Source organism: Euphorbia lathyris, chromosome 1, assembly GCF_963576675.1.
Source record: "Euphorbia lathyris chromosome 1, ddEupLath1.1, whole genome shotgun sequence".
Lineage (NCBI taxonomy): Eukaryota > Viridiplantae > Streptophyta > Magnoliopsida > Malpighiales > Euphorbiaceae > Euphorbia > Euphorbia lathyris.
This window is the reverse complement of record NC_088910.1, coordinates 43,021,821-43,093,909: the sequence shown is the minus strand read 5'-3', so window position 1 is coordinate 43,093,909 and position 72,089 is coordinate 43,021,821. Positions and strand designations below refer to the sequence as shown.

At 36.5% G+C, this 72,089-nt stretch overlaps 2 protein-coding genes across 3 annotated transcripts; one reads left to right on the top strand and one right to left on the bottom strand.

The window, feature by feature from the left end:
- The first annotated feature begins 38,891 nt into the window (after window positions 1-38,891).
- On the top strand, window positions 38,892-42,671 carry LOC136230113 (protein neprosin). Its single transcript, XM_066019055.1, has 7 exons — window positions 38,892-39,515; window positions 39,598-39,684; window positions 39,789-40,001; window positions 40,199-40,363; window positions 40,447-40,500; window positions 40,588-40,734; window positions 42,248-42,671. Exons 1-7 carry the CDS (start codon window positions 39,234-39,236, stop codon window positions 42,623-42,625), a joined length of 1,326 nt encoding a protein of 441 aa, XP_065875127.1. The 5' UTR covers window positions 38,892-39,233; the 3' UTR covers window positions 42,626-42,671.
- Window positions 42,672-57,639: 14,968 nt separating this feature from the next.
- Window positions 57,640-62,979, bottom strand: LOC136230098 (arginine-specific demethylase JMJ20). Of its 2 annotated transcripts, none has more exons than XM_066019041.1 (9): window positions 62,235-62,979; window positions 61,998-62,144; window positions 60,898-61,060; window positions 60,623-60,740; window positions 60,189-60,258; window positions 60,018-60,098; window positions 59,034-59,090; window positions 58,847-58,958; window positions 57,640-58,346 (listed from the first exon to the last, which is right to left on the bottom strand). In XM_066019041.1, the coding sequence occupies exons 1-9, from the start codon at window positions 62,457-62,459 to the stop codon at window positions 57,886-57,888; spliced, it is 1,434 nt and encodes a 477-aa protein (XP_065875113.1). In that variant the 5' UTR covers window positions 62,460-62,979; the 3' UTR covers window positions 57,640-57,885. The 2 variants fall into 2 exon arrangements, with proteins under 2 accessions (XP_065875113.1, XP_065875119.1); XM_066019047.1 differs by having other exon boundaries at window positions 61,998-62,154; window positions 62,235-62,367.
- Window positions 62,980-72,089: the final 9,110 nt, after the last annotated feature.

Here is a 72,089-nt window from a genome sequence, read left to right as displayed (position 1 = left end):
GCCTGCAAATCTGAAGCTGACTAGAACAATGACGCAAGAAAGAGCCGTTTGAATCCAACGGATAGATCCAGATTCAAATGATTGAGACTTCAGATTTCAACTATAAAAGGACAAGTTCATTCTTGGATCCTTAGCCGATTGCCAAAATACAAAAGAGAAAAAGAGCATATACATACAAAGCACATTCAAACAAGAAAAAGATCTTACACCAAATTTCTATCTCTATGTAAAAGCTAGATTGATTTTGTAATCATCTAAAGTGTTCTTCATCTAGAAAGAACAAGTTTGTATCAATTGTAAAATTGAGAGAGCTGTGCTGAGTACTCGGTTACAGTACTCAGTGGTAGCGAAATCTAGGTGTTCGGTTATAGCACTTAGTAGGAGTTGAGTAGACGAATAGAGGAAGGTACTCTTGCATATTCAACTGCCTTGTAAACGATTTGTGCTCTACCTTTAAAGAGCTCAGTATTGGATTGAAAAAGCCCGGAGGGACTCTGGGGACTGGACGTAGGCGGAGAGGCCGAACCAGGATAAGTCGTGCTGAGTAATTTCTAACTCTCTCTCAATATATCTATATATGTGTTGCTTGATTAAATTGCTCAGGATATAAATTGTAAAAGCTGACACTGAGTAATCTTGGTGCTGAGTTGGAAGCGGACCTCAAGTGTTAATTCCCAACTCATAAGTAAAACAGTTCTAGTCAGCATCTGACTAAAACTGTCTTACATTTCTCAGTCGTGCTGACCTAAACTAAGTTAAGTAACTTAAAGAATCGATTAAGTCAGCATAAATAACGAAAAAGTTACATTAGTTCCTAACCCCCCCTTGGAACTAATCACACGGGACCAACAAGTGGTATCAGAGCTAAGTAGCTCACTACTCAAAGATAAAACTATCTTGAGCTGATCCCGGTAAATGGCTGAGAACAGCACTTGTTTCCTTCCAGGAAATCAGACAACACAGATACTCTCTGAGGGATTATCAATTAGTCGGCCTCCCTTGTTCTTCGGATCAAATTATACATTCTGGAAGAACAGGATAAAAAACTTTATTCAAGCCACTAACATGAGTGCATGGCTTGTGATTGTTCAAGGCCCATTTGTGCCTTTCAAAATGTTAAATAACGAGAAAGTCGCTAAGAGCGAAACTGAGTGGTCAGAGGATGACCTTAGAAAACTACAAAATAATGCTTCACTGTGCTCTAGATGCTGCAGAGTACAATAAAATTTCAGGGTGCGAATCAGCACAGGAGATATGGAAGAAGCTCGAAGTGACCTATGAAGGCACAATCAAGGTCAAGGAATCAAAGGTGAACCAACATATGAGATTATACGAGCTGTTCGAGATGAACGACAACGAAGACATCTCGAAAATGAATGCTAGATTCACCAACATCATAAATGAGCTGAAAAGACTCGGTAAGAACTTCACCGAAGAAGAGCAAGTGAAGAAGATCTTGAGAAGTCTACCCAAGAGCTGGCAAGCTAAGAAAACAGATGTGGAAGAAGCTCAGGACTTGACCACGTACAAATATGATGAGCTGATCGGATCTCTGCTGACTCACGAGATCTCTATGAAAATTTTTGAAGCTAAAGAGAAGTCAGAAGACAAGAAGCAAAAATCACTTGTCATGAAAGCTGACTCAGATGAAGCTGACTCATCAGATGATAAGGAGATGGCCATGTTTACCAGGAAAATGAAGAAGTTGTTCAGAAAGAATGATAAGAACAGCAAAAGGCCATTCAGACGAAGTGATAAGTACAAAGCTGAGTCCAACGACAAATACAAAAAGGACAGCTCTAAGTCTGTCACGTGCTTTGAGTGCCATCAAACTGGGCACATTAAGTCAAGCTGCCCCAACTTAAAGAAAGAAAAGAAGGGAAGCAAAAAGGCAATGGTGGCCACATGGAGTGACAGTGATGAGTCAACCTCATCAGAAGCTGATGCAAATGAGACAGCAAATATATGCTTCATGGTCGATGACGCTGCTGACCAATGCCAATCTGAGCAAGCTGACCTCTCAGATGATACTGACCAAGAGGACCACTCCAATGAGGTAACATCTCTTCTCTTGCTCAGAAATGAAATGGTTAACGCCCTGAGTGATTTATACACATTGACTAAAAAGTGTAACAAGAAAATAAATTCACTCAGCAGGCGATGTGATGAGATTGAAGAGGTCAAACTGAGTGACCTTCGATATCTTCTCCAAGACAACACCAGGCAAGACGAAAATCTAAAGGTCATGCATGGTTTTGTCTCGGAAGTCCAAACTGAGTCAAAGAAGCTTAGAAAGGACATCACAACCATACAGAACCAGCTGAGTAAATCAGCAAAGAAAGGGTTCTATCCTAATACTGAGTTTCAAGGTACTGGTCAGCATAGACAGTACACTCAGCGGAACAGTCAGTGTGACTGTTGTGGGAAAAGAGGGCACACCATTGATGTGTGTTGGTATACTCAGCGGAATGTCCAATGTGACTTCTGCGGAAAGAAAGGCCATACCACTAAGGTATGTTGGCATGCTCAGCACAATCGTGCTGACCAGAAACAAAATCACTCTCAAAGGGTGACCTATTGTGACTTCTGTGGTAAAGCTGGCCACACAATAAATATATGTCGTCATAAGTTAAAACATGATGTAGCACCTATCTATGCTAACCAACGAGGACCCAAAAAGAATTGGGTACCTAAAGATGAATGATTCAAAATGCAGGTGAGCCTGAGGTGCGTGGAGAAGTCAAAGCTTTGGTATATTGACAGCGCATGCTCGAGGCAATGACTGGTGATGAAACTCAATTCATCACACTTGAGCATAAACGAGGTGGAAGTGTAAGCTTCGGAGACAATAAAAAGGGTAAGATAGTCGGTTCAGGTACTATCGGAGGTAACCCTACTATTAAGTCAGTCTCCTTAGTCAGGGGTCTCAAATATAACCTATTGAGCGTGGCTCAGCTGTGTGACAGTGGTAGAAAGGTTGTATTTGATGCCACTGAGTGTCATATACTCGAGGGAAAAACAAATAATTTGATTTTAACTGCCCCTCGTGTTGACAATGTCTACATGTTGAGTTTAGAAAAGAATTTATCAAAAAACATATGCTTAGTGTCAAAGGAGGATAACTCCTGGCTATGGCATAGGAGACTTGGTCATGTAAGCATGGACCTCCTTGCCAAATTAGCAAGAAAGCAATTAGTTGAGGGATTGCCCAAACTTAGATTTGAGAAAGATCAATTATGTAATGCTTGTCAGCCAGGTAAACAAATGAAAAAGTCTTTTCAAAGTAAAAATCTTGTCTCCACCAAGTGATGGGAAATAGGCTAACGTATGGCAGCGGAAATATAAAAATTTTAACCTTTTTTCATTAACCCAAGATCCATTAATCGTTATTTCATATAAAGAGGGATAGAAGGAAATACCTTTTGAAGTTCTATCTACCGTTGCAATCGAAGTGCCCATAACTCTTACTCCGAGTTCCCGAGCACAAAACAAAACACAATCCAAAATCAAGTTAGATATCAACCGTGTAAAAGCAATCAAGAATAGATTGCCTCTAATAAATCAACACAAGATCAAGGAATAAGAGAAAGAGATAAAAATCAATTGAATCGGGAGGAAGCAGTGAATGATCTCGTCCTCAACTATGGGGGTCGAAATTCTCTCTCTACGGCAGATTAGGGTTGGCCGAAATTTACATATAGAGGGGGTATATATACTCTCTTGTATCTAAACCCTAGTTAGATAGAATTAGGTTACTGAATAAAAATTTAATTCGGAATATAATTCTTATTTATTATCTATAATTATATCTAAATATAAAGATAATAATAATAACCTTTTAGGATAATAATAGGAGCAATTTAATCTCATTAAACCACCTAACTTATTTATCTTTTAATTAATTTAATTCACAATCATAATCTAATTAGGATTGCTTAAAATCAAATTAATTTCTTTATGCATTTAATACATAAAAATCGCCCCCCTCTATTTACTGGGCCTTGGTGGACTCAGTTGGGCTTCCATCAATTAATTAACATCTGTTTCTCTTTTGGGCTCCAAGTCTTATGTGTGACCCATTAGGTTCTTATTGCTTCTAGCCGTATGCAACTATTAAATTAATTTTCTCAGAATTATATTTAATCTTTGCATAACGGAATGAGTACGCGAAATGTGATTAGCAAATCCGAAACATCCCCCCAGAGCTATAAGAAGATAGGTTGATTCTGTCGTTTACCTATCCGTATTAGTTACAGTATAATTCGATCCTTTATCAACTACATCCTTGAACTGAATCTTATGACTATGGATAATGTCAAGTCACATATAGCGAGACGTTCGTTTTACTTGTACAGGCCGAGTTAACTCCAATTAGATAGGTTAAGCGAAATCTGCATTTCAAGTCTTAAGCTATCACCTTGCAAGGATTTAGAGTCAAGTCTTCCACAAGCGATCCTTGGACGTATCTCCCATTTATCGGGAGTGAAAAATGCTCAATCCAATGTATAATTATCCTGCAATTACTTCCTGTGATACCCAACGTCTGCCGTTCACACCCCAGAGTCATCTCTGTTATGGATCGTGTTACAACAGGATCAAAGCATCACATTCCATAATTCAGAATCACTAATTAACATTCCTTTGAGTCTGAGGATTACTTATACCTATTAATACCAATGAGATGAACAGGTGACAAGGATGAATCTACCCATCCTGTTATCTCAAGTAGGGTCCTCAATCCTAATGAACTCCCTTTCATTGGATCCACGTAACTGTCTAGATATCTGCATATCTGAAGCTTGTGAGATCAGCTTTCTGTCTCGACAGAAGACATTGTTACATGCAAGTCTCAGCAGTGATATGTCAATCCTAAACATATTACTTGACTTGGGGTGGTTTTAAGTTTGTTAGTTTATTATAAAGTTTCGTCTCACTTCATGCTTGTATGAACACTTTATAATCACTTTAAACAAACTTAGGGATTTCCTTTTATTAGACTTTATTTAGTTCTTAAAAGAGGTTGCCTTTATATAGTTATAAAACCATATCTCATTAAAACAAATGATATAAAGAACACTTCATTTACATTAAGTTTATATCCTAGAAAAATTGTCTATAGGATAGTAAACCCCAACACCAAGCGCCCATTGGAATTACTACATTTGGACCTTTTCGGACCTGTCCAGCCACTCAGCTTGGGCGGTAAGAAATTTTCCTTAGTCAATGTAGACGATTTCTCTAGGTATACTTGGATCATCTTGCTGAGTAGCAAGGATGAAACATTTGAGATGTTTTCTACATTAGTCAAAAGACTTGAAACTGACAAAGACCTAAAAGTAGCTCATATTAGAAGTGATAATGGCGGAGAATTAAAAAACCAACAGTTTGACGAATTCTGTGAAGTCAGTGGCATTGACCATAATTTTTCTGCTCCTAGGACTCCTCAACAAAATGGGGTTGTTGAAAGGAAGAACAGAACAATAGTCGAAATTGCTAGGAAAATGCTGAGTGAAAATAGGCTTCCAAAGTATTTCTGGGGTGAAGCTGTCCACATAGCATGCTATATACTAAATAGGGCTTTAGTTAGACCTACACTCAAGAAAACCCCTTATGAACTTTGGAAAGGACGAAAGCCCAACATTGGCTACTTTCGTGCCTTTGGGTGTAAATGTTTTATACTCAATACAAAAGAAAACCTTGCTAAATTCGATGCTAAAGCTGACGAAGCGATCTTTCTAGGGTACTCAACTAACAGTAAAGCATATAGGGTGTATAATAAACGAACTCAGGTTGTAGAAGAGTCGGTACATGTTGAGTTCGACGAACTGACCCTGCAGGAAAGACAACTCAGTTTGCCGAAGATGACCCAAGCTCAGCTTCCGCTGACCAAAATGGAGCCGCTGAGTCATCACCACAGGGGCTGACCAAAGGTAAACACGAAACCGAAATTACCTTTGCTGACCAATCTACTCCTGCAGATATTGTAGAAACACATATTCCAGAAAACTCAACATTACCTAAAGAAGTCAAAATTCCAAGAGGACACTCAGAGAAGTCCATTCTTGATGCTGCTGAAAACAAGCTGATCACGAGAGATCAGCTTAGAAAGTATCTCAGCAATGTTGCATTAGTCTCAGTACATGAGCCAAAGAACTTCTCAGAAGCTGAGCACGACGAACATTGGATCAATGCTGTGCAAGAGGAGCTTGATCAGTTCAAAAGAAATGAGGTATGAGATTTAGTACCAAAACCTAGGAATCAAAAGACCATAGGAACTAAGTGGGTCTTTAGAAATAAACTAAATTAGTAAGGCAATGTAGTCAGGAACAAAGCCCGACTTGTAGCCCAAGGCTATAGTCAGCAAGAAGGCATTGACTACGGTGAGACCTTTGCTCCCGTTGCTAGGTTAGAGGCTATACGTATATTATGTGCATATGTTAGCCTTATTAATTTCAAACTATATCAAATGGATGTTAAAAGTGCGTTTCTTAATGGATTTATAAACGAAGAGGTATATGTTAGTCAGCCTCCTGGGTTTGAAGATTCAAAATTTCCAAACCACGTTTATAAACTCAAGAAGGACCTATACGGCCTGAAACAAGCACCACGTGCTTGGTACGAGAGGTTGACCAGTTTCCTGCTGACCAGGAACTATGTCAGAGGTAAAGCTGACACAACCTTATTCATTAAGAAAAAGGGTAAAAATACCCTGCTGGCACAAATTTACGTAGATGATATAATCTTTGGTGCTACTGACGAATCTATGTGCAAAGAATTTAGTAAACAGATGCAAACTGAGTTCGAGATGTCAATGATGGGTGAACTCAATTTCTTCCTTGGACTTCAAATCAAGCAAGGGAAGAATGGCATCTTCATTAGTCAGTCTAAGTACGCCAAAGAAATGTTAAAGAAATTCGATATGGAAGAATGCAAGCCCATATCTACCCCAATGGGTACCGACACTGTCCTCTGTGCTGACGAGAAAGGTAACTCAGTAGACAACAAGTTGTATCGAGGTATGATTGGCTCTCTACTTTATCTTACTGCCAGTAGACCTGACATTCAGTACTCAGTATGTTATTGTGCAAGATATCAAACTGACCCCAGGGAATATCACCTTATAGCTGTAAAAAGAATTTTTAGATATTTGCAAAGCTCAGTTAATACAGGTTTATGGTATCCAAATTCAAATGATTTCACACTCATTGGATACACTGATGCTGACTATGGACGAGATAAGCTAGAGCGTAGGAGTACTTCGGGAGGATGTCACTTTCTTGGAAGCTGTCTAGTATCTTGGTTCAGCAAGAAGCAATCGTCAGTAGCCCTGTCAACAACTGAAGCTGAGTACATTGCAGCTGGAAGTTGTGTGGCCCAAGTCCTATGGATTAAGCAACAGCTGGAGGATTATGGAGTACAAACTGACACAATCGAAGTCAAATGCAATAACAAAAGTGCCATTGACTTATCTAAAAATCCAATCCAACACAGCAGGATGAAGCATGTCAGCATAAGGCATCACTTCATTAGAGACCATGTACTCAAGGGTGAGATCAAGCTGACCTACGTTCCAACAGATGAATAGCTTACGGATATCTTTACGAAGCCTCTGGCTCGTGAGAAATTTAACATACTAAGGGAAGCTATCGATATGTCTAATCCTCTTCAATAAAATTCTATGTTTAAATTGAATGTTGAGTGATTATTACATGCTGAGTGATTTATGCTTAATGAGTAACTATTGCATGCTGAGCTAATATGAACAAAACAAAATCACCCTATGTTGAGTAGACATCCATACTGAGCGATTATTATAAGCTGAGTTACTAAGCATAACGAAATTCTTCAACGAAACTGACTACTGAAAATATCAAACGTTTAGAATTCTAGACACTGAGTAAAAGATCCGTTGCACAATTAATGCTAGCACACGTATTAAACATCCACCTAGGATGACGTAAGCGCAATAATTAGAAAACACATGCGCCGATTATGTCATAAATGCCAGAATCATTGTTGATTGATTATCTCGAGGTCAAACCGCCACTTCAACGTATCAGATCAACTCGACACCCCTATAAATAGTGGACGAATTCCCACTCATACCTTTTTACACTTCAAAATTCTGGCGTTGAATCTCTCTCTCTCTCTCTTGAATCCCAAAACCTCTCTAAAATCCTTGAGAAAATCATGTCTGACTCTCAAAACATCTCCGGTGGCGATTACGACCAAAATCGCTCCGATGAAAATCCTCCGTCTCCCGCTCAGCAGAAATACTTAGAGACTTCAAGTGAGTCTCAAGGTCATGGTCAGCACCTCCAGTAAAGACCCTCAAGCTGACCAAGCAACTCCATTTAAGAAACAGAAAAAGGAGAAGGGTAAGAAACCACTGGAAAGAAACTATTCTCCGGTTTACAACAGTGTAAGGGGCTGCAAGATCGACCATTCCCGCTGGTTCTCTAAGGGATTTGTGGAAGCTGAAAAACCATTTTGCGAATGGATTTCAAAAAATGGCTGGGCCGAGCTATTTTCTCTCAGAGAAGCCACATATCCAGAATTGGTAAGGGAATTCTACGCCAATTTAAAGTCTGCTGATGATGACAATGACTACATGGTCACCAAGGTCAAGGGGAAGAAAATCTTCATCAATCCCCCTATCTCGCCAAACTGCTTAAACTAAAGAATGAAGGAACCGAACTCAGGTGCACAAACGACTCCGAAAAAAACAAATACCCTGTTGAGTTCTGTAAACCCTCTGGTCACAAAGGAGAAATAGCCAGCACGTGTATGGGTCAGAATCAGAAAATGGCTCACTACATCCTGACCAACTTTATATTCCCTAAGGTCAACTCCCAATCCTTCGCATCTAACTTTGAACAGTGCTTTATTTAGCACATGCTGACCTACCAGCCACTCAACATGCTCGTTTTTCTTATCGGTGCATTTCAACGTAGTACCGGAACACTCAGGTTGGGATCCCTTATCACCAAAATACTCAAAGACTACAAAATGAGCTTGGTAGAGGAAATTAATGTCTGGGGTACGAAAATTTCTGCTGGCATACTATTCGGTTTGGCCTACGACCAACCCATCGTACCCAAGAAAGGAAAGGGGGTCGTGGTTGAAGAAGCACAGGATGTGTCGACCAAGAAGGGGAAGAAAGTGTTGGTGAAACCAACTGATCGCACTTGGTAAGACAAAAAGCGGAAAGCTGACCAGTCAGCAAAGGATGTGAACACAACTCCGAAAAAGCTAAAAATAATATCCAGTGCGAAGAAAGCTGATGCTATGCAAGAAAAAGGGGAACCCAGGTCAACAGAGCAAAGGCAAGTTGAGCCTGAGGAAGAAAGTGAGGAAACCCTTGAGCAACCCTTGAAAAAGAAGAAGAAAAATTCTGGGTTAACGCTAATCGATGCACTTCCTCTTGACTGTGTAATCTCTGAAGACTCACACTTTGTGAGAAGTCAAGAAATCGATTTTGAGAAACCTCCTGCTGACCAAGAAGAAGAACTGGGTGATCTTGGAGGTCAGTTTGAAAAGACAGATGATGTTGAGCCAAGTAAGGATGTTGATGCTGAGCAAAATCAGACAGTTGATGCTGAGCAAACTGAGAGTCCAACTAAGCAAAGTAAGACAGTTGATGTTGTGTCGACAGCGAAAGACAAAGCTGTGACAGATCTCAATGCTGACCTTGGGCTTAACTCCTCCTCTGAGTCTCTTGACTCCATTGCTGCTGATCCTTCTCATCCAAAAGTCAGCACAGGCAAACGCCTCAAACGAAAGGCTAAAAAATCTCCAGTTATTGACCTTCTGGATGATTCTCCACTAAGGGAACCAATCTCTGACCTTACCACACTCTAGTTCCAATTCTTCAACACCGTCATTGAACCAACCTTGGACCAAATCAAGAAAAAGCAAGCCTCTGTTTCTCAAGCTGAGGAACAAGCCGACCCCACAGCTCCAAAAGATCATGTTTCTGCCGAGCAAGAGCTCGAAGTTCCTGCTGCTCAAGATCAAGAGTTAGTAAAGGAAAATCCTGCTCAGGTCAGCACTGAACTACCTCAACCTTCTGAAAGTGATCAGCTTCGGGCTGACTCTAAACATGTCAATATCTCTGCCGATCCACCACTTCCTACTCCTTTATCGCAGAATGAAAACCAGTCAGTTCCTGCTGCTGACCTGAACAAAAGTCCAGCTGCTGACCAAGCTGGCACATCTAAGTCTGGACAGCACCAAACACCTCCTCCATCTGGTGTTATTCCAATTACGGCCTCTGAACCTCAACATGATGAATCTTATGCTTACCTGCATGCTACTGAGTCTGGACGAAGAATCATTGACTCAGCTCAAGCCTTACTTCAGGATATTCATCAATCGAATGCCGATGCTATTGGGTCTATCAATATTGAGCCAACTCAACTCTCTTATGTCACTCAGCTTTTGACTGAAATCAAGGGTCTCAAGGACTTACTGAGTGTCATGACATCTTTTCAATCTCAACAACCCAAGCAAGAATCTATCGTGAAGCTGGCTGAACTCCAGCTGACAATGGTAAATCACATGAACTCTCTCCAGGGTCAACTCAATAATTTGTCAGCTGCGAACTCAATCTATGCAACCTCTGCTGAGGTTCATCAACTCTTTACCCAGCTGAGTTCTGAGCTGATCGGGACTCGTGAATTAATCTCCTCCTCCTCCCAGTGTTCCATTGAGCAAATTAGTGATGATGTTCGCTTACTCAACTTGAGTAAAGAAGAGATGGATACTGACCAAGTAAAGACAAATGAGATTCTGCAGTATTCTCAAGCCACACTTAAGCATGTCCGGCATACCAATGCTCAATGTCAGTCCTATGATGCTGCGTTGCTCAAAATGTACCATCAATCTTATGCCAAGCTGTCAGAATCTATAACTTGGATCGGGAAATCACAGGAGTATCTCTTGAGCATGCTAAGTGCTAACATTAGGATCCCTACTGCCACTCTAGACGATGGCATGGCTGTCTTCGACGGTCTTCGGGAGAGTACGAGTCAACTCCAAGCATACTCAGCCAAACTAACTCGTGCTGTTCTTCGCGAGACCTTTATTCCTCCCTCTTCTGGTGATGGCAAAACGGGGGAGAAAGAAAAGCAAGCTGCTGGAACTGAGTTGAAAACGGGGGAGGCATCTGGTTCCGCAACTCAGAGTCAGCAACAAAGAAACGCCAAAGGCAAAGGGCTAGCTAACCAAGCTCAAGACAACAGGAAGAAATAGATTGGCTAGTCTAAGTTTTTGACTTGTAATTTTATCTGGCGTGTTCTATTTTGATTATGCTGACCATCTATATAATTATGCATCTTTTATTCAAACTAATAAATCTTATGTGATGCTTACTTACTTATTGTGCTTTATGCTGATCTGTCTTAAATGAACAAACAAACAAAATTAAAAAGAAACATACTCAGTACACATTAGCTCTGATACATCCTCTCACAACTCTGATACCTAAAATGACTATGTATCGAACTGAGTAAACATATGTGTCAAGCATTGATCTCTTCTGAAAACTGACCTAGGCTCATCTGAATTAGATCTTGGAAGGTCTAGAATTGAACTAAGTCAGTATAGGCATGTCTTAATTTTTACTCGATTAAATCTTAGAAGGTTTAGAGTTAAATTAAGTCAATAGATGCAACCCTTACGGGGGAGTAACTTTAGAAGTATCAAAAGAATTTCAATCATGGGGAATTTCAATGCTGAGTTCCACAATTAAATATTTTGCCAACATCAAAATGGGGGAGTTTGTTGAAACACCTTTCCACATGATTTTGATTTGACAAAATTATTTAAGTTAATCCAAGATTAAGAGGCAATTAAATTTAAGTGCTTTGATTTAATTGTACTAATATGTTTGTTCAATGTTGAGTATAAGTATAAATAAAAACTAAGACAGAACGAAGTCAGCATGAGAACACAGCACAAGCTGAGTGGAGTGAAACTCAGCATAATGAAAGAAAACTCATCTTCAGAACAAATGCTTAAAGATGAAGCTGACCAAAGAAGCTGAGTAGAACGCAACTCAGTGTCAATGGAGAGAAGTCTTCCTTTAAACTAAAGCTTGCAGACGAAGCTGACCACGGAAGCTGAGTAAGAATATGACTCAGAAACAAAGAACAAAAGCAACGTCAATAAAGTCAAGTTGAGTATTCGTCAGGACAGCATGATTGTTCTGTTTGCTAAAAGATAAGATCCGACATCTGTCTGCACCAATAACAGAAGCCTTGGAATTACGCACAGAGTCAATTTCGAGATGCATGGGTCAACTGTCTGTTAGCTAAAAGACGAACTGGCACTAGAAGACGCACCTGCGGGAAGAAGACAAGCCTGACGCTTGCTAAGTTCAGACGACAGGATTGGCCTGCAAATCTGAAGCTGACTAGAACAATGACGCAAGAAAGAGCCGTTTGAATCCAACGGATAGATCCAAATTCAAATGATTGAGACTTCAGATTTCAACTATAAAAGGACAAGTTCATTCTTGGATCCTTAGCCGATTGCCAAAATACAAAAGAGAAAAAGAGCATATACATACAAAGCACATTCAAACAAGAAAAAGATCTTACACCAAATTTCTATCTCTATGTAAAAGCTAGATTGATTTTGTAATCATCTAAAGTGTTCTTCATCTAGAAAGAACAAGTTTGTATCAATTGTAAAATTGAGAGAGTTGTGCTGAATACTCGGTTACAGTACTCAGTGGTAGCGAAATCTAGGTGTTCGGTTATAGCACTTAGTAGGAGTTGAGTAGACGAATAGAGGAAGGTACTCTTGCATATTCAACTGACTTGTAACGGTTTGTGCTCTACCTTTAAAGAGCTCAGTATTGGATTGAAAAAGCCCGGAGGGACTCTGGGGACTGGACGTAGGCCGAACCAGGATAAGTCGTGCTGAGTAATTTCTAACTCTCTCTCAATATATCTATATATGTGTTGCTTGATTAAATTGCTCAGGATATAAATTGTAAAAGCTGACACTGAGTAATCTTGGTGCTGAGTTGGAAGCGGACCTCAAGTGTTAATTCCTAACTCACAAGTAAAACAGTTCTAGTCAGCATCTGACTAAAGCTGTCTTACATTTCTCGGTCGTGCTGACCTAAACTAAGTTAAGTAACTTAAAGAATCGATTAAGGCAGCATAAATAACGAAAAAGTTACATTAGTTCCTAACCCCCCCCTTTAGAACTAATCACACGGGACCAACACTACTCTCCAGCCTCATACCTGTGCAATTGATGCAGTCCCTTGAAGGGTCCCCGAGCTTTCAGGTTTAGCGGGTCTATGAGATATTAAGTATTGAGTGTCAATTCCCTGCCTCCCTGGGATTCGTTTGAATGAAGTACATCTTTTAGAATTGCTTTGGGGCAGGTGGTCTAGCCTTCCATCGGGCCCTGCGTTTTTTGGTTAAGGTTAATGATCCTCACATTCTTTATTTGATTAAGCCCTAACTCCCTGGTCAACGTGTTGAGGAACTCTAACGTAAGTTGAATTTTTCTGATTACAATTTTGTGACACTAATGGTTTTAGAGGGGGGATTTGGTTGTTTTGGCACTAGGACTGTGTGCATATTAATATCCCCCAAAGGAATCAGTAGTTTTTACATCGTTGCATGGATAGTCCTGAGTAGGATTTGACATTTCTAGTCACATTTGTTTATGTTCGACCGTATATGTACTTTAAATGATTATTTATGGATGACATAAGCTCCTTGAGTGCTTCAATTTGTTGCCCGTGGATGTTAATTGGGGATTTTAACTATATTAGGTCTGCCAATGAGAAGAGAGGTGGGTCTCGCCAGGTCCTTAACATGTGCCTTTTTTTGCTGACTAGATTCACAGGTTGAGTTTGGTTGACTTAGGCTTCACGGGTCCTGTTGTCCTCTGATGTGACTCTAGCAAGTATACTAGATACAAGTAATAAAGTGATAAGTCAAGTATCGTATCCACATGGATTGAGATCAAAATGATATGAGAAAATCGTTGCTGAACAGAGTGTGTGCGTAAAGGTATCTTCTTAGTAGGATTGATTGTTTGAGTGTTATAGTTAAAACAACAGTGTGCTAAAGTTATGAAAGATATGACAAATAGAAGATAGTTTAAAGGATAGAACAGGCTAGGCACCGCCGAACAGGTTGTGTTAAGTCTTACAACATTCCAACGAATTAGTGATGATGCCAAAGAAGCCAAAGTATCAGCTTTAATTCCCGCTTAAGTCAACTTTCTTGTGTTCTTAAGTTCCTGAGATTTACTAGAACCTTTAGCATCCTAAAGATACGTTCTTTCTCGCATTAAGATCGAAGCTGCGTTTCTATTTAAGAAAACCTTCGACACAACCATCTAACAGGTCTGCTTCGAGGTTGCGAGATTAATAGAGATATCAGTGAAGATGCAAGCAGTGTCCTAACATTCATCCATCATATGCATAAATGCCGAAGCACAGAAGTTAAACCCTCATCAATCACAACATTGGCAAAATACTACACATTCATTGAAAACGATATAAGACTTACATTACTGGCCCGGACTGGCCTTGCCCATTCAAAATGGATTACTCACTCATATCGAGCACTGAGTAATCAGTTGTTCTTGATACATTCAGAGACTCCATTGGAGCTCTATTCCAAAGCTTTTTCTAAAATAACTTATCTATTATATGAAAACTAAAACTATCCGAACTCCTTATCTTTCCTTCGCTACGCCTACTTAAAGGAGAAAGACAGGGACAAAATTGGTACATGAAAAGTACCCTTACAGAAATTAAGTCAACTAATACTAAACAAAAATAAATTGAAATGATTAGGAATCCTTTTTGACCCTTGAACACTCAAGGGTCGATACTTCATGTCATCTTGCTTCTTTGAGTAATGCCACCTTAACACTTTTCTACCTGCTTCTCTGCCTCTGCCACCTCTGATCTGTCGATGTCCGTCATTGAGTATCCGGCGTTTAGCCGCTGGATCAAATAAAGGCTCCACTCCTTCTTGGCGGTAGCGAAACAAGCTGTTTCCAGCGAGTTTGGCTTTTATCAATGCTTACCTATAAAAAGACATTAATCAGTCCTTTATCTGGCAATATAATGTAAAAACACCCAAATTCTCATATAAATATTATGTTAAACTAAGTCAATTTCATGCCTAACAGGTCCCCCCCCCCATTTACTTGGTTTCGAGGCTCCACTGTGCAAACCCGGGTAGCTTGCAAGTTGGATAGGGCTCTTTGTAATACCGATTGGCATCTCCTCTTCCCCGAAGCGACAGTTCATCACCTCACCAAGTTCCGGTCTGATCACTCTCCGCTAGCAATTCAACTTAAATCGGTGGCACCTATCCCGTGAAACCGTCCTTTCCGCTTCTAAGCTGCCTGGCTGACTCATCCGTCTTTCATGGATTTTTTTTTGGTTTTGTCTGGGATCCGGTGAAGGAGGTTGCCAGTGTCCTGGATGCACTGAATGAGCTGCTACAAAGCTGGAACCAGGATGTTTTTAGGAATATTAATAGTAAAAAGGGGTAAATTACACCAATAGTACCTGAACTTTATCTATTTTACACTTTGGTACCTAGATTACATTTTGTCTCAAAAATATACTCGAAGTAACGATGACCGGACAATTTAATAAATTTTACCGGTAAATGACCAGTAAATGCAAGTTTGTCTGAGTAAATTACATCAATGGTGCCTGAACGTTTCCTAATTCACACTTTGGTACTTGGATTTTTTTGTCCTAAAAATATAACTCCGGATAATTTAGTACATCTGATCGGTTAGTGACCAATCAATGAGAGTTTGACCATTTTGAATTAAAAATTAGGACCTACAATACACTCAATTAACATAAAATTATAATACTAACCTTTAATATATATGTAGAGCTAAAGAGTAGTATTGTATATGTTAATTGAGTGTATGATGAGTCTAAATTTCTAATTTAAAATGGTTAAACTCATGTTGACTGGTCAAATATACTAAATTATCGATTCATTTTTACTTGAAGTGTATTTTTTGGATAAAATGAAATTTAGGTACCAAAGTGTGAATTAAGATAAAGTTTAGGTACCATTAGTGTAATTTACTCATCAAACCCGCATTGACCGGTTATTGACTGGTAAAATGTACTAAATTGTCCAGTCATCGTTAGTTCATGTATATTTTCGGGACAAAATATAATCCAGGTACCAAAGTGTGAATTAGGGTAAACTCCAGGCACTATTGGTGTAATTTACTCTAGTAAAAAGCGGAGCCTGATGCGCAGATTTGATGGTGTGCAACGACTTTTGGCTACTACCATGAATAATGGGCTACTTCGTCTGGAGGAAAAACTTAGCAGAGATCTTGATGCTGTTATGGGGCATGAAGAAATTATGTGGTACCAAAAATCGCGGGTGAAATGGCTCTGCTTTGGCGATCGGAATAAGACCTTTTTCCATACTTCCACCTTTATTAGGCGCAGGACAACTAGTTGGTGTGAAACTGATTTCAAGCATTAGCATTTTAAATTAATTATTCCTAATTTAAGTTACTTTAAATTAATTTCAACAACCTTAAAACACTTTCAACAAAGCTCATCTAAATTTAGACACTTTAAAAATATTACAAAATCACTAAAAAACTAATAAAACACGATAAAAAGAACAACACTTAACAATTTATATCATAAAAAACGTAACTTAAAAATGAAATTGGGTAAACCAAACAAAAAAACAACACACTTGCAACTTACGATCCTACATAATTTGCTTGCTATCACCTTTACCAAAACACTTAATTAGTGACTTCTTGAGTGACTTCTTTTGCTTGATCTTTCTAATCCTCTTCCACTTTCTTAACCATCAACATCCAACTTATTCAATGAGTTTTTCTTCTGCTTCTTTAAAGCACCACCCTTCAGAATATATTTTCCTATTTTCAACATGAGAAACAGATAAAGGAGTATGCAAATCCTCTGTGACATCAACCAAAATTTTCCTATCGCAATTGTCAAACTAGAAGAAGTAGATGTTCCATCATTATCAGAAGGAAGATTGAAATGAACTTTCTTACTACGCTTTACCATTAACAAAAAAAAAAAACTTTAAAATCAAGACAAATCAGAATATTCAATGATAGAAAAACAATAAAAAATCGAACACAATAATCAATTGAATAAAAGAGAAATAAAATACTTGATAAGATATAAAGAAATCCTGAAAAAAATTCATTTGAAAAAGACAGAAATCTATGGAAGCAATAAATTGATCATTAGTCAATAAAACATAAGAAAAAATATAAAAAAATAAGCGAAATAAAGAGAATGTACAACAAAAATAACTTAAAAAATGGTACAAATAATAAAAAAATTTAAAATAAATACAATCGAAATAATAAAAGAATAGTAGTATTCACTTGTACTCTGGATGACAAAATGAATTTGGCCATTCACCATTAGATCTAGTCTTATTAAATTTAAGTTATAAGATGCTTTAAATTTTTTCCGTCGTATAATTTTACAAAGTTTAGATTTAATAGTAAATGACCAAATTCACTTGATCATTCGGAATACACGTAACACTACTGAATGAATAATTATGTATGAAAATGGTTGCTCTAAAATTGGCAATTTAGCTATTCCCTAATAGCGTGTTGTACTAGTAGTTGTTGTAGTGGTAGTGGTATGGGTGAAAGCTAGCTAATAATAATACTAAAATCTCATACCTCATCCCATGCATGCCTACCTCATCCTAATCCTTTGATTTTCTCTCAAAAAGCATGGGCATGGCAGCCTTATAACAAAAATCCGAAGAAAACAAATAATAATATCAGAAAATGTAACACAAGTTTTAAGAAGATAATTTCATATAGTAAAATTAAACATCACAATTTACTAGTTACTATGAGCTCCATTCAAAAAATACTTCAACGTACAAATTTTTGCTCCAAATAATGCTTCCAAAGAACATCATTCCATTCAAATAGTCCGGTTAGAAATGATTGTACTGAGTTAAAATGGATGAAATCGGACGAACTTCATCCGATTTTAAAATTGTAAAGAAGTCGGATGTTCATCCGACTTCTTTACAAAAGATGTCATCCGATTTATACATTTGTCAAAGCACTTGTGATTGTAGCAGGAACTGGAAAACACCAAAATTTACTAAACAAAAAAATGGGCAAAGTCGAGGACTAAGTCGCTTTCTTTAAGACGTTCGCGGAACTGCCGGAAAATTGCAAGCAGTGTAGTTTCCGAATGAAATTGAATTGTAATTCTGCATTTAAAATGACAGTCTCAAGCACCTATTTATGCATGAAAAAGAGTTGTTGAGCTCTGATTTAGTGGAGAAGAAAGAGGGAGTGAAATCAGGGAAGGTGGGGAGAGACTGGTTCACACGATAAAACAATAGACGTTACGAAAGACTGATTCAGAAAAGGTATTTATTTAAATAAAAAATAAAAATTGACGGCGACGGCGTGCGTGTGTGGTGGTCAAGCATGAGGTAGGTCCTCACCATTTCACAAAAGTGGGGTACCCCTTGAGGCCCAACCAAGTGTGTGAGGACCCCCTTTATAAATATCTCACCAAGTGTTTTGAAAGCAAGTGAGATACTTACCACTCTATTTGACAAAGACTTTGAGTTTTTTTCACAAATTCAATATTGAACCTAGAGACCTCGCCCAACACTTATGATGTCTAATAATTGTCTTTACAAAGAAGTCGGATAAAGTTCATCTGATTTCTTTATAATGCAAAGAAGTCAGACAAACTTTATCCGGTTTCTTTGCAACTTGAAGTCTCGGATGAACTTCATCCGATTTCTCTCAAGAAACGTGGGTTACATAGAAACTGGATAAACTTTGTGTGACTTCGTTACAATTTTAAAATCGGTCCGTTTTCAGTTTAGTTAACTCAACAGCATCTAAGAAATAATGTTTAACCAGAGTATTTGAAAGAAATAATGGTCTTTTAAGCATTATTCAGAGTAAAAATCCAGAACATACGTATATAATTGATTGTGAAAGTGAAAGTGAAAGTGAAAGTGGGGTTAAATGGAATGTATTGTAGACAGAGTGAGTTTAAGCATGGTAGCTTCCACTTCTTATACCATACCATAGCATAGCACTAGCACAGTAATAAGAATTTGAGCTGAATGCAGTTGCCAGTTGTTTTTTAGTGGACCATTTTTATTATTATTATTCTTCACAAATTTTCTTTTATTTCTTTTCAGAAGAGAGAGATAGTGGGTATTTCTGAAAAGAAGAGAGAATTTTAATTAAGTTCACTAATTAATTATGCCTATAACTAGTAATTAACTATTTCTAAGTGGCAAACATTATCGAATTCAAAAAATAATAATAATAAAATTGAATGAGGCCATACCTACATTAATTCAGTGTCCACCACACCACCCTAAATATTCAAAATAGCTTGAATGCTACTCACTCCAACTTCACTTTACCTCTTCCATGCTTATCTACTGTAGTAATATATTATCTTTCCCCCAAATTCTAAATATAGTTTATGTGTTTCCCCCATTTATAGATTACTATTTAATCTTATTAGATTTAAAATTTAAAATGCTTACCATTTTCATGGGTAAGATTTTGATAAAGCTATCTTTAAAAGTGGATTATCAGATTGATTTGATTATTAGAATTCATATAAATATTTCTGATTAGAAAAATTAATGATCTTTAGGTGCATAATGTCAGTTTAACTGTTATATTTCAAAACACAAAATTCTAACAATTGATAATACTCTAACCAATTTTAATTTTTCTAACTTTTTAGTTTTGAGAATATTCTAAGCAATTTCAAACTCAACTCTTCATACTTTCTAATGAAAGATTAAATTTTAATTAATATTTCAAAATCACCGTTAACAACTTTAAAACGAAAATATTCAAGAATTAAAGTTATTTGGAATGACATTTACCATGAAACCATATTTTTTATTTTTTTTAAAATCCATTCTCCGTTTTCTAACCAAACAACACTCAAATAACTTTAAAACGATAATTTTGAAGAATTAAAGTTGCTTACAATATCATCAATATTCTTAGAATTTTTTATTTTGAAGTCGTCAACGGTCTTTTTGAGGTATTGATTGAAGTTTAATTGCCATAATGTTAAAATGTGTAAATTTCAGTAGTTTTTATATTACGTTTTGACGTTTAGTCTTACCGTAAAAATGAGTAAAGTTGAGTGGCTATGAATGTAATTGACACTATTATTTATTTATGTATTGTTTGGTTAATTAGGAGAAAGTGATTTTTTAGAGAGAGAAACCTCTAAAAATAGGATTTGGAAAATAAGAAACGTGGTTCCACAAAAAATGTGGTACTAAACAAATCTAACCATTAAAATTATTTACTTTAAAACCATCAACGATAAAAAAAAAAAAAAAAAAAAGTTGAAACTGTCCGAGTTAAAAATTATTGGTTTTACTAACGGTAAAGACTATTTCTCTTTTAAAAAAAACACACATATACCTATAAACTTAGTCATATAAGGTCAAAGAATATAATTTGTGATGAAACATCATTATGTACCTCTAGTAGTGCCAAAATTAGGTGAATTTAAACTTTAACCTCCTGCCGCTCGAATTAAATTAATATGTCAACTAACAAATTCAAATTATTATCCAATTTGCTAATTTAAGAAAGATTCAACTTTAGATTTAAGGTTGGAACGTTGTTTCACTATTGAACATGTAATGTAATATGACATCATATTGAGAAAAGGGTGACTTCATTGGAATTAAATAAAAGGGCTTAATACATTAGGTCTCAATAGTTATTTGATCCTCGACAACTTTATATCTCTACATTTCTTTCCGAAAAATAACATATAAAAATTTGAAAAAATTAAATTATATATCATTTTAAACAAGTTTATAAAAGTAATAGATCACTTTAAACAGATTTATATGATTAGTAAATCACTTTACAGAGTTACCGAGATACTTTTATAAATTGAGAACTCAATTTCAAGAAATTGAGTATTAAGGCAAAATAAAGAGGAGAGTGGGGTGGTGATTTAAGGTGGATATATAGGGCCCAAAGCATTAATTAGAATTAAGTGATTATTGGTGGTAATAATTAAATTAAAATAAAATTTGAATATTGGGAAAAAAGGAAAGGGAAATGTTGGAGGATGAGTTGTATAGACAAGAAAGAAAGAAAGAGAATTGATTGGTACTAACATCAAGTCTAATATTGATATGGTAACTGTGGCTTTGTAAGGACCTTTAACTTTGTTTTTCCAATTTAATCAACTTACTAATTATATACTATTCTTTTCATCCAACCGTTTTCATTTCTAATTTAATTCTACCCACCTTCCCATCAATTCCCACCGTTTTAGAGTAAATGTATATTTAGCTTTAATAGTATGGAATTTTGTAAATTTAATTCTAACTTTTTCAATAGCTTTTCGTTATCAAAATTTAGAAAAAAACCAATTTTCATACCAGTTATGTCAAGATATTTAGTATATTACTAATACAATTATAAAAATCCTATTAAAATGTTAAAAACTAAATCTGCTACATACAAACTAATCACGAATTTATTTTATCAAGCTGACTAAAATATAATAATCTATTATATTTATCGACAAAAATATATGAAACTAATCCAATTTATCGACAAAATTGTTGGGAAGGTCCGATGTAACGGTTAAACAACAGTCAAACCAATCTTTTCAAAGTTTCGATAATGCATGGATAAACTTGATCTTTCTTGGAAACGTTATGATTAAATTTGCACAATTTCATACGTTATGGATAAATTTACATTTCGCTTGAAATGAATTAGGGTTAAATTTGGCGTTTATCCCTATTATAAATATATAATAACTGAAAATTAAAAGTTTGTAGAAAAATGTGACATTATCTGATTTTCTAAAAAGATCAGTCATTATAAACAACTTGCTTAGTTGCGAGATAAGATAGACCCCTATTCTGTTAATCTCTTTTCTTAGGCCAAACAACAATTAAATTTGGTGCTTGAACAAGAAGAGGTATATTGGAAAGAACGAGAAAAAACGTATTGGCTAAAAAAAGGTGATCGAAACTCAAAATTTTTCCATGTTGCGGTCAATGCATAGCAGAAAGTCAACCAGATTGCAGGACTTACCGATGAAGAAGGAGCAGTCCACACAGATAGTAATGGCATGTATGTCATAGTGTGGAATTATTTTCATAGGTTGTTTATGGCTTTCGAGGTTTCAGATTACTCTTCTGTCAATATGGTTCCTTGTTTGGTGTGCTTTGATGAATAATGATTTGACTACGCCTTTTATTTTTGATGAGTTTACGACTGCTATATTTCAAATGCATCCGGATAAGTACCCAGGTCCTGATGGGCTTAATCCTATGTTTTTTAATCATTTTTGGTCTCAAATTACTTATTCAGGCTGGTTGGATCGTAATGAATTTCTTATCTCTTTGAATGATACTATTATATAACTCTAATCCCAAAATATGAAAACCCAAATCGAATGACGGATTTTCAACCTATTTCCCTATGCAATGTGTTATACAAGCTTGTTGCAAAAGTGCTAACAAATAAATTAAAATTAATCCTTCCTAATGTGATATCAAAGAGTCAATCAGCTTTTATTCCGGGTAGGTCGTTGATTGACAGCGTTCAAATTGCTTTTGAGTCATTGTATTTCATGAAATGGGAAATGGGAGGTAGCGTTTAAAATTGATATTAGCAAATCTTATGATATAACTGGTTGGGGTTTTTTTATGATCAATTATGATTCATATAGGTTTTGTGATAAATGGATTAACTGGATTATGTTTTGTACTAGTTCAGTCGTCTATTCGGTTGCTGTTAATAACGAGTTAATTGGACATGTGATCCCTTAAAGGGGCTTGAGATAGGGGGGCCGCTATCATCATATTTGTTTATTATGCAGAGGTTTTATCATAGATAATTACCAAAGTAGAGACTTAGGGTTTTATTACATGACCGAGTTAGTTGGGCAAATGACAATTTTCTTTTCTTCAGTGCGTCTGAAGCAGAGAGTAGGAAGGTAGAAGTGTTGAAACACCTTTCCATATGATTTTGATTTGACAAAATTATTTAAGTGATGATAAAAATATTCTAACACATTAAATTTAAATGCTTTGATTTATTACACTAATGTGTTTGTTCAATGTTGAGTTTAATTGTTTATAAGACATTGAGATTAAAAAGCCCAAAGGCCCATAAAGTGGAAGTCAAGCCCAAATCAACACATCAAGACCATTCGGCTCAAGAGTTCAAAACGAAGCCGTATCAAGTAAAACGACGACTCAGCAAGAGAAGGATCGAGAAGGCTTCGTGGCAAAAGCTTCAAGTGGAAGCTGCTGAGTTGGACGACAATGCAGTCTGGACAGCGGCAGACAATGTTCAACTTCCAGACAAAGTATTTCTACTTTGGGAAAAGTTCAGAAGGCGCAGGAAGCTGTCTCGTGGACTTTTCCTTAAATGTCGAAACATTCTGCCGAAGACTGACGAAGACAGAAGATGCAAGAATCCTATTGGCCAACGACGCTGAGCACGCCCAGAGTGATAACGACAGGAAGCCGTTTCCCTCCAACGGTTATTTCGAAATTCGAAATGACCAGGTGCCTCAAGTGTCACTATATAAAGGCCATCTATTTGCTTCAATTGACGCAGATCTTCAACTAGTCGAAACGCTGACCAAATTCATACTTGAAGTTTCTGTGAGAAAAGCAAAGCAAATATCTTACATCAATTTCCATATTATTGTGTAAAAGTCTAGAGTGATTTTCAATCATCTAAAGTGTCTTAGCAATTGTTGTTTAGGGCAAACACTTTATCATTTCTAGAAGAATAGAAAGGAGAGGCTGAGTACTCGGTTATAGTACTCAGCGTAGATATAGGAGTGAGTAGAGGTATAGAGGAAGGTACTTTTGTTATACTCAGCTTCTATCTGTAAAAGGTTTCGTGCTCTACCTTTAAAGAGCTCAGTAGAGAATTCAAAAAGCTCAAAACGAGTTCCGAGGACTGGACGTAGGCGGAGAGGCCGAACCAGGATAAGTCTGCTGAGTAACATCTTTCTAACCCTTAAACTCCTTTAATATATATTGCTTGCTATAAAACTGACTAAGTAAAGAACTCACGCTGAGTTAAGTTTACTAAGAAGCTGAGTTCAGGAATAGACTCTAAGTGCTATTTCCTGACTCAAGTAAAGAAGCAGACTTAGTCACAAGTTGACTAAGCTTGTGTCTTGAATCTACTTAGTGACGCTGTGTAAACCTTTTTATAAGAAAAGAAGTCAGCCTCAACGGACAAATTTTTTAAATAGTTCCTATCCCCCCCTGGAACTAACTTGTCACGTTATAAGGGACCAACAAGTGGTATCAGAGCGTAAAAGCTCACTGTGCAAGGTTTACCTACCTTGAGCTGATCCCCACTATGGCTGAGAACAGCACTCGATTTCTCCCAGGAAATCTGACAACTCAGATTTTGCCTGAGGGTCTGTCCATAACTCGGCCTCCTCTATTCTTCGGGTCTAACTATACCTTTTGGAAGAATAGAATGAAAAATTTCATTCAGGCAACAAATATGAGTGCATGGCTATCTATAGTCCAAGGCCCATTTGTTCCTGTTGAAACTATTGATGGCCAAACGGTTGTCAAAGCTGAGACTAAATGGACAGAGGATGATCTCAAGAAGCTACAAAATCATGCTTCGGCTATAAACATGCTTCACTGTGCTTTAGATGCTGCAGAATACAACAAGATTTCAGGCTGTGAGTCAGCGCAGGAGATCTGAAAGAAGCTGGAGGTCACCTACGAAGGAACCAACAAGGTGAAGGAATCCAAGGTCAACCAGCACATGAGGTTGTACGAGCTGTTTGAAATGAATGATGATGAATGAATCTCTGACATGAACTCAAGGTTCGCAAACATCATCAACGAGCTCAAGAGACTTGGAAAGATCTTCACTGAGGAAGAGCAAGTCAAGAAGATTCTTAGGAGTCTTCCTAAAAGCTGGCAAGCAAAGAAAACTGCTGTTGAGAAAGCTCAAGACTTAACCACCTACAAGTATGATGAACTCATTGGCTCGCTGCTGACCCACGAGATATCAATGAAGAACTTCGAGGTGAAGGAGAAGTCTGAAGACAAGAAGCAAAAGTCTCTTGTCATGAAAGCTGACTCCACTGATGGGAGCTCAACAGACGATGAAGAAATGGCTATGTTCACTAGAAAGATGAAGAGGCTGTTCAGAAAGAATGACAAATATTCTAAGAAGCCTTACAAGAAGTTTGATAAGTACAAAGCTGAGTCCAGCGACAACAAGTACAAGAAGGACAGCTCAAAGCAGGGGTGTGCATCGGTTTAAAACCGAACCGAACCGAACCGAACCGAATTTATCGAATACCGAAATATCTAAAAATCTTGTACCGAATTGAACCGACGTAAGAACATAAACCGAACCGAACCGAACCGATTTTTTTCGGTTCGGTTCGGTTTTTCCCGAATTATATAAAACATTACAAATAATCTAAAAATCACAAAGCTTTAATTCATATACTACTAGTTATATTAAATGTTTTTTTAAGGTAAATAGGTGTTAGATTAGAATTTAATGGTTATATTAAATTCAAACTTAAGGTAAATAGATGTTAGATTAGAATTTAATGGTTATATTAAATATTTTTTTTAGAATCATAAATTCAAAAATTAGATAGGTGGTGTGTATAAATTTAGGAAGGATTATAATTTTTTTTTCCAACCATACATGTTTTATACAACATAGTAGCAACTAATCGGTGCGGTTAGGTTATTTCGGTTTTTATTAGAAACCGAACCGAACCGAACCAAAAACCGATATTCACCAAAATAACATACTAAATCTGAACCGTATAATAATAAAACCGAACCGAAAAACCGAACAGTGTCGGTTCGGTTCGGTTTTGCGGTTTCAAACCGCATAATGCACAGCCCTAGCTCAAAGCCCATTACATGCTTTGAATGTCATCAAACTGGCCATATCAAGTCAAGCTGTCCCAGGCCGAGGAAAGAAAAAAAGAACAGCAAGAAGGCAATGGTGGCAACTTGGAGCGACAGTGATGAGTCTTCATCATCCGAAGCTGATGCCCACTGAGTCAGTAAAGATTTGTTTCATGGCTGACGAACTTGTTGAGCCATGTGTTTCCGAGCATGCTGACCCCTCCATTGCATCTGACGATGAGGAACACTCAACTGAGGTAATATCACTACCCTTGCTCAGAAATGAAATGGTTAATGCCCTGAGTGACCTCTATACACTTGTCAAAAAGTGTAATAAAAAGGTTAGAGCACTCAGCAAGCGATGTGACGAGGTTGAGGAGGTCAAACTGAGTGACCTTCGATATCTTCTCCAGGACAACTCAACTTTGCATAGTAATGTAGAAATTATGCAAAAGTTTGTCTCTGAGGTCCAATCAGATTCTAAGAAACTGAGAAAGGATGTCACATCAATTCAGAACCAACTTAAGGTTCCAAATAAAAGAAATATTCCTCCGAAAACTGAGTACCGAAGTACTAGTCAGCAGAGATGGAATCCTCAGCGGAATGTCCAGTGTGACTTCTGTGGGAAGAAAGGACACACCATAAAGGTGTGCTGGCACGCTCAGCACCGGGGTGCTGACCAGTCAGTGAGACATCCTAAACGGAAGGTCAGCTGTGACTTCTGTGGAAAGAATGGACATACTGTCCAAGTATGTCGTCATAAAATGAAATATGATGCTTTACCTGTTGAACCTAACAAGCAAGGACCCAAAAAGAATTTGGTACCTAAAAGCAACTAGCTATATTGCAGGTAAGCCTGAGGTGTGCTGAGAAGTCAAAGATGTGGTACATTGACAGCGCATGCTCGAGGCATATGACTAGTGATGAAACTCAGTTCATCACATTTGTGCGTAAACGAGGAGGAAGTGTAAGTTTTGGAGACAACAAGAAGGGTAAGATAGTAGGGTCAGGAACCATTGGTGGTAATCCTACTATTGAGTCAGTCTCCCTAGTCAGCAGACTCAAATATAACTTACTCAGCGTAGCTCAGCTATGTGACAATGGGTGAAAAGTTATATTTGATGACACTGGATGTAAAATATTCAAGGATAAAACGAATGAGTTAATTTTAACTGCCCCTCGTATTGATAATGTCTTTATGCTGAACTTAGAAAAGAAGTTTTCAAAAACTGTATTTTTAGTGTCAAATGAAGAAAATTCCTGGCTATGGCACAGGAGACTTGGTCATGTAAGCATGGACCTCCTGGCCAAATTAGCAAGAAAACAATTGGTTGAGGGACTGTCAGAACTTAAGTTTGAAAAAGATCAATTATGCCACGCTTGCCAAGCTGGAAAACAAACCAAACAATCTTTTCATAGTAAAAACATTGTCTCAACTAAGCGTCCATTAGAGTTACTACACTTGGATCTCTTCGGTCCAGTCCAGCCGCTGAGCTTGGATGGAAAAAGATTTTCCTTGGTCATTGTAGATGACTTTTCTCGGTACACTTGGATAATCTTGCTGAGTAGCAAGGATGAAACCTTTGAGACGTTTTCAAACTTAGTAAGAAAACTTGAAAGTGATAAAGACCTTAAGTTAGCTCACATCCGAAGTGATAATGATGGAGAATTCAAGAACCAACAGTTTGTTGAATTCTGTGAAACCAACGACATTGACCATAATTTCTCTGCTTCCAGAACGCCTCAACAAAATGGGGTTGTTGAAAGGAAAAACAGAACCTTGGTTGAAATAGCCAGGACAATGCTGAGTGAGCATAGGCTTCCAAAGTACTTTTGGGGAGAAGCTGTCAACACAGCGTGCTATATTCTTAATAGGGCTCTAGTTAGACCTATACTAAAGAAAACCCCCTACGAACTTTGGAAAGGACGAAAGCCCAACATTGGATACTTTCGTGCCTTTGGTTGTAAATGCTTTATCTTGAATACTAAAGACAGCCTAGCTAAGTTTGACTCAAAAGCTGATGAGGCTATCTTTTTAGGCTACTCAACAAACAACAAAGCATACAGAGTTTTCAATAAACGAACTCAAGTTTTAGAAGAGTCAGTACATGTTGAGTTCGATAAAACTAACCCTGCAGGAAGATACTAGCCGCTGACAGAGGATGATCCACACTCAGCACATGCTAACTAAGAAACTGCCGCTGAGTCATTTCCTCAAGGGCTGACCAAAGGTAAAAGTGAAACTCAAATCACTTTCACTGACCAATCTACACCTGCAGAGATTGTTGAAACACAACCAGCGCAAGACATCAATTTACCAAAGGAGATCAGGATACCAAGAGGTCACTCAGAGAGTGCCATTCTTGATGCTGCTGAGAATACCCTGATGACGAGGAATCAACTCAGGAGATACCTCAGCAACGTAGCATTCGTCTCTATCCAGGAGCCAAAGAATTTCGCTGAAGCTGAGTATGATGAATTCTGGATGAATTCAATGCAAGAAGAACTTGATCAGTTCAGACGAAATGAAGTATGGGATCTAGTGCCAAAACCAAGAAGCCAGAAGACCATAGGAACAAGATGGGTCTTCCGCAACAAGCTGGATGAACAAGGGAACGTGGTCAGAAACAAAGCAAGACTTGTAGCTCAGGGCTACAGTCAACAAGAAGGTATTGAGTACGGTGAGACCTTTGCCCCAGTGGCAAGGCTAGAGGCTATTAGAATTTTATGTGCATATGCAAGCTATATGAACTTTAAACTGTTTCAAATGGATGTTAAGAGTGCATTCCTTAATGGAGTTATAAACGAGGAAGTTTATGTTAATCAGCCTCCAGGGTTTGAGGATCCTAAATTCCAAAACCACGTTTATAAGCTCAAAAAGGCTCTGTATGGCCTCAAGCAAGCACCACGTGCTTGGTATGAGAGGCTAACCAGTTTCCTGCTGACTAGAAATTATGTCAGAGGTAAAGCTGATACAACCTTATTCATTAAGAGAAAGGGTAAAGATACCCTGCTGGCTCAAATATATGTTGATGACATTATTTTTGGTGCCACTAACAAGTCAATGTGCAAGGAATTTAGTAAGCAGATGCAGACTGAGTTTGAAATGTCAATGATGGGAGAACTCAATTTCTTCCTTGGACTTCAAATCAAATAAGGGAAAATTGGCATCTTCATCAGTCAAACTAAGTATGCTAAGGAGATATTGAAGAAGTATGAACTTGAGAATTGTAAGTCAATATCTACCCCAATGGACACTGACACTGTCCTCTGTGCTGATGAGAATGGTAAGTCAGTAGACAGCAGATTGTACCGAGGTATGATTGGTTCTCTACTTTACTTAACTGCTAGTAGGCCGGACATTCAGTTCTCGGTATGTTATTGTGCTAGATATCAATCTAACCCTAAGGAATCTCATTACATAGCTGTAAAAAGAATCCTTAGATATTTGCAAGGCTCAGTGAATGCAGGTTTGTGGTATCCCAATACTCATGACTTCACACTCATTGGATACACTGACGCTGACTACGAACGAGACAAGCTTGAACGAAAAAGCACCTCAGGAGGATGCCACTTCCTTGGGAGCTGTCTTGTGTCCTGGTTCAGCAAGAAGCAGGCGTCAGTAGCCCTGTCAACCAGTGAAGCTGAGTACGTTGCTGCTGGAAGCTGTGTTGCTCAAGTCCTATGGATTAAGCAACAGCTTGAAGATTATGGCGTTCGGACCAAAACAATTGAAGTCAAATGTGACAACAAGAGTGCTATTGACTTATCAAAGAACCCAATCCAGCACAGCAGGATGAAGCATGTCAGCATAAGACATCACTTCATCAGAGATCACGTACTCAAGGGAGAGATCAAGCTGACCTATGTCCCAACGGATGAGCAGCTTGCTGATATCTTCACAAAGCCACTGGCTCGTGAGCAATTCAACATACTTAGAGAAGCCATTGGTATGTTTAATCCTCTTCAATAAATTTCAAGTATAGTATGCATGCTGAGTGAATTACCATGCTGAATGATTTATGCTATTGCATGCTGTGTGTTAATCTTAAGCTGAGCAACTAAGCATAAGAATTATTCCTTTGCATAACACTGACTACTCAGAATTTTAAACGCTTGAAATTCTTAACACTGAGTGAAGAGCCGTTGCAAACTTTAATGCAAAAGAACGCGAATTAAATAGCCACCTAGGATGACGTATAGGCTATAATTAGAAAATACACGCGTCGTATGTGTCATAAATGCCAGAATCTTTATCGATTGAGAATCTCGAGGTAAAACGGACAACCCAACGCCTTGGATAAACTCAACATCTCTATAAATAGTGGATGAATTCCCACTATTCATTCTTTACGCTTAGAAAACTTTGGCATTCATACTCTCTCTCTAAAAATTCCCAGACTTCCCAAAACTTCTCTGAGAATATGACAAACGGTTCTCTAAATATCTCCGGTGCCGGTTTACCCAACAACCGCTCCGATGCAAACCCCAAATCTCCTACCCAGTATGACCACGCTAAGGTCACAACACCGAGCAAGAAAGCTCAAGCTGTCCAAGCCACCTCTTCGAAGGAAAAACAACAGCAAAAGGACAAGGGCAAGAAAGTCATCGAACGCACCTACTCTCAGGTTTACGAGAGTGTGAAGGGGTGTAAGATTGATTACTCGCGATGGTTTTCAAAGGGATTCGTAGAAGCCGAGCAACCCTTTTGTGAGTGGATCAAGAACAATGGTTGGACCGAGCTGTTCTCAGTTCGTGATGCTACTTATCCTGAGCTGGTAAGAGAGTTCTACGCCAACCTAAAGATCGCCAATGATGACCGGAACTACCTAGCTTCTAGGGATGGTAACGGGTAGTGTACCCGCGGGTACCCGACACTACCCGACCCTAATGGGACTACCCATACCCTGTATAAAAGGGTATGGGACGGGTATGGGATCAAAACCATTAACCGTTAGGGTAATGGGACGGGTATGGGAATACCCCCTAGGGTACCCGGTACCCGTTACCCGTCATAAAAAAAATTTATATTAATAAATATCATTGTTTTTTAGATGTAAGACGTGAAATTTAAACCCCAACCATTTATTTTTCAACAATTGAGTGATACCACTAAGCTACTTTATTCTTATTAATTAAGGTTCAATTTATTCAATTTTTAGATTGATGATTTATTAAATTTATACTTTGTTAAATTTGTAATATTTTTTGTATTTATTGATTCTTAACAGGTAAGGGTACCTGTGGGTACCCGTGAATTAAATGGGAAGGGTATGGGATGCAAAAAGTATACCCGTTAGGATAATAGGACGGGTACGGGTAATTAAAAAATAAAAGGGTAAGGGTTTGGGAATGACATTACCCGCGGGTACCCTACCCGTTGCCATCCATACTAGCTTCTGATGTTCGAGGAAAGAACATCTTCATCAACCCTGCATATCTTACCTCACTGTTCAAGCTGAAAAACGAAAGAGCTATACTTCGTAAATCTGGTGATCATGAGAAAACCAACTACGTTCAGACCTTCTGTAAACCTGAGGGTCATGTAGGTGAAATCTCGAGTACCTCCATGGGTCAGTATCAAAAGATGGCCCATTACATCCTAACCAATTTTCTTTTCCCTAAAATTAACTGCACCAACTCAGCAACCAACTTTGAGCAGTGTTTTATATGGCACATGCTGACCTACACACCGATAAACATGCCCGTATTCATGATCGGTGGGTTTCTACGAAGTACAGGAACCCTTAGGTTAGGCTCTTTTATCACCCGAATCCTCAGGGATCACAATGTGGACATGGTTGCGGAAATCAGCACTCGAGGAACAGAGATTACGGCTGGTGCCCTATTCGGTCTGGCACATGATCTACCTATTGTGCCGAAGAAAGGAAAAGGGGAAGCTGTCCAGAACGCTGAGGGGGCGGTGACACGAAAGGGAAGAACTCAAAGAAAGATGAAGGCTGTCCAGACTACCACTAAAGCTGCTGCTTCTGCCCCAAAGAAGCTTAAATTTGTATGCGGAGGAACTAAGCCTCAGATACAACAAGGACAGGGTGGATCTAGGTCAGCTGAGAAAAGACCTAGGCAAGCTGAGCCTGAGACAGAAGAAAGAGAGGTTGATGACCAACCATTAAGGAAGAGGAAGAAGCAGCTCAATTTTGAGTTAAGATCTATCGATGCATTACCAACTGATGTCGTCGTTCCTCCTAACTCACACTATGTACAAAGTCAAGACGTTGACGTTGAGCAACAGATAGATGATCAGGAAGAACAAGACCAACTGGGTGGTCAGTTTGTCGAGGAAGAATTGGAGGAACAGTTTGAGGAAGAAGAACTGGATGATGAGTCTGAAGAAGAAGAAAGTGGTCAGGATGACACTGAAGAAACAGCGGATGATGAGCACCTTGAACCAATCAACACTGAGTTGGTTGACGAAGAAGAAACTGAGCACACAGCAAATGCTCCCGCTGTTCAAAGGGAAACTTCACCCACTGACTCCATTGAGTCCATTCTTTGTGACCCTACTCCTCCAAAGCTAAAGAGACTGAGGAAGAAGAAGGCTTTTCGAGCACCCATCATTGACCTCATGGGCGACTCACCGCTAAGGGATAAGATCTCTGACCTTATAGATGTACATCTTCGGTACTTCTCTATCCCTCCTGAGTCTCAACTAGAGCAACAAGAAAATCAAGCCTCTGTTTCTCAACCGAAGGAACATGCCGACTTAAATGCTTCCGCCAACCAAAGTAATACCGAGCAAGTGCTCGAAGATTCCGCTCCTCAACATGTTGAGCAAGCTAAGGAATTACCTGCTTAGGTGAACACTGATCTTCCTCAACTTCCAACACCTTATCAGCTTTAGTCTGACACTGAGCAAGTAACACTTTCTGCCGATCCTCCACTTCCATAACTCAATGTGCAGAATCAAATCCAATTAGTTTTTACTGACAATCCTAATTCTAGGCCAGCTGCTGATAATGCTGGGCCTTCTAATGATGAGCAGAACCAAACACCGCATTTATTCGGTTCTACTCCTCCTCCGGCATCTGGGTCAACAAATAATGGATCTTTAAGCTATTTGAATGCCTCTGAGTCTGGTCGAAGAATCGTTGACTTAGCTCAAGCTCTTATCTAGGACCTCCATCAAACCAGTACTAATGCCGCTGGGTTTACTACTGTTGAGACAACTCCACTTTCGTCTGTCACTCAGCTTCTAACTGAGATCAAAGGTCTGAAGGATCTTCTGAGTGTCATGACTTCATTGCAATCTCAACAGCCCAGGCAGGACTCTATAACAAAGCTGGCCGAACTCCAACTGACCATGGTCAACCATATGAACTCACTACAAGGGGAGATTCAGCAATTGTCAGCTGCAAACTCAGCATATGCCACTTTTGCTGAAGTCCATCATCTCTTCAGCCAGCTTCATACTGAGCAAGAGAAAACAAATCACCAGCTTTCCACCTCCTCCCAATGCTCCATTGAGCAAATTAGCGAGGTTGTGCGTCTACTGAACTTAAACAGGCAAGAGATGGCAACTGACGAGCATAAAACCAACGAGATTCTGAAGTATTCTCGAGTGACTTTCAACCATGTGCGCCAAATCAACGGTCATCGTGAGTATTTTGATTCATCTTTGCTAAAAATGTTTCATCAAGCTTTTGCAATGGTCACCGACACCATACACTGGGTTGGCAAGTCTCAAGCCGCTGTTTTGAGTATGCTGAGTGCTGCATCTATCGGTATTCCTCGAGCTATTGTGGATGACGGTATCCCAATCTTTGACGGAATGAATGAAAGCACAAGAAGGCTAAAGGCATTTTCTAAACGTCTAACCCAAGCTGCCATTGAAGATACCTTCATTACCAAAACCGATGCTGGCAAAACAGGGGAGAAAGAACAAGCCCCAAGAACTCAGCGAACTGAAGAAGCTTCAGGAAGTCAGCAAGGACACAAGGGAAAGGGTAAGCTAAAAGAGCATGAAGCCCAACTCAACTACAAGAAGAAATAGCTTTAGCTTTACTGACTAGATTTCTTATTGCTAAAACTTGTAGTCCTTGCCTTGTGTGTGTATTTTTTCTGTGCTGACCTGAATACAAAGCCTTGATGCATCTATCCTTAAATTAACCAATCTTATGTGATGCTTAATTATGTTTTGTATTGAATAGTAAAAATGCATCTTCATTAAATCAACTGTCCTACACTGTCTATATTGATTAATGATATGCCTGCTGTGTTGATCAAATATGTTGACCACTTCTTATATGTCCACTCAAGAAAAACTCATTGAACAAAGCTTACTCAACGCTCTCTGATTTTTAAACCTTTCGCATAAAACTGAGTTAAATAGAATATGTTCCATGAGCTGACCTATTTATGAAATCTGACCTTAGACTTACTCGATTAAACCTTAAAATATTTAGAGTAAAACTATGTCAGCCGCTCAACCCTTACGGGGGAGTTATTTGATAAAATCAGGTCAACTATCATGGGGGAGCTCAACACTGAGTTCTTCAACTGAATATTTTTGCCAACATCAAAATGGGGGAGTTTGTTGAAACACCTTTCCATATGATTTTGATTTGACAAAATTATTTAAGTGATGATAAAAATATTCTAACACATTAAATTTAAATGCTTTGATTTATTACACTAATGTGTTTGTTCAATGTTGAGTTTAATTGTTTATAAGACATTGAGATTAAAAAGCCCAAAGGCCCATAAAGTGGAAGTCAAGCCCAAATCAACACATCAAGACCATTCGGCTCAAGAGTTCAAAACGAAGCTGTATCAAGTAAAACGACGACTCAGCAAGAGAAGGATCGAGAAGGCTTCGTGGCAAAAGCTTCAAGTGGAAGCTGCTGAGTTGGACGACAATGCAGTCTGGACAGCGGCAGACAATGTTCAACTTCCAGACAAAGTATTTCTACTTTGGGAAAAGTTCAGAAGGCGCATGAAGCTGTCTCGTGGACTTTTCCTTAAATGTCGAAACATTCTGCCGAAGACTGACGAAGACAGAAGATGCAAGAATCCTATTGGCCAACGACGCTGAGCACGCCCAGAGTGATAACGACAGGAAGCCGTTTCCCTCCAATGGTTATTTCGAAATTCGAAATGACCAGGTGCCTCAAGTGTCACTATATAAAGGCCATCCATTTGCTTCAATCGACTCAGATCTTCAACTAGTCAAAACGCTAACCAAATTCATACTTGAAGTTTCTGTGAGAAAAGCAAAGCAAATATCTTACACCAATTTCCATATTATTGTGTAAAAGTCTAAAGTGATTTTCAATCATCTAAAGTGTCTTAGCAATTGTTGTTTAGGGCAAACACTTTATCATTTCTAGAAGAATAGAAAGGAGAGGCTGAGTACTCGGTTATAGTACTCAGCGTAGATATAGGAGTGAGTAGAGTTATAGAGGAAGGTACTCTTGTTATACTCAGCTTCTATCTATAAAAGGTTTCGTGCTCTACCTTTAAAGAGCTCAGTAGAGAATTCAAAAAGCTCGGAACGAGTTCCGGGGACTGGACGTAGGCGGAGAGGCCGAACCAGGATAAGTCTGATGAGTAACATCTTTCTAACCCTTAAACTCCTTTAATATATATTGCTTGCTATAAAACTGACTAAGTAAAAAACTCACGCTGAGTTAAGTTTACTAAGAAGCTGAGTTCAGGAATAGACTCTAAGTGTTATTTCCTGACTCAAGTAAAGAAGCAGACTTAGTCATAAGTTGACTAAGCTTGTGTCTTGAATCTACTTAGTGACGCTGTGTAAACCTTTTCATAAGAAAAGAAGTCAGCCTCAACGGACAAATTTTTTAAATAGTTCATATCCCCCCCCCCTTGGAACTAACTTGTCACGTTATAAGGGACCAACAAGAAGATATTCTCAAAGTTTATGAAACTATGTCAGGGCATGCAGTCAATTTTTTGAAATCAGGACTATTCTTTATTTCGAATGTTAGTGAGGAAGATTGTAATACTATCAATGCTCTCCTAGATGTTTACTCTCCTTTGGATATGGGTAGGTATTTGGGACTTCCATCTTTGATTGGTAGGGCTAAAAAGGATTTTTTTTCTTAAAGATGCGACTTCTTAAATGTTTCAATAGTTGGGCCTTTTAGTTTCTATCTGCAGCAGGGAATGAAGTGTTACTAAAGTCAGCAGCACAGACTCTCCCAACTTTCTGTGTGAGTACTTTTATGCTTACAAAATCAATCTGTGATGAACTGTAGAAAATGATGAATTCTTTCTAGTGGGGTACGAAGGAGAATGGAGCTCAGTGAATTCATAAGTGTAACTAGGATAAGTTGAGTATGCGTAAAGATCATGGTGGGTTGGGTTTTCAAAATTTATGGAACTGTTGGGAAAACAGGCTTTGAAACTTATTGATACTCCTAATACGTTGGTTAGTAGATTGTTCAAAGCTAAATACTATTCTCATGGGTCTTTCCTTCCATCTAAATTAGGCAATAACTTCAGTTTTATTTAGAGAAGCGTAGGGAGTTCGATTAAAGTTATCCAAACGGGTATTCGCTGGAGGATTGGAAGAGGATATTCGGTTTCAGTATGGAATGATATGTGGTTAATAAATGAAGACGGCTATCACATCACCTTTGTTTGCACTAATGAAAACAAAAAATGCGATGGTTTCTGATTTTTTTATACCAGGAATTACATTTGGAATCAGAGTAGGTTGGTTGAATGGTTCTCGCCTCGGGAAGTTGACATTATTTCTAATATGGTGATGTCTGCGGCAGCTAGAGATGATAAGCTCATTTGACATTTTTCCAGAGATGGTTTATACTCGTCTAGATTCAGTTATCGTTTGCTTGAAGATACACGCACGGAGAACCTGACTAGTGCGAACTAGAGCCGATTATAGAGCCTTCATATATCCGGGTAAATCAAATTGTTTATGTGGAAATTATGTGCTAAACTATTGCTTTGTAGATCAAGAGTAATACAACGACATATTATTATTTCGAGTAATTACTTATCATGCTCATCGGAGTCGGAATACGTGTGCTAGCACGAAGAACAAATACAACTTCTCCTCTTAGTCTTGGCCGAATTCTCTAAGAGAAAATTGAGGCTAAGTTTTCTTTCAATTCACAATGTATAAAAATTGTGTTACAGTTATGAAAATAATCTAATCATTTTCTTATATACTTAGCATTAAATATAATAACATATTTGCTATTATTATTTAATCTTTATTTGTTTCCTAAAATCAGTAATTCAATTTCTATCTTCCATTAAATATAATAGTATCTTAAACTACCAAGAGAAGCTATATTCCGACTTAATTCTCTATGTGTGTGATCTTGTAGTCTATCTAATATCATCATTGAACTCCAAACATAATTTCATCTCACAAGTTATAAGTTAACTCTACCAAACCATTATAACTATCCGACTTAGATAGATATCTCGTATATGTAACTTGAGAACCTAATGACAATCTCAAGTGATACCTGCTATATGATATCGTGAGGCATGAAAATGTCACCCTCATTTGTTGCTCGTACATTCTTTGATCTCTTAGTGCACTGATAAAGTCGAATAAGCAATCTAATTGCATCATTAGGATGTGGCCACACGCTTCTTTATATTAAGAAGCTGCAAGACAAACAACGATGGATTATGCTTTATAATGACGTAATAAAAAGCTTTCTAGGTGTATCAACATTCAATTGAAGGATGAACTTGGCTATACAGTCTATCGAACCACCGCTAAATTGTTAAAACTGGAAATAATAATTAAATGATATTATATGACCCGCGCAATGCGTGAATATTAGACGAGTTAATACATAATGCTTCAACATTCTCATATAAACATCAATCCTAGTTAACAATCACTAATATAGGTCTTGGGCCATTAATTAGTAAAACAAAATTAAAAAGCTTGAGCACAAATTTAGAAAAACACAAGAGTTTTATTAGAGAATATAATTAAGACAGAAGCACATGCCACACATTACTAAAATTAGTTACCTCAAATGATTAATTATGAATAAAAGTTGTTGTTAATCAAGTCAAAAGAAATTGCACTCCTTAGGATTAATGATGATGAATTGTTTGACAACATTATGATAATTTGGTCCACCATTTTGCAAAATGAGTTCCACTCACCGCATACAATACTTCTTTCTTGAGTATAAAGCATCTTATGTTTATACTTGCTTGTATTCCAATATTTCTACAAAATAGGATGTTTCTTTCTTTATGCTTTTTGGACCACATTTTAGCTTTTTCTCCTCATGCCAGAAAATATAATATATCTTTTATAAAACAACATTTATAAACTTTTTTTTTTATGGATACTAGAGTTTTTCTAAGCTTTTCAAAAAAAAAAAAAACATAGTAATTTTATAGTTTTTCATAAATATTTTTATATTTATTTGATTTTTACAAAATTCATCATTTATATTAAGAAAAAACTAACATTATTCTGATTTTTGTAATACTATTACCAAAAGGAACAAATTATGTTCCATTAAATAAGTTAATTTTCTTTTTTAGAAAAATAAGTTATTATTTTTAATTTGTTATTTACTTTATTTTTATTAATTTTTATATTATTTATTTATTGATTGATTAATTAAAACATACCCATGTTATTAGACATTTTTTATATAGTACTAACAAGGACAATTTATTATAATTTTATCACCTAATAACAACCATCTAATCTATTTAAAAAAATCAACCATCTAATATTTATAGCAACAGTAAACATCTAATCAAGCATTTATAAACATTTAATTTAAGGCAAACAAAATTGTAAAATATCAAAATGGTCCTTTGACAAAATTGGGAACTTTAGAGTTGTGATTAACTTGGACAATAAAGAAACTTGATTATTGATTATCTTTCTCCCCCAATAAAAAATGACAATCTAAATTCCAACTCTTTGCATTCTGAAAAAGAGAGCAAAATTTCCTCTTTTGACAACATCTTTTAGTTGTGAAAGTACAATTCTACCCATCATGCATATGGTCTTAAGAGTATTTTAATATGGTGGTGCCATGCCTCAAGTTTCTCTTAGTGTGTCAGTGAGACCATAACATAAACCAAGACAACAGAAACAGAACAGAATCTCTCTTATGTTATGGTTTTTCACTTATAATATGTAAGAAAGAAGCTAAGCTAAGCTAGTGAACAAACAAGGCTCTTGTTTCCTTTCTGTTGGATGTGAGGCTTCTCTTTTGTATTGATTATATTCATTTCCATGGACAAATTTTTGGAATGAGTTTTTTAGAACAAGACAACAACCTCAATGCATACAAACACAAACAACAATATTCCTCCAAAATGGCTGCTTCTTTTTCTCTTACTATTCATACTATCTCTATGATACTTCTTTTTATTACCTTTCTTGTTTTTCCTTCTCCTATTTTCTGCTACTCAGATTCCGGCCACCGGCTACCGGCGAATCAAACTTTCAGGCCAGGTAAAGAGTTACTCAAACAAAAGAGAATCAATTCTTATCTTAAGAAGATCAACAAGCCTGCACTCAAGACCATTCAGGTAATTAAAGGATATAATAGACTGTCTTTCTTTCTTTCTTTCTTCTGCATTTTATTGATCTGTGTTCTTGTTTTGGTTATAGAGCCCTGATGGGGATATAATAGACTGTGTTTTATCTCATCTTCAACCAGCATTTGATCATCCTGAACTTAAAGGACAAAAACCATTGGTATATCATTACTAAATCTTTCTTTCTTTCTGTTAATTCAATAAGAATCTTTCTTTCTTTCTTTGAATCTGATGAGTTTGAAATTATTTGGGATAATTTCACAGGATCCACCACAAAGGCCAAAAGGGAATGAGACCACAGGGAATGTTACAGAGAGCTATCAACTATGGTCAAATTCAGGCGAATCATGCCCACAAGGAACTGTTCCAATCAGGAGAACTACAGAAAAAGATGTCCTGAGAGCAAGCTCTCTCCGAAGATATGGCAGAAAATTAAGAAGACATGTTAGAAGAGATTCAGGAGGCAATGGTCATGAGGTTAGCTTAACTTCTTCACCTACAAGTCAACAAAAAATTAAGACTTTTCCAGTTGACATTTTTTAGTTTCAATAAATTTTGTACACTTTGAAAATTTCTGTTGTCGTTAATGAATTTCCAGAGGGGTCTGACTGGAATAGGTGGAAAGCATTTATTTTTACTGAAAGTGTTAGATATGGTTCTTAATTACATTGCAGCATGCAGTTGTGTTTGTTAATGGAGATCAATATTATGGAGCAAAGGCTAACATAAACGTATGGGCTCCTCGTGTCACTGATCAATATGAGTTCAGTTTGTCACAAATTTGGGTCATTTCGGGTTCTTTTGGCAACGATTTAAACACCATTGAAGCCGGTTGGCAGGCAAGACTTCTTCCCTTCGCGAATATAGTATTTACCTGACATGGTACATCAGGCGTATAATAAAATTTCCTATGACATTACAGGTTAGCCCGGAGTTATATGGAGATAATTATCCGAGATTCTTCACTTATTGGACCGTAAGTTCTTTGATTTTAGCTCTAGTCGAGTCTCTAATTTAAGTAGGAGTTTAGTGATAATTTATGGGTAATTAATTTGATTTGCAGACGGATGCATACCAAGCTACGGGATGTTACAATTTGCTGTGTTCCGGGTTTGTGCAAACTAATAACAGAATAGCCATTGGAGCAGCTATATCTCCGAGGTCTAGTTACAATGCTAAACAATTTGACATTGGTCTAATGGTTTGGAAGGTAATTAATCAAACAACTTGAACTAATTAAATACTAATTAAGAGTTAATTTTAAAGTTAATAAGGTCAACTTGATGCAGAAAATATGAGTTGATGATGTTTGAAATAGTGGTTAATTTGATTAAATTAGAAAATGTTGGCGTTTAGTGTAATCATCATTTTCAAAATGCAAGATTCGCTCTTGCATTTATCTTGTCAAAGTGTTCCTAGATGTTGTCAAACTCTATTTAACTTGTAGTAGTGTTTTTTTAATAAAAGTAGGTTCTTTTAACTGTTTGACTCCAACTGGCTTTGGTTTGGCTTTGGACTTTTAAAGACTAAACAAACATTTCCTGTTATCATCTTTTTTGTCTGCTTTCTTCATTTAAAATAAACAAGTGACATACACATATACCAATTAACTAACGTTGCTTTCACTCAATAGATGTTGGTCTTAATAGGCCGAGGCAGGGGTACTGTGGCACTCCGGACCACTGAGAACTAGGGGTGGCCCGGGGTGCTTTACAGCCAATTTCCGGGAACCATCTTTGAGAGGGCTGGTTCAGCCTCCGTCTCCACTAAGGGGTTATTGAGGTGTAAATTGAGAGAAATTCTACTATAAACTAGAATCAGTACAGGTACATACATTTAGATGATGCAACATCAGCAGTTTGAATGAACTGGTGTGACATCATCTGAGTGATCAGAATCAATACTAGTTTTGGCCTACTGTAAAAAGATTCGCAAATTGATAGCCTTAGCTTTTAAAGTTTGTATTTGCCTCGTACCTAGAACCATCTATCAAAGGAAGTTCTCTTTTGTCTGAGTTTTGCAAATTTCATTGGTTGGAAGTGTAATTTGCATCCAAAAAGAGATCAATACTAGTCTTGACCCCCTCCTATGTTGTACAAAAACTTTTCGTCACTAGCGTTTTCTCCTTTTTGTGTCGTTTTCATTTCTTTTCTGCTTTCATTCCTAGCTATATTTTTTTTAGAAACAACGCTCCCATGTATCCTTTTCCAATTTTGTGTCAGTTCCCTTTTTAGTTTTTGTGCAATATAACTCTTATCTGTTGGGGGTGTAATTTGCACTGCAAAACGGAAAAAAAGAAATATGTCCAACATTTTTTTGTCCAAATAGACTAAAATTATACCATTTTAATTAGGACAAAAAATTAAAGTAATCTATGATAAAATTACTCCGTTTTTTTTGTCTAGGTCGGAAAGAAAAATTTAAACCCATCCTAATAAGGGCGAACCTTATTTTGTGCATCCCGAACAGTCAAACTAGTTCCGCCACTAATGAGTGGTTAGACTTAGTTAAGCAAAAGATCTCGTGTTAGATTATAGGCTCGAGAACATCTTAAAGGATTAGCCTTAATAGGTGTGCAGAGTGTCAGAGCATCCCCGGTCTTAGGAACCACTCCTGAGAGGGGTGATTCAGCCTCTTGTGTGAGGGGGCTGTTGGGGGTGTAAATTTAAACCTCAGCTTTTGAAATTTGTCTTAAGCTTATTATTTTTGTTTCTACTTGATAGGACCCAAAGCATGGGCATTGGTGGCTGGAATTTGGGTCAGGACTATTAGTAGGATATTGGCCAGCAATGTTGTTCAGTCATTTAAGAAGCTATGCAAGTATGATTCAATTTGGAGGTGAAATAGTGAACTCAAGATCATCTGGTTATCACACATCTACCCAAATGGGAAGTGGTCATTTTGCTGGTGAAGGTTTTGGTAAAGCTTCCTATTTTAGGAATTTACAAGTTGTTGATTGGGATAATAATTTATTACCCTTATCTAATCTTCACTTATTGGCTGATCATCCTAATTGCTATGACATCAAGCAAGGTAAGAATAATGTCTGGGGTACCTATTTTTATTATGGAGGTCCTGGCAGAAATGTAAGGTGTCCATGAATATCAATATGAATATATAGGATAGATAAGATTTGATTTTTTTTAATTTTTTTTTACAATTTTGTTTTTATTATTTTATTTTCATTTTCCCCCATAACATGTGAGATCTTCTTCCCACTTCTGGGATTATGTAAATTTGGGGGTAATACAGGGTTTTTTTTAATAATAATGGATGGATGTGTTCTAAATGACAAAAACACCCTTGACATTGACATCCCCACTACTAGCTTAATCTATGGAATTAAGAGCCCACAAAGGAAAAAAAAAAGTAGTATTTCTTTACACATTTTGTAAATGGCAAAGCATGTGTGAAGCATCAGGAGATAATTTTAAATAATTTTACTATCTGTCCCAACCTGTTTCTAAAAGATAAAATAAAACACTGAATCTCAGTGGGAACTATTATTGTATTGTATTGTATTTTGAGAAATTGTATTTAAATTAGTCAAATACAACTAAACACCAACAAGCTTCCAACTAGATTGGTTAGAAAAAATTAATCAAGATTAATATTTAATCTTGTCCTTTAATAATTTCTTAGAAAGACTCTCTAAGGTCCTACACTCCTTAAAACAGTTGTCTTGCCTTTAAAAAAGTCAAACTAACAAATGGGTACCTAACTAATCAAATTAAGGGTGAAAATGATCCATAAAATTTGGTAATGGGAATCAATTTAATTTAAATCTAAATTAAGTTTAGATATCAACTCAATTTAGTTAAGCAAATTTTAATAAATTGATTCTGAGGTAAACAATTTAATACCAAAAAATTATAAAATTTTGTGTCAATTTGGCAAAATCTGTTAACTTAATTAAAGATCGAGTAAGTTAAATTCCGATTTGAGCCAAATTGATCCTAACTGCCAAATTGAAGGGTTACTTCATTCCTAACTAATCACTTCTTACTGGGTAATTAGTATTGATGGTCACAAAAGTTTATACAAATTGGTACAATGTGTATTTATATAAATTTTAAAGGGATAAAGTACAAATTTAATCATATAATTATTGGATAAGAGTATATTTACCGCAGCTTCAACCCCAATTGAAGAAAAATAGGTTTGTATCATTAATAGAAGATGTGCATTTCCAATCTTTACTCGGCAGCCAGAATGCCGGTGTTGCCGGATGGTTATTATGAAATTACACATGGTTTTTTTTTTTTTTTTTTTTTTTTTTTTTTTTTTTTTTTTGTAGTTAGACTTGAAATGGCACCAATTGGGGTATCTTAAAATTATACTACTATTTTTTTACATGGAAACTATATACATGTTTTTTTTTTATGGGCGGTTAAATTTATGCGCAGGCTCAAGTATGCCAGTGCCTCCGGGTATGGGTGAAGAGGGAATATAGTATTGACGTGTTGTGTCAGGTTAGGGGTAAGTTGAACTGGAAAGGCATAAAAAGAAAGCTTTAAGCATCAAAAGAAAAAAAAAGCACTTTAATTTACAAAATTCAAAATAAAAATAAATAAATAAGGTGAATAATGAATAATTGTTGTCTAGATATTGCAAGACAAAATGTGATGTGGGTATTATTACAAATTACAATAATGAAAACTGTTGAGTTGTTTTTCTTTACACATTAAATGGTGGATATGATACATATCCCAATAAGAATCTCATTCATCATATCTCTTCTTTAAATCTCAGTTACTGTTTCAGGATATCATTAATTATTCCCTCTCCATTTTCTTCCAATTTCCCTTTCTATTACAAGAAAATAAAATTGTGATCATTTTAAGCCTATATTCTCATCAAAGTTAATTCTCTGCCTCATTACTAACTTGTTTTTGCAATCACAGTGTAGAAGTGCGTCATACAGAACACGAGATGTTAGTAATGTAATTGCAGCGCACTATTTTTTTTGTCGATTATATATTTCAAAATTACAATACAAAATACGTTTGTTCTCGAAAAATCTAATCGTTGTAAGAAAATATACATGCTTCATAATGGATGAACGTCTTTCAACTTCTTCCATTAAAAACCTCTTTATAATCCCTCATGAGCCATTCCCATAACTAATATTTGAGTTCTTTATTAGAAAATTAATTTTCGTAAAAAGACAAATTGGTTGTCTACAATGGAGAATTCACGACACCATGAGTATGAACAACATGCAATGGAGTAAGATGAGTAACCTACCATGGAGATTCAATGATATTAATCATGCTAACTTGAAAGATGATAGTTTTTTAAGCCAAGATTACACTGAAGCTAACAACACAAACGTGCTAGTGTGTCCAGCTATAGGTACAAAATATATGAGCTTTCAGTCCTTGGAATATGCATACAAATAATATGGCAAGGTAAAAGGTTTGTGCGTTTAACGACATCTAGTAACAAAGATAGAGGCGAATTCATCAATGTACGAAACTCTGCTGTGATAGAGGAAGGAAATTAGAAGGTTAGAAAATGGCTAAAAGGATACACTGTTAAGCAAGAATAAGAGTAGCAGACAAAAGTGGCGTTTACAAAGTTACTCAAGTAGTAGATGAGGACAACCACGAGTTGATTCGAGACATGATTAGAATAATGTCTAGTCAAAGGAAATATGACTACTCAAGATGAGAGCCAATTGGAAGCATTTGACTTAGCAGGGTTAAGGACAAGCAAGAGTCATAGATTGTTAGAAGTCCATAATGGTGGACCACAAAACACAGGTTTTTCACAAAGAGAATGTAGAAATTTCATTAAAAGTATGAGGAGGCTAAGGCTCGGTGACGGTGATGATGAGGTAATAAACAAAATGTTCAATATGGTTAACCGATCGGGATTCTACCGACTAGTGACGAGTCCTTCGAGGATTGGAGTCTGGTGTCCTCCTGTTCATGGAGGATTGTCTTCCTTCTCTTACCTGGACTAGTCTCGTAGGAGATTGATCAGTATCTCTTAGGGGGAGTCCGAATCCGATGGCGTCATACCTGAGAGACTCATCTTCCCCTTGATTGGGTGTCCATGTCATTCCTTTAGCTCTTAGAGGAACTGTCTTGTCGGTGGTAGCAACTTCGAATAGTGTGGTGTCCGGTCGAGTAGTTGGTGTCTTTAAGTTTGTTCGTGTACTTAAATGTTTCCTCTACTATCACTAGCTTTTCTTTTACTTCTCTTATTTGGATGGCATATTCTTACCTCGTGATGTTGACGACCTCTTAGACAGAATCAAGGTTTTCTTCCAAGCGTCGTGAGATTGCGCTCAAAAGCCTTTGTTGTTGGGCTCTTGGACTTCTCCTTCTTCCACTATTTTCAAGATTGGATCGTTGTTGATCGGACGGTTTCGGCATGTCTTTTCTTTGGTGGTTCTCTGGATCTGTATTGGGGGGAGCGCACTAGTGGAAGGAATTTCGATAGAACTGTTTAAACGAGTCATTGTTATATCAGTCCACGCTTACCGTACCAATTTGACGTGGTTGAATCCTCATGTTTCAACCTGCAACTGCATAAAAGCAAAGTCAAAGGGGTCATTTACACGGAGAATCCCCTCCAGATTCTAAGTCAGTTCGTGAAGAAGACTAGAGGATGATCACAATTAGTAAACTAAAGTTGTAACATAAGCTTAATTTAAAAATGAATGAATCTATTTACCTTGAGTGAGCTTACTCTATTTATACTAGTGTTGAGATGTAGAAGACGAATACATATTGTGGAGTGGGGGTCCACATGTCTCCTATTGATAGGAGGGAGTGAACCTAGATATCGGAGATTGATATCCCTCAAGGCTATTTAGTCCGTAATGCCCATGATCAGGAGTGATTATGCAACGGCTGGATTCTTGGTTGGAGGCTTCCCGAGTCAAGTTTCTGGTACATAGTCGTTTTTCCGTTCTTTAGACAATGAGACTCTACATATTCTATGTTTTAGAGAGTAGGTTCGGATGTCCGAAGTTCCATATAGGAAAGCTATATTTGTCTGATATCACCAGCTAAGAGAAATTTTATCTCTAACGTCATAAATGGTGTAATATCACCCTCAACATCGACAAATTGCGCTAATTTCAGACATTTTTAAAAATACATATTTGTCCTCGTGTTTTACACTAGTTACATATCAATTGGTTCAAAAAAAACATTATTTTTTTTAATTTCAAAATAGATTTAGAGATGAAATACGTTTAAATTAAACTTGATGAAGTACTTGGATTTTGTTTTTTTTTTTTTTCCAATACGTGCAAAACACATGATAACTTAATAAAAATTATGTTCACATATATACATATATGTATGTAATATATTATTGATGGTAGAGGCTGTGCTTACTTTATTTTTGACAAAATAAGCATTACTTTGTTTTTCCCACCATTGAATGAACTTACTTTGTTAAAGTCCACTATCATCTAATGGTGAAAAAGACAAAGTAAGCCTTACTTTGTCAAAAACAAAGTAAGCATAGAAGGCATCATTATTGATAAGTGATAACATGACGCAAATGTATAGTGAAGATAACATAATTTATGACTAAGGAGAGTATTTTGTTAACAATATTTAAAAGGCTTAATAAATCAAATAATTAGGCTTAATAAAGTTGGTGGAGTTGGTTCAAAAAGTCGGTTGCCCTTCTTAACTTATAAAGTGTCTCGTTAGCATATGAACTTACTTAAAATGATCTATTTGCCATCTAAATTTGTTTAAAATGGCTTATTAGCCATTTGAACTTGCTTGCATTGATCAATTTATCTCTTAAACTATCTTAAAGTAATGTACATTTCAATTTGTCCAAAACCACGTGTTCTGACACGCAAATTTAGAGAGTTAATCATGTTATTTTAAACAAATTTAGAAAGCTAATAATTTTTTTTTTTTTTTTGTAAGTTTAGAAGTAAATAAACTTTTGAGCCCATAATGTATATTTATTTTACTTCTTACCTTATTCATAGACAATCAAGTGGTTTTTGAATAGGTATGTTTCCTAATCCTAAGTTGAGAGTTTACATAAGTCATATTTGTGGATATTTTGCAATCATTCAAAAGATACAAACGACAAGACGTTGAATCAAGTACATCTTCACCCCAAACTCCAAAGCATGACCAAGACCAAAAGTGGGAAACACTAACATAAAGAAGATGCTCATTCTTTTTTCTGAAAGGAGCAGATAATCATTCTAACTCTTCAAAAATCTCTGGATCAAACATATGGCCCGCAGGCTGCACGCTTCTCATGTGAAATTATAAGGTAGTGACCCATACAATATGGGCAAGGGTTAAAAAATTGGCTTAAATATAAGAGGTTTTTGAGTTTAATTTATAAAAGTGACTATCTCTTAAACCTATAAACTTCCTTAAGGGCTTGATTGGACGAGAAGTTTAGAGGGGTTAATCAGGGAATAATTAGTAAGGGTTTGTAGAAACCGTTATTTGGGAGGGGGAAAGGTTAGTAAGGGTTTTTTTACAAACCCATGTTTGTAACACACAAAAAAAAATTAAAAGGGTAGGGTAAAATAGAGGTTTTGAAGGGTTTTTTTTTTTAAGAAATTCCATCAAATTTTCAACCCTCCAATTCGGTGGGTTTTGAAGGGTTAGAAATTACCCTTCCCCTTCTTTACCTTTCCTTACCTTTCCCTATCATTCTCTATTGTTCCTTTATTTACCCTTCCATACCTTTCATGCAATCAAACCCTAAAGCAATTTATTTTCCACCAAAATTTATGTAAAGCGGATATATTGGCATACTTAATTTGCTTATAATGATTTATTGGTCTCATAAACTTGCTTAGAGTGATATACATTTCGATATGTTCAAATCTTTATTGCTCTTGCCCCATGGATTTAAGAGGTTATAATTATGTTACTTTAAACAAGTTCAATGGGATAACTAGACACTATGCAACTCATAACATAAATGAATATTTGATTCAGTCTTTTGAGCTCACCCAGATCATCTCCTCTCACCTGCTGAATGTCTCAAAGCATGCTTCCAAAAGCTTCTCCCCTTTAAGGTCGGTTTAAGGAGTCTTTCTCTAAACATGAATCTTTAGGCGCGCATATAACGACGTACTTTTAAGGATAATCGACTTTCTCGATTCCTTTTCCTAATCAAATATAGAGTCGGTTTACCCCTTTAGATTAGGAGTTTCCGCTCCTATATAAAGGAGTCTAACTCCCTTCGCAAAAGGTATATTATATTTTTCAGAGTTTCTCACTCTAAATTCTCTATTTTACTTTATGTTCAAGGCCTGAATTGACTTGGGCATCGGAGTATCCCTCGTCAAGGATCCGGTTAAGTTTGTCTTTTGTTTTGTAGGAGTCCCTTAGTGTAAATAATCATCAACATCATCCTGGGTCACGAATTCCATATCTTATTCCATCACCATATGGATCCTTAACTTAGCATAATCTTATATTTCATTGTCATTGGCGTGGTGAGTGATGTCTTAAGAACTTGTTTAATCTAAGTTCAACATGTCTCTCTTTTGAACATGACTTCTCCGAGGACAACGAACAAACCCCGGTTACATCTAGGGAACCTAGGAAAAGGCTTGCCTGCTCAGCCGAAGCGAGAACTAAGAGGGTAAGAAAATAAAGCTCTAGAAAGGCAAATAAATCACTTCGGATAACATTGATTCATGTATTGTCCCCCCCCCCCCCCCCCTCTCATGTTTGGCAAGACCTTAGTTCTCCTATCGGTGGCTTGGTTGTTAGAGCACAAATTAAGGGATACACTGTAAAAAAAAAGGTGTTGATAAACATCAATAGCTCCATTAATCTCATCACTAGAGAAGTGGTGCGACAATTGCGAAGAGATCCTATCAAGATCATACCACTGCACATATTGATGGTGGGATTGAGCCAACGCAACATTCATGTTAGAGGTTGTATTATATTGAACTACGTGTTTGGATACAAATATTGTAGTTGAGAGGCAGATTGCTAGTTTGTAATTGGATATACATTTTGCTGATAACATCGTCATGGGGAAAGCTTTCCAATCTGAAAATAAGGCCCGCATATCAATCAAGGAGCAAACCTTATGCATTCCAACAAAGGATGGGGTGGTGATATGTAGAAGCACTCTTTAAAGAGTCTTAGAAGCTTTAGTTGTTCTCTCACTAGAAGATGATGTCGGGAAAAAAGAGGATGAGCCTCATAGTACTGAGCCAAGAGGAGAAATAAAAACCTTTACTATAGGGGAAGGCCAGATGCTCCAGATTGCGAAGATCCTGAAGGAAGTCGTGAAGTAAGAAGCCATTGCTTGATCACATATAACATATCTTCCTAGTGGTACTCGCCCGGGAAGGAAAGAATTTCTTCCAAAGCCCCATCCTCCTCAAGAGTAAGATTTATTCCCACATGCCAAGTCTTACTATTGCTAGGGTTAGGGTTCCAATAAGTACTGAAGCAAAACCCTCTGGATAAAGACTCCCTAGAGCACCTTTGTGTGCCCCAACCAAAACCACCTAGGTTTTGAAGGCCATCACATTTTCGTTCTTCTTAGTTAACAGATACTCCATGTGAGAATCCATGTTCTAGTAGGAGACATCGTTAGTCTTCTTTTCTTCCTCATGGGTTTCTAGAATCTACATAATATGGCTCCGGTCAGCAGCAGGCCTAGATCCTCACAAATCTTCGCCAAAGACCAGAGCTCCAGCCACACATTGAGGGATATTTGATTGGGGCATATGTTAGATTTTAGAAGGATATCAATAATGTTATGTGGGAGAGGGGGAACCTTATGCTACACTCCGTCAATAAGGCTAAAAATTCTCAAACATCCATCTAGTCTAGAATCAACACGGTGGTCTTTGGCAGACAGATGGGCCTTTATGCTTTGAAGCTTCGGAGAAAAACAAGAACTTAGAAGTGCAAAAAGGTTAACCCGGAAATCCCTTCCTCTTTTATAGCATGTTTTCACCTCAAGAGATGAAATTGTGATTTTGAAAAGGCATTGTACATGTGCGTCGCTCAATAATATGCAAAAACCTCTTCCTTTCCACCTTTAATAAAAGGTAGCATGGTTCCTGACTCATGGTGAAATTTTAGTGGGAGATACTTTCTGATTTGAAAGGATAGTTCTAAAGGATAACGTGTCTTACCCACAGACGTTGTCTCGAATACATCGTTTTCAATCCCTCAACTACCCTGGAAAAGGAAGTAGAAATCACACACTAAATGACCCTCAACATCATGTTGGTCCCTTATGATATGAGAATAAGTTTCTATGGGTTTTGCTCTTTTAGGATGACTTGTATCAGTTATGAGTTAAAGTTTTTTACTTGAATTTTTAGCACAATGATATTGGGTAAGGTCAGAGGCAGCTTTAGTTGATCAACGACTAAAGTTGCTTCTAACGTTGAGTCAGGAAATAGCACTTGGAAGTCTATTCCTGACTCAGTACCAATTCACACAACTCAGTATACTTTAAGTTACGCATTTACTAGGCAAAATGAAAGCAAGCAGATAAAGGAATTAAGGGATAGAAAAGGTTACTCAGCCGTTTTATCCTGGTTCGGCCTCATGCCTACATCCAGTCCTCATAATCCTTCTGAGCTTTAATCCACTACTGAACTCTTTTGGGTAGAGCACAAACTCCTTACAATAGTCAGTGAGTATACAGAGTGTCGTCCTCTATATCCTATACTCAACACTATCTACCTCTGAGTGCTAAATACCGAGCAACTCAGAGTCTCCTAACAATTTGATAATTGATAAGTTTGTTTGTTCTATAACAAAGAACACTTTGAGAGATCTAATCTAATCTTTTACACAAAAAATGAAAGTTGGTGTAAGATTGCTTTGCTTTGCTTTTTGCACAGAACTTCAAGAGAGAATTTGGTCAGCGTTTTGACTTGTTGAAGAACTACATCGGTTGAAGCAAATGAAAGGCCTATTTATAATGACACTTGAAGCCATCGCTCATTTTGAATTTTGAAATAATCGTTGGAGGGAAACGACTTTGCTGTCCCTTTCATCCTCAGTGCTCAATGTCGTGGTCAATAGGAATGTAGTCTTCTCTGTGTCTTGATCGGTGCTTTAGTTGCTTTTGGTCAGTAAGCGTCAGATTGTCTCTCCATTTTCGGCAAAGATTCCTAGACAGCATCTCTGTTGCGTCTCAACCTTTCCTCATTTGGATAGACTTTGTCCCCAAGTTTATCAAGTCAACTTCTGCTTTGTCTTCTTATCCGTTGAACTCGGTGGCTTCGTTGTGAAGGAGTTAGTCAATCTTCTGGATCTTTCTACTTGTTGGGCTGAGTTGGATCACAAGCCTTTTGATCTGTTTGACTTTGTTTGGGCCTTGACCTTGCTTATTGGGCTTTGGGCTTTATCTTAATGTCTTTTGCATTTGTATGTTTAAATACTCCAAAAATACTCAACAAACACATTAATAACAAATAAATCAAAGCATTTAAATTTAATGTGTTGGAAATTTATCTTAGGGATTTAATTTTAATTTAAATAGATTTGTCAAATCAAAATCATCGTGGAAATGTGTTTCAACACATCACACTTTAGTCATAATACACATCGAACTTTCATATTAGGTTAATTTCAATACCCCCAAACTCGTCTAATGAAGCTCTAAAAGACTTTGACTGGTCGAAGGGGAGAGGTCTGATAACAAGCCATTTATTGTACCAAACATGTGGACCAATAGGTAAACGCTTGAAGAAGTTGTAACTGCCTTGCCATGTGAACCAATGAAAGAAGCACTCCGGCTTAAAACAGTTACAACGATTAGAAAGCGCCAAATCTTTATTGGCCTGCTACAAGATACATTTCTCCTTACACACTTATACGTGTCCTTAAAATCAGCTAGGGCACAAAAATTAATGGCAGGCCCCAAACTAGCATTTGTATTTTATAAATAGGAATCAGATGCCTACATAGAGTTTGTATACCATTAGTGAACCTAAAGTTCATTTTTCTTCTTCCTCTTCTCTAAGTACTTCGCTAACTTAGGCATCAGAGTGGGGTTGACGATCCACAACCCCTCATTTCATCTCTTTTCTACCTTATTTCAGGTGATCCATTGACCGACAGATCAATCGAAAGCTTACCTTGAATATCCTTTCACATGAACTGTGTAGAGTATTCCGTTAATAATGATGGAAAATTTGCCCAATTTTCAAGTGTGAGAAGTAAAATTGACCCAATTTATTACTGTTTAGAGTATAATTATGCAATTTAAAACATTAGGGTTAAAAAATTTATTAACTGCCAATTTTAGAGATATTGTTTTTTTAGCTTAACCCTAAAAAAATGAATATTTTTGTTGGGAAAAAATGTATATTGATTAGATAAGAAACAGTGTTTAAAATAGTCAAATGTAGCATCAATAAGTCATCTCCAATAGATTTCACATTTGTCTTTTTCTAGCATGGATTAGGAATAGTATCACTAATCCTAATTAACTTAATTGAAGTCGGCAATGTTTTATTCTTGGCATATAGACCCCAAAACTTTTAAATCATTTTTCTCTCTCTTTAAATTAGAGCTAATGCACTTATAAAGTATATGAATCTAGAAACTTAAGAGAAAGTTATACTATTAGTTCTTTTAATAGCATCAACCCATTTACTATATTGTTAATTAACTTCCATTTCTTTTTCAATAGAAAAACAAAAGCAATTTATTAATCTAATAGAATCAAACTGAATTGTAATAGAGCATACTTCTCTAGAAACCCTTAGCTCAAGCCCAATACTTCTTTTAAAGGCTCAATCCCAATACTCAAATAATGCAATAAATAAATGGGAAAATTACACAGAAATTCATCTTTTATAAACTATTTACAACTATGTCAAGTCATAATCTTGGATTATATCAAACTAGTAAAATTAGTACTTTTAATGTATTTTAAGAAATAAAATTTATAAATTATAAGTCTATATTTCTTAAATTATCATGTAAAATCATAATATATAGAAAATAATGACATATTAAGAATTAAGTTTGATGATATGACTTAGGCTCTGTTCTTTATTACTGAAAAAAACTGAACTGAACTGAACTGAACTGAATGATACTGAATACTGAACTGAACTGAATTTAACTGAATGCTACTGAACTTAACTGAATGATACCGAACTTAACCGAATTTAATCGAACGTAACAATAATGATGATATTAGACTTTAAAATAATTTAATGATAATATTGGACATTAATAAGCTTATAATAATAATAATAATAATAATAATAATATTTCTACCAAAAAAATAATATCAATAATAAATAAACATATTATTAAAGATTAAACTAAATTAAATATCAAATAAAATCTAGGCTCGATAAAATCCTATGACATTAAATAAAAATGAGTCTAATTTAAATTAAAAATATAAATTACATACAAACACAAATTTATATATAATTTAAAGCCTATGAAATTAAATACAAATTTTTATATGAATACACACTCTTAACTTTTTATTACAATTAAGTATTAAGGTACAAAAATACCTTTAACGTTTGGGTCCGGGGTTATTTTACTCCTAACGTCTAAATATGAATTTTCATATGAATACAAAATCTTGACTCAATTTATCAATGTTAAGGGTAAAATTGCTATTGGCTTCTAATATTAGAGATAAAATTGCACTATTTGAGATATTAAGGTAGTTGAGCCAGTTAATTTTTTAGAGCATTGTAATGTAAACGTATTAATATAATATTTATTTACTTTTCGCAAAATTTGCAAATAAGTTGCACCAAATAATTATAATTATAATAAATAATGATAATATATATAATGACAAAGCATAAATTATATATAAATATAATTATAATGAAAATAGATAAATTAATATATAATAAATTATAATAATTATAATAAATTGCTGAAATTATAAATAAATAATGATAATAATAATAAATTATATATAAATAATAATAATATATAATAATTATAATAAATAATGATAAATTATTGAATACTGAAACTGAATACTGAACTGAACTGAACTGATTACTACTGAACTGAACTGAACTGAACTGATTGTTATTGAAATTAAGTAATAAAGAATAGGGCCTTACTTGTAATTTTGCACTTAATTATAATATTAATGTATTTGATCATAATACTAATATCTATTAATAATGTTATGAGATTTCCTAGGCAATGTCGGTTCTCCTCTTGCACCGCACACTCCAACTATCAAAACAGTAGATAGAAAATGAGGTAAGCAAGTAGTAAGAAGAGAATTCTAGAAAGAGCGCATTTTTTTCAAGTCTGCGGGCTATCTCTACATTGTATATGAATATATGTAGGGACGGGTACGGTTCGGTTAATCAGTTCATTAGGTAAAAAAAATTAACCGAATCATTATTAATGGTTTTTTAACCATTCAAATCAAAACCGGTCTATATCAATCGGTTAACCATACAACCAGTTAACCATTAGGTTTTTCGATTAACGGTTTTAACCAATTCTCACTAGTTAACCAAAAATCAACGGTTAACTATAATTTTTATCCAAACCTAAATTTTTAAACAATACTAAAATACATATAATTTCAAAAAATCAAACGAAAAGATTTCATATAAAAGTTCAGAATTCAAACATAAGTTTCAAACTAAAAAACAATCCATCAAATTTGCATTTAAAATATAAAGAAATGTAAATAATATTTCATCAAAGTACTTATTACAACATAAAGCAGTATAATCTATGTTATATATTTATATTAATCTATGTATTTATATTAAGCAGTATAATCTATGTATTTATATTTATATTTGTCTTGCCTTTATCGTCAAATGGCCTATATCTTTTTTTTTTAATTTATATTTATTAAACGGTTCAGTTAACCGTTGACCGCGATTTTTGAACACTCTAACCCCGAAACCGAAACCGGTATCTACCTATTTTTTTCAACCATTCGGATTACCAGTTTAATCGGTTTTTTGCCCGCCCCTAAATACATGTTATCGAATATATGAAACTACATAGAATAGAAGGGTAAATTACACCCATGGCCACTCAACTTTACCCATTTTAATATTATGGTCACTGAACTTCAATTCTTAACGGTATAGCCATTGAACTTTACACTTTTTTAACACCGGTGGCCACTCAATTTTAACTAACTCCTCAAAGTGACCGTTAACGACCTCAAAGTGAAAATATTCAAGAATTAAAATTGTTCAGAATGACATTTACCATGAAACCCCATTTTTTATTTTCCAAAATCACATTTTTTGGAGCTTTCTCTCTAAAAATTCACTCTCTCTCCTAACAAAACAACACCTAAATGACATCAAAAAGAAAAGTTTCAAGAATTAAAGTTCTTTAGAATATCATTAACGCTTTGGATTTTTTATTTTTAGGCCATCAGTGGTCATTTTGAGGCGTTGAGTGGCCACCGGTGTTAAAAAGTGTGAAGTTCAGTGGCCATACTGTTAAGAATTGAAGTTCAGTGACCATAATATATGGGTAAAGTTCAGTGGCAATGGGTGTAATTTACCCTAGAATAGAATATGAAATATGGAAAAAGTTACTTAGAAAATCAAGTTTCCATAAAATAATTGAAACTTGTTAGAGAAATGGTTTTCCAAATAAAAACATATAATTTCATATGAGAAAAACATTTTTGATATTTTTGTAAAATATTCTTGGCTGGAATCCTTCCATGTGTGGTGTAGTTGGGATCGGCAGGAACACTCTGATACCAAAGTCAGTACAGTATTTGAGAGTAATAAGAATAATGACATGAGTACTTTTTAAGGATTAGTAAGCATACCTATAATACTTCTGGATTGAGGTATTTATATGGATTTCCGTAACTTTATGTATTGATGATGCTATACTCGAACATTCATGCCATTAATACTATTCAACGGCTATTGATTGCTCCATAAGTTATTTGTTTCTGTCTTCAAGTGTATTAACATAATGACCATTGATTTCCCTTGAGACGGTTTAGGGGGGATGTGAGGGCGGATGTATGTTGGAGGAGATGGATGGCGGGTCTTACCCATTCAACCCCTCCCAATAGTATGTCTCTCGAATGGCGTGTTCTACCTCATGCCACGTGGCGTGGTATAACGCTGGAGAGTCATTCTTTCTTCTTTTTATTACGCTTTAGCTTCAGGAATTTTATACGGGTGTTATCAATTTTATTTTACTTTTAAGTATCCAGTTATTCATACAAAACATTATTTATGGCATTTTTAGGTATAGAATCACGAAACTATATGTCTACATCAATATACTCTAATATATTTATCTCAATACATAAAATTATTAAACCATCCAACCTTTCTTGTGGCGTTGATGACCTTAAATAGTTTTTCAATAATTTTAATTTCGAAAAAAATTCTATTAGCGGATAAAATGGTCACTTGCATAGTAAGGAGGATCAAAAAGAAATTGAAATATTTGAATAATAATTTATTAGCTTGACAAATCGATAATTTCAAGTGTTGACAATAAGTTTGACAAAGTCATTTTGCAATATTTTTATTTCTGAAAAAACATCATCTGCATCGATATATGAAATATTATTATAAGAAAATATAGTTATAAAATTGTCTATTGTGATTGTTTAGACGTATGATTATAATTATTTTTGTGCATCTTTTGAGAGTTTTTTTTTTTACTTTTTGTTATAAAAAATTTATATCTTTAAACCCCTCCCTCTTTTGTACCTAGATGTGTGCTCTGTCTTTAGGTCTAAGATTATTTCCATAACCATCTTTTAAAATTTAATTCCAGTGTTTTTTTTTCTAAAAAAAGTATTATTTTTAGACCCCGTCAAGGACCCTAGACAGCTGCCCTTCCAACCCATGCCCAAAGGCAGCCTTGATATTATCAAATATATGAAGCTACTTAGAATATGAATTATGAAAAAAGTTACTTAAAAAATCAAATTTCCATAAAATATTCAAACTTGTTAGGCAAATGGTTTTCCAAATATAATTTTCTAAAACATTAAAATTGTGTTATGTTATGTATATGTTATATATGATTATTATATAATAGAACATAAAATAAATAATAATAATAATGTATGTGTTAATAGGATTATTTTTATAAATCATGTTATCGTATCAGAAATAGTCCAGTCCTGATGTCTAAGTTGAATATAGAAAATGTTGGCACTGGAAGCTCATCAGAATCTGAAATTATTTCACGGGTGTTACCCGGTCTCCATCAGAGTGCATATAAAATAATGGATATATTTCAGATAGAAAAATGAGAAATGTTGATCAATTCCAACTTTCTCCTTCCCAGCTCCACACAACAGTCCTTTCCCAGATTTTGTCTGGTTCTTGCTGGTCCATCAATGGCTTCAATCATCACTAGGATCTTCCACTTCATATTAAAGAGCGCTACCCATCTAATGTTGTTAGCAAAACCTTTTCCTCAGAGCAAATGTTGCCAAGTTTCGCTACGACATCGTTTATAAATTCCACAAAATCTTCAATACTACAGATTGAAGAACCATAGTCCAACATATCAACTACCAAAGCATTCTCCATATCTCTATTCCTATTCTCTGACTCATGTATCCTGCCATATGTTCTGCTCACATCAATGCACAGCTTAACAAACTCCGGATCAACCATAGTTTCGTTCACATCCAAGAAGAACCTATGATTTCCAATCACACTTTCAGTAGATTTCATTTTCACTGCAATTTTTTGTATAGATGCTAAATTAAAAGCTATGCGTTCGGTCAGTTTAGATGCACTCCACAGTGGTATTTCATATCTATGATGGCAGCATACTTGGACCGCATTGGCTAGGAAGAAGCGCACAAGGAAGATAACAAAATCAATGAAGTTCATGCCTGAGAAAAAGAAAAAAGTACAATGCGCACAACATAAATTGTAGATTCAACTCAAACCAACAAATATGCACCACATTCTTAAATATCTTTAAAAGATTAATATCCGAAACAGAGAGTTGAGGGTTGCAAGTCTTTGTCACGAACTATTGCAGTACGGAAGTTAATTCATAGTTAACTGATCAATACTTAAATCAGCAAATAAAAAAAGAGCTAAGAACATGTAGCTTTTCATACTCAACTTTAAGAATGAAAACATTTTCAATTTCGAGAAAATTTGGGTTGATATATATTTCAAGTTAAATAATCCTACAAAGGCAACTGCATTTGGATAATTTAGACTTGTTGTAAGATAACCTGCTTACAGGTCATTTACTAGCTCGTACTGAACAGCAAGAAGCGTATAGTTTCTAGCACTTGCAAATGTCTAGGTTTAGAAAAGGCATGGGCAATGGCAACCATGTAAGCAGTTTAATATTCAAATTTTGTGCTAATGATTTTACCTGTATTAGCAGCAAGGTTGCGTTGGCAGAGAGCTTCAAAATCATCACAGATTTCTCTGATGTCTTCTATATAGCCCTTCGCCTCATTATAGTCTCTCCAAAGCAAATCCCACTAAAGGAATGAGAGAGTTGTCATCAAATTCTGGGGCTTCCCAATTGTATTCAAAAGTATGGCTACTTCACTTACCACCCAAGAAAGGTTATGAGCATTGTACCAATTGTGATTTATTGATATTGTATCTTCCTGAAACATATGGATGCATGCGTGTTACAGAGGAAAACTTATAAGTAATTAACTGTAGGAGAACTCAAAATTCATTGTCACAATTCGAAAGAATCATATTCTTTTCTAATCCTAAGCTGCACAATAAAAATAACACAAATGACTAGTCTCATAAATCTAAATTTCTTTAAAGTTAACACAATGATATGCATATGCTTATATCTGTTAGATACTCCCATAGAGAAAAGCGGGCTCATCAGTAGCTGCTAGGGCATTCTGTTATGCAATTCTTTCTTTGCTGTTTTGCAAACCTGCTGGAAGCTTGGACAGTAGAGATTATACATCCATGATGCTTGAACTATAGCGCTATTAACATTATTGACCCCTAAACTTTATGTCGTGACATAGCATCCGTGAACTTTACATTATTGTAACATTGAAGTCCAAATCAGAGAAAATCCATTAAAAAATTTAAGGAAATAATGACTTGGAAATAGACATTTGACCAGAATTTATTGTGACATGGATAAAGAGAGTTAATGAGGTAGTCAAACTTGTCCAGGGCATCATGTTGTTAACTTTTTAAACAGATTGTCTTTGATTGGACTTTAATATTACAATGATGTACAGTTCAAGGACTTTTATGTCATGAAATGAAGCTTAGGAGCCATAATGTTAGCAGCGCTAAATTTCAAGGGCCATTGATGTATTTTCTTCACCCTAGATATTTCTCTGCTAGTTGTTTCTTTTCCTTGGCTAATTTTACTTTCTCGGGTTTGGGAAAGTGTTAGCTTTTTCAAACTCTCCGATTCCCTCTCTTTAGAGTGTGTTGTTCTTAATTTCCTTATATTTGTTGCTTGATATCCATAAAAGGCATTAAGGAATGGACAGAATCATGCGTGTATGGGAGCAAACAAAGTTGAAAAAGACAGAAGATATGTAGGATACCAGATTATGAACTTGATGAAACCATCCGCTAGGCACAAAGATAATTTCATTTTGATCCTGAATGCACTCCAACCAAATAGCCTACACTCACGCCATGAACAAACAGACATGAAAGAAAGTCGAAGGATTTGAGAAACAGAAATACAAGGGGAAGATAAGTAGTCTAATTACCTTCTTAAAACCTGGAAATGTTTCCTCACTAACATTATCAAAGATGTTATAAACTGTGTTCTTCAGGTTCCTGGACCAAAATGGAGAAACAAGAACAAGATAAATTTATAGAATTGGATTTACACAAAGCAAGTATTGATATTTGATAGAGAACATCACAAAACTCAATATTTGCAAGTGGACTTCAGGGAATTTGACAAAGGTCATTGATCTAGATAGAATGAAATTCCAATGTTTTGTGTACAATATAATGAATGGATAGTTGATGTTTCTTGTTGTTCTCCAATTCCATATAGAATTGTAAATACATCTTCCTCTTTTAAGAGGCATAATAAATCTCCAAATAGGCACTGATTTTCAGTTGTATCAAGAGCAAGTGCTCCCTTGTTAGAACTGCTACGTGTTAAAGCATGCAGTTAAAATTGCCGGCAAACCTGTCAAATATCAGATGACATTGGGAAGGAGACAGAAAAAGCCATTTCTTCTTCCCACAAACATTTGCTGACCAACTATATGACCTGAAAACATCAGCATGAAGAGGAGTCCAAGACCCTGTAAAGAAAATTAGAATTTGAGTAAGATTCCTTGAGGTTCTGGTTAAATGTTTGCTAAACAAAAACCAAATTACATATATGCTTGCTTGGCAATACAATTGACTGAAACCATGTTCAACAAGAAAATAGAAAACACAGCACATTTTTTCTCAAACCTTTTGCTCCCATATACACAAAACGATAGTCAGAGCAACTTATTTCATCATTCTCTTGATCACTGTCAGAATTCTTATGCATACGATGATGGTCGAGATATAGGTTAAGCCAATCATCAGAAAAAAGTAGTGGGGTTTTGTATGCTACATATTCTGGATATTCCTGAGAACCAAGATCAAAAAACATAAGTGAAGACAATGAAATGACAAATGCCTAGCATATGGACCTCAGATTCCCATATAAAATGGAGCCACAGGCAATAAACATGCCTTTTAGGTATTCAAATTATTTTTTTCCTTTCCTATAAAACTAAAAAAAAATGAAAAACAATGAGTAGATCAAGGAAGGTAGTATACCAGTGTAACACAATTTCAATCCAAGAGGAAACCACCATAGGAGGATTATCTAAAGCAATATACTCAAATTCATGATATCTGCGGATGTAAAGATGCACTAGGCATAAGATATCAGATAAAAATTTATAATATGAATTTCATATTTTGATTTCACGGTTTTATATGATGGTTCATGTTAGCCACCCCAAATCATTTCGGGACTAAGGCTTTGTTGTTGTTGTTGTTCTTGTTGTTGTTTCAATAACATTTTTAAGTAAGCTTTCCGGTAAAGTTGTTTTCTATACCAATTGCAATCAAGCATCTAAAGCTTCTCTTTCCCTCATCCCTCTCCCTCGTTTTGAATGATCACTAAGACTTGTATTTGATTACCATGAAAAATCAACGAGAATTACCGAAGGAGGACCAGCGAAGAATAGGTAAAAGATTTAAATGTCTATAATGAAATGGGAGCTTAATTGGTAGTCCTTTTAACCATTACATTTCCATACAAACAAGGTGACAAGGATTTATCTATATGTGTCACCTAGACTTGCTTTAGCCTTCTATTTAAAAATGATCAAAATCAAAAAGATCCACAACTATAAGCATATAGCTTAGTTTGTATGAAAACTACCGAAGCACAGATATTAGAGAGCTCAATTGCTCAATAAACATCATTTTCATGAAATTAAAACAATTCATCCTCAAATCAAAATTGATTATTCAAAGAACATACTGTTTCTGCTAAGCCATAAAAGTTGTACCTTCACAAAATGCCAGTCCTTCAAATAGAGCAGGGACTTGCTATCGCCGTCTGAAGCATTAGACTCAGCCCAATGGTCAATGAACTCCTTAACTGTCATTTCTACTCTCTTCTGATCCGTAAATTCTCTAACTCCACAATCCGCAACCTTAGAAACACTTACAAATTTGAAAAGGAAATAAAATAAAAATTGCAGAGCGCTAGTAAAATGAAATTATGGGATTGAAGAAGTAAATACCTGAACCCTAGAGTTGGGGAAATGGGTAGAAAAGAAGTGAAGATTAGGGCAGCCAGTATCAGTGACCCAATCTTTGCAAGCTCGCCAATCGTCCATGAGACCTGTTAGCACAACTGGCTGGTTTTTGGCTAAATATTTGGCGACAAACTCATTATAGCTGAGTTCTTTACCATTCACTCGCTCTATTTTCCCTTCAATTTGTATACCCATCTGTCTCTCGTCCATTTCAAACTTTCCAGCGAAGAAAGAAATCAAATTGCATACTGCTCAACTCAGTGCACAGGCAAATCGGATATATATACTTTTTATATTTTTTTTTTTTTTTTTTTTTTTGATAATTAAGCAAATTTCATTAGATAACCAAATTGGATACATCAGATACAACAGCAGAAAAGTAAGATTGTGGAAAGTCTTCATATTGAAGATCTCTGTGAATACATTGTTTGGCTTGTAATGCAAGAAGATGGGCGGGCATGTTTGCCAGTCTATTTTCATGAAGTATGCTCACTATATGCTCACTATATTCAATCCCTTGGAGATCACCTGAATATCGTCTAGAGTACTCCCTAGCCAGTTAATGCACTCGATCTGTCCTTTGAGAAGATTTACAGCTTCAAGAGAGTCTGATGCCACTGTTATACAATTCAGACTGGCTCTTCGAATGGCGGAGATCCCATTAAATATCGCTCGGAGTTCGGCGTGGAGAGCACATAGGGAGGGGCCAAGTGACCCACCGCCTGCAAGGAGAACTGAGCCCCTATTGTCCCGAATAACAAACCCGAATGCACTTTGATTATTTATTGGGTCAAAAGCTGCATCACAGTTGAGTTTGAGGACACCCGGTGGGGGGGCTTCCATTGAACTTTTTGAGTCGGTGAAGTGTGAGCGGCGCCTAAGATTAGTTCCTGGCTATTCTGATGTTTCTCCAACCCAAAATTAATGTTTGAGATGCAGTTCATAGCTTTTACCACCCCTAACCTTTTATCCCCGTGAGCTGTTCGATTACGTTCATACCACAAGATCCATAGTACTTTGCATACCTCAGCCATCTCCATCTTGGTTGTCTGAAGGGATATGTTGGAAAACCATTCCAGAGTTGAGGAGCCGGCGACTTTGTGTGGCTTGAAACAGAGATTGGAGCTCTTCCAATAATACTTAGATATGTGGCAGTCCCTAAAGAGATGGAGTAGTGATTCGAGCTTTTGTCCACACAGTTGACACTCAGGGTGCACTGGAATGTTCTTATTGCTTAATGCTTCTGCACATGGGAGGGTGTTATTTGGTATGGACCAGATTGTATGAAGAATTTTTGGTGGTAACTGGAGCTGCCACAGGTAATTCCAGATTGATTTTGAGCTGTCGGATGTTGATGCTCGTCCTCCCCAATCGGAGCATAAGGTTGAAGCTAGTCTATAACCTGTTTTCACCGTGTAGTCCCCCCATTTACTTAGAGGAAGTCGTAGTATAGCTGAGGCAGTGTCTCTAGCAAAACAGTAATGGATTAGATCTGTCTTCCATGTGAATGTATCATGATCGATGAGGCTGGATACCCAATTAGAAGGGGGGTCATGAAGGACTTGAAGAGGTCTGTTGCATGGAACATTCGGGATCCATTTCTGAGTGAACATATCAATTGATTGACCATTACCAACCCTCCAACAGCTGCCTTCCATAATAATATGTCGTATCTGCATTAGACTTCGCCAGACGAAGCTAGGGACATAACCAACTTTTGCAGACATCACCTCGTTTCGGGGAAAGTATTTGTGTTTGAAAACTTGGCTACATAGAGACTCCGGATTGCGGATAATACGCCATAGTTGTTTTGCCAGGAGTGCTTGGTTGAAATCATATAGGTTCCGAAAGCCCAGTCCTCCATCCTGTTTGGGAAGACATAGTTTGTCCCATCGGACCCAATGGATTTTCCGCTCTTTTGTAGTGTTATTCCACCAAAATTTAGCCAAAATTTGTTGGATCTCGGCACAGAATGATTTCGGCAGAAGGAAACAACTCATAATGTATTGTGGAATTGCTTGAGCTATAGATTTGATAAGAACTTCTTTGCCACCTCTTGAGAGCCACTTCTCTTGCCATCCACCTACTCGCTTGCAGATTCTATCCTTAAGAAAGCCAAAATGGATTTTTTTGATTTTCCTACAATTGCAGGGATGCCCAGGTATGTTGAGAACTGGTGGACTTCCTTGACTCCAAAGCACTCAGTTAGTGCACGTCTTTTATCAGCATTTACCTCGGAGCTGAATGACATCTCAGTTTTGTCAAAGTTGATCCGCTGACCAGATGCCTTCTCATACTGTTGTAGGATACTCTTAAGCTTCACACACTCGGTAACTGATGCACGACAAAAGATTATCGAGTCATCTGCGAAGAACAGGTGGGAGATGGACAGACTGCTCTTGCCAATTCTGATACCGTGGATAGACCGGTTAACTTCAGTTCTCCTTATCAATGCTGAAAGCCCTTCTGCACAAATTAGAAACAAATAGGGCGATAGAGGATCTCCCTGACGAAGACCCCTTGTTGGTTTAACATAACCTTTCTGAGCCCCATTTATAAGGAAAGAGAAGGATACTGAAGATAAACAGTTCTGAACCACATTAATCCATTGTGTTGGAAAGCGCATAACAGTCATCATACCTTTGGGGAAAGACCATTCTACCCTGTCATATGCTTTGCTCATGTCTAGCTTTAGGGCACATGCTCCTTTCTTCCCCTTAATTCTGTGTTTCATATAGTGGAATAACTCAAAAGCAATTAGAGCGTTGTCGGTGATAAGGCGACTTGGGACAAAAGCGCTTTGTGATTGGTGAATGATGGATCCCAAAGAGACCTTAAGTCGATTAGCAAGTGTCTTGGTGACTAGTTTATAAATCACATTGCATAGGCTTATCGGTCGAAGGTCCTTCAGATTGTTGGGATTCTTTTTTTTTGGAATTAGTGTTATGAGGGTATGATTCATGCCAGGGGGGAGGTGCATACCGTTGAGAATATTGAGCACAAGTTTGACCGTTTCTTCTCCAACAACGTCCCAGAAAGCTGTGTAGAACATTCCTGACATGCCATCTGGTCCCGGTGCTTTCGATCCGTCCTGACATGCCATCTGGTCCCGGTGCTTTCGATCCGTCCATTTGTTTGAGAGATTCCACTACCTCCTTAGCCTCAAAGGGTCGTGATAAGTTGCGAATATGTTCCTCTGAGAGGAACAAGTCCACTGCCTGCAGGATATCATCTAGATCTTCAGGTTGAGATGTGGTGAAGAGCTCGTTGTAGTATTGGATCACTAATTGTGCTATATCATCAGTACTTTCCTTCCACACCCCATTCTGATCTTGTAGTTTACGAATGGTGTTGGATTTTCTCCGCATATTTGCCTTAGAGTGAAAGAATTTGGTGTTTCTGTCTCCACTTCGAAGCCAATTAATTCGAGCTCGCTGCTTCCACATAATTTCCTCTGCTTCTTGAAGTTTCTCAATTTCAACTGTTAAACGAGTGATCTTGCTCGTGTTTTAAGGTGTCACCGGACCACTTTCCACCTCCGCGAGAAGTCGGGAAAGAGATCTTATTCTAGAGCCCAGATGACCGAACTGTTGTTTATTCCAGATTTTGAGGTTGTAGGCACATGAATCCAGCCGCTCACACACTGATGCTGTAGTGTTTGAAGGAACATGGTTCCAAGCTCGTTGAACCACCTCCCTACATCTCGGATCCTTTAGCCACATCTCCTCGAACCAGAATAATCGCTCCCGACGCACCTTGGTACCTTCCATTAATACTAAAATAGGTGAGTGGTCTGAGGCCACCCGTGCCAGATGTTGAACCACAGCATTAGGAAAAAGTATCTCCCATTCCACTTGGCAAACAGCTCGGTCCAGCCTTTCTTGGATTGTTTCCCCGTTCTTCCTTCCGTTGGTCCAGGTGAATGGTGATCCTGAGTAGTGAAGATCAAATAGATCACATTCATCTAAGCAGTTCCGAAAAGCCTCCATGCTTCTATAGTCTGGATCCCTACCTCCCTCTTTCTCTTTAGAGTACATTATTTCATTGAAATCACCTACGCACAACCATGGGAGTTTTTCCCGAGAGTGAAGGTCCGTTAAAAGTTGCCATGTGAGATGTTTTTGTGATGATTCCGGCCAACCATATATCCCAGTGCCTCGCCACCTGAGTGTACCACTCTCCGTCTATATGCCGAAGTCAATACAGTGCTGACTGAAACCTAGTATACGGAGCCCGATGTCCTTTTTCCACATTAGTAATAAACCACTTGATCTTCGTACTGAATCCACTATGAAGAACTCAAAACCTTGGAACCTGCGTTTAATTCCCTGCAATTCATCTCTTCTCAGTCTCGTCTCCATCAAGAAGACCACCTCCGGGCAGTTAACTCTCACTATGTGAGATAGTGCTCGGACCGTCCTAGGGTTGCCCAGCCCTCGGACGTTCCAACTAAGGAGATTCATAATGTCGGGCGGGGTTGCATAGCAACCTCCGCCTCTACAATCATGGCATCATTCTCCGTAATATGACGTGGCTTCTTGCCCGTAGCCTCTGTGGTTGACGACGAGTCTTCATTGTGCACCTTTCTCTTCCCGATGGTCTTGATGGAGACTTTGGCTTCTCCACCTCCTTCTTCATATATGATTCACGGTTTAACTTTCTGGGTAATAGTCTGTGTTTTTTCCAAGCATATGGAAGATGGTGTTTTGGATTGTGGTTGTGTAAGTTGGTGGGGTTCGTTTGGTAGCAGGCCATGTAAAGGTACTGTGAGTTCCTCCTTTCTTGCAAGGCTTATAGCATCTGAATTTCAAATAGCCCAACGGACTTTTGCCTAAACATACTTCACCCAGCCACAATCTAACCTGCTATTATTTTATTGGGCTGGGCTCAAGTCGAAGTACAAATCCAACTCAAATAAACTCAATTACAAAATACAATAAAACCTTCATAAATTAATAATCTTTTTAAAATAATAATTTTTTCTTATCCCGACTTGGACCAATTAAAAAATGATGAATTTTAATAAATTAATAAGATAATTTTTTTTCTGGAACAACCCTTTATAAATACATTATTTTATTATCTTTTCCATTATAAATACATTATTTTATTATCTCTATAAATTAATAATTTCTCAAATACATATATGAAGTATATATGACTCTATAGTACTTTGTTTTTTTTAATTTAAATCTAGTTGAACTTCATCTCTAACTATTTTCAAAATAATTTAACAAAATATAACTTTATAGTATATATAAAAAAATTATTTATTCATTGATTTTAGACAAAAAAAAAACTTTTTTTACATTAATAGTTTAAATTTTTTTTAAATCATTATATAAATTATTAATAATTAATAATTTATTAATAATTAATATCTCTATAAATTAATAAAAATTTCATAGTTGCAGCAGAGGTTTTATATAATTTTTAATAATAAAAATTAATTTTAATAACTAATATTAATAGAAAAGATCGGGTTGCACCAACTCATAGTACTTTTATAAATTTCAAATCCATCTTATATATATGTGGCTTTAGCAGGTGTCAGACAGACTGAGCCCAAGTTATTTTTCTTTGTCCAAAGGCGGACCATTATATGTGAGCCTCGATACATATCCAAATTTGCAAACAAGTTTAGATGTAATTACTTTGCAATTAACACACTTTAAATTTTAGGGAAAGTTACATAGAAATTCATCTCTTAGAAACTATTTATAACTATGTCAAGTTATAATTTTGGATTATATCAAACTAGTAAAATCAGTACTTTTAATATATGTTAAAGATTAGAATTACAAATTAAAAGTCTAGAATATATTTTTTAGGGTTTATGATTTATGAATTAGAGTCTAGAATTTTTAAATTATGATGTAAAATCATAATATATAGAAAATAAACATATTAAGAATTAAGTTTGGCGATATGACTTAGTTCTAATTTTATAGCTAATTATGATATTCATGTAATTGACCCCAAATTTTTGGGACCAAATCAATATTTTTAATATAAAATATTTATTATCAACAAATTAAAAATTAAGAAAATAGGATATGCACTTAATATTTATTTATGCAATTCTCTCTCTTCTTTTTTTGTAATAAGCAAGAAGAGAGAATTGCATAAATAAATAGATCCCTATGGTAGGGAATTTCGGCCAAGGCTTATTCAAGGAGAAGAAATTCTTCCCGACTCAGACTAATTATCATTCTCGTTTTCTCTTTTTGATCTCATGTTGATTTCTTTAGAGGCAATCTTTTTTTATTACTATTCAACGGTTCATTACTAATCGGTTTATTTTGTTTGTTTTGTGTTCTTGGAAAGACGGTTGATTTCCGTGTGGGCACATCTCTAGCAACAATAGATAGATCATCACAAAGGTACATGTTTTTTTATCCCTCTTTGATATGAAATAAGGATTAACGGATCCTTGGTTAAAGGAAATAAATAAAAAAAAAATTATATTTTCACTGCGCCCCGTTTACCTATGTTCTTACACACAAAAATGCCAACAAGAGTTGTAATCTTTTGATGATGGACCTAAACAACACAAAGGAAAAAGGAAAAAAGGAAATCACTAGCAGAAAAATGGGAAATCAAGCAAAATTAATAGTTTTTCTAAACAATAAATAAGAAATCACATTTAACCTTTATTTGATCCAAAAAAAAATGGAAGCAACCCAACTTCTGAAAACAACTATAAATGAACAAGGTAATAGGAAAAACAAAACTCAACAACTCAAGTAAATTATATATAAGAAATAAATATCTTGAAACTTTGGTGCTACAATTTTGAGGTCGGCGATGTGGACCAACATTGGAAATCGGACGGAGAAAATTGGCAGGAGAAGACCAGTGAAAGATGTGGATAAGAATGAAGAAGGAAGGGGCTAATTAAAAGAAACGTAGATTAAGTGATATACAGTTGTCTCGTTTTGTATGGAAGGTGTTTCTTTGAGTTGGAAGACCCGGAGGTTCCTATAAAATCCCAATGTTGGTACTATAACACGCCGAGTTGGGACAATCAAGATGTAACATATTTGTGTGCTTCAGTTCAAAATTGGCGTGTTGGTCCTATAACACGACGAGTTAAAGTCCAATACTTCTAAGTCTCCACTTTCCACTGGTCAACTTGCTAAGTTGAAGACCGGAAGTTCCAAGACTTTACGCACCAATTTCCAACTCACCGGGTTGATCTTATAACTCGATGAGTTGGCCTATTTTGCAGTAAATTTTTATTAAGTCATTTGTCTTTGTATTTATAGGTTTGCAATAAATTTTAGATTTTCTATTTAAACCCACTTAGAATTTATTTTTAAGTACTCGGATTTTAGTATTTGCATCCCTTAGTTGTCACACCCTACCTAGTCACTACATCCTCCATAGGCATCACCATTCTGTCTTCTATCTTCCACCAAGCAACAGTCTTTCTCATGGATTTCTCCTACGAAGCACTAGTCGAGGTTATCCTTTATACTCTTTTGTTAACTTTGTATGTACTTTTTTATGATGTACATAGTGTTCGTGCCATTTTAATATAATTCCATATTTTGACACTGATTATTTTCTTGTGATTTTGCCTTTCGATTCAATTATATGCTTGCTTGCCTCTAAGTTTAATTTTACTTCAATCACTTTATCTTAGTATTCGAGTTCACATAAGAGAGTATCCCACCAGATATAAAAAAAACAGAAATCGAAGGAATTGACAACCTTGTACATATGGAACCTTAATTTTGGTGGCCTTCCCAATAATAGGGTTTTGCGAGTCGTTAGGCACCAAAAAAGGTTAGTGGGGGTAGAATCTAGATTATCTTAGTTTGCTTGCATAGTTGTTTTTATAATTCTAGTACCACTCTAATCACATCAATCTTACCACATTCCATATTATTCGCACAAGAGGAGACATGCTAATACATGTCCCACATAGTAAGGAGCAAGAGTAAATTAATTTCACAACTTTAATATTTGTCCGCCTAAATAATAGGAGAACCTATTAGAGTATTGCTTTCTAAACATGGATAAATAAACAAACACGCACCTTGGCAGCATCATGTTACTTGAAGAGATGATCTTTTCAGTTGAGAGATGGAGGTTCGACTACTTCTCCTACTACGCCTTTGCCTTTTGAGCCATAGTGGCCTTAGGTTTCTTCGATTGAGATTGATTTGAAAAATCCTCTGGATCCACTATCTCATGGATATTCCTCTTCGATCCTTCAACCCCTAGAAAAAGTGGAGCATGAGATATATTTACAGCAGAAACCTTCCCTTTACTTGATTTTTTTAGCTTACCTTGAGGAAGACTTATAGCCCCAGGCACCATAGGAAGAGTATCAACTTGAACTTGAGTTTCAACATCCAGATTCAGATGAGTAGAGGCAACTGACTCACATTGCCTTATATCAAATACCTCCACCTCTAGATAAGATAATTAAGTCTAGTTAGCAGTTTTATTCGGCATATCAAGCTCCAAGGCATCCTGCTTTTTCGCTTGACTAGGTTCGGTGATAGCAAGACTTCCCTCCTCAATGATAGTCACCTTTTCAGCCTCAAGGGAAACATCTTCCCTAATAACCTCATCACTAGTCGATGCGAAAAACTCGACACTTATAGGGATAAAAATCTCAACACCGATAGTGGAAGTCCTTCACCAGTCGAAGAAGTCCCAACATCTTCTTGTTGTCCCCTCATTGCTGACATAACAACACGAAGGTTTATGTTAGAGGGCATGTCTACACCCAAATAAAATAAAATTAAATTAAAACACTTATCACCTCTAAGGAACTGAAGGTAGCCCTTTTCACCGAATAAACACAACTCTCTGGTATCGCCTCGAAGAGCGGCACAAATTTATTGTTTATTTGAAGATAATATGTCCTCCTAATAATATTATCCCAGAGAAGAGAGATTCCCATCCAATGTCTTTTCCTCTTCCAGAAAAGGTCTCTCTCCTTCTTTTAGGACTCGCTACTACCAGGATCAGAGTTTCAATGGTTCTAGAATGGGAATGATGCGAACCCACGAGGAACAGTGCCTCGAAAACCCGACAACTAGATTTGATCCCTAGGAAAGCTAACGAATCAGGATCGGACAAAAAAGAACCCTTACAAAACTAGGTTGTAAAGACCCAATCCCAGTCTCCAACAATTAAGGATTTAATCCCGAACTGTTCAAAGTAGTGCCCCAAAGAACACAAGAGAAACCACTCACAAAATATTTTTATTAATATCAAAGTTGTGTCTTACATATGAAAAAGCTCACCCTTAAATAGGTAAAGCAAATACAAACAATTACTTGAGTTGCCCTTACATATCTTTGTTAACAACAATAATACAAGGGCATTTAAGTACTTTATTTAGTCAACCACTAAGACAAAGAAAATCAATACCCATAATTTGACAATAATGCAAATGAGAAAACAATACTCAATTCTCATGGAATTGATTAGGTTCACATGATTTTTGGAAGTTGTAATTTTGACCATTGAAAAAGAATTAAATCAATTCATATTGAATTGATTTTATTTTCCCCATAAATCCAAATGGTTAAAATTCATATGGTGATTTTTGACTCAATTTCACCGCTTGTTTTGTTTAGTCCATGTTCGGTTTCTTTGATGTGTCCGCTTTCCGAATAACCCGAGAGGTATGAAAAAGTTATAGCTTCTTGAATTCCACCTGTGTCAATTTGCTCCGACATATCTAACATTTGCACCACATATGTTTGGAGCTCCTCTTCAAACTGCTTAGCACGTGCTCGAGTAACAGGTCCATCTGGTAGGCGTATTCGCTCCATATGAGAATCCGGATTTTCAACCCGGGTTATATCATTCCCT

What these genes read in the sequence shown, in the direction of transcription:
- LOC136230098 (XM_066019041.1), bottom strand. Translation starts at nt 62,459, where the DNA reads ATGGACGAGAGACAGATGGGTATACAAATTGAAGGGAAAATAGAGCGA. An exon ending in CATTTCCAGGTTTTAAGAAG is followed by an intron (nt 60,099 to 60,188) that starts GTAATTAGACTA and finishes GCGTGAGTGTAG; the next exon opens with GCTATTTGGTTGGAGTGCAT. An exon ending in TTCATCAAGTTCATAATCTG is followed by an intron (nt 59,091 to 60,017) that starts GTATCCTACATA and finishes CATATGTTTCAG; the next exon opens with GAAGATACAATATCAATAAA.
- LOC136230113 (XM_066019055.1), top strand. Translation starts at nt 39,234, where the DNA reads ATGAGTTTTTTAGAACAAGACAACAACCTCAATGCATACAAACACAAA. An exon ending in CTGCACTCAAGACCATTCAG is followed by an intron (nt 39,516 to 39,597) that starts GTAATTAAAGGA and finishes TTTTGGTTATAG; the next exon opens with AGCCCTGATGGGGATATAAT. An exon ending in CCATTGAAGCCGGTTGGCAG is followed by an intron (nt 40,364 to 40,446) that starts GCAAGACTTCTT and finishes ATGACATTACAG; the next exon opens with GTTAGCCCGGAGTTATATGG.